General features: G+C 35.1%; 3 protein-coding genes and 1 long non-coding RNA gene across 9 annotated transcripts in view; 1 reads left to right on the plus strand and 3 right to left on the minus strand.

Moving 5' to 3' along the window:
• Window positions 1-10,691, minus strand: part of LOC147831628 (adhesion G protein-coupled receptor G7-like) — a 14,686-nt gene extending 3,995 nt beyond the window's left edge. Inside the window, exons 1-8 of the mRNA XM_087304842.1 lie at window positions 10,576-10,691; window positions 9,842-9,979; window positions 7,381-7,472; window positions 6,083-6,213; window positions 5,873-6,005; window positions 5,643-5,799; window positions 2,727-2,876; window positions 1,098-1,210 (exon numbers count right to left, since the gene is read on the minus strand). Of these exons, the coding sequence (XP_087160968.1) occupies window positions 1,098-1,210; window positions 2,727-2,876; window positions 5,643-5,799; window positions 5,873-6,005; window positions 6,083-6,213; window positions 7,381-7,472; window positions 9,842-9,979; window positions 10,576-10,680 (1,019 nt within the window). The 5' untranslated portion in view covers window positions 10,681-10,691. The remainder of the gene's footprint in view (window positions 1-1,097; window positions 1,211-2,726; window positions 2,877-5,642; window positions 5,800-5,872; window positions 6,006-6,082; window positions 6,214-7,380; window positions 7,473-9,841; window positions 9,980-10,575) is intronic.
• Window positions 10,692-23,193: 12,502 nt separating this feature from the next.
• Window positions 23,194-27,279, minus strand: jagn1b (jagunal homolog 1b). Of its 2 annotated transcripts, none has more exon segments than NM_001003584.2 (3): window positions 23,194-24,635; window positions 25,946-26,057; window positions 27,160-27,265. In NM_001003584.2, coding segments are annotated over 2 exon segments (552 nt in total). In that variant the 5' UTR covers window positions 26,035-26,057; window positions 27,160-27,265; the 3' UTR covers window positions 23,194-24,172.
• On the plus strand, window positions 26,006-32,821 carry LOC141380214 (uncharacterized). The gene is made up of 3 exons (XR_015522236.1): window positions 26,006-26,208; window positions 26,526-26,567; window positions 29,408-32,821. It is a non-coding gene; the product is annotated as an uncharacterized LOC141380214 (long non-coding RNA).
• col8a1b (collagen, type VIII, alpha 1b) lies at window positions 28,664-59,323 on the minus strand. 5 transcript variants are annotated; one of them, XR_015522223.1, is made up of 7 exons: window positions 56,834-56,939; window positions 56,615-56,697; window positions 55,791-55,874; window positions 54,342-54,396; window positions 54,168-54,243; window positions 53,917-54,093; window positions 52,679-53,578 (listed from the first exon to the last, which is right to left on the minus strand). XR_015522223.1 is itself a non-coding variant. In XM_087304505.1 (6 exons), the coding sequence occupies exons 5-6, from the start codon at window positions 31,964-31,966 to the stop codon at window positions 29,400-29,402; spliced, it is 2,202 nt and encodes a 733-aa protein (XP_087160631.1). In that variant the 5' UTR covers window positions 31,967-31,969; window positions 49,507-49,651; window positions 55,791-55,874; window positions 56,615-56,697; window positions 56,834-56,939; the 3' UTR covers window positions 28,664-29,399. The 5 variants fall into 5 exon arrangements, 4 of the variants coding, with proteins under 4 accessions (XP_087160631.1, XP_087160633.1, XP_087160635.1 ...); XM_087304505.1 differs by lacking the exons at window positions 52,679-53,578; window positions 53,917-54,093; window positions 54,168-54,243; window positions 54,342-54,396 and adding exons at window positions 28,664-31,309; window positions 31,675-31,969; window positions 49,507-49,651; XM_087304507.1 differs by lacking the exons at window positions 52,679-53,578; window positions 53,917-54,093; window positions 54,168-54,243; ... (2 more) ...; window positions 56,615-56,697; window positions 56,834-56,939 and adding exons at window positions 28,664-31,309; window positions 31,675-31,969; window positions 49,507-49,651; window positions 59,296-59,323.
• Between the last annotated feature and the right edge of the window lie 12,766 nt (window positions 59,324-72,089).

Here is a 72,089-nt window from a genome sequence, read left to right on the forward strand (position 1 = left end):
TCACAAATAAAATATAATGATTAATAAATTATGATTATTCTAATAGTTTAATAAAATATATGAGATTTTTGGAAATCACAAAGCGACCTACTCTCATTGCCTTTATACCCCCACCCCCCATGGAGTCCCTACCTCGACTTTGAGAACTACTGGCTTAGAGCATAATCTGTTGTTAAAAACTAGCTTAGAGCATCATCTGCTGTTAAAAACTAGCTTAGAGCATTGTCTGCTATTAAAAACTAGCTTAGAGTGTCATCTGCTGCTGTTTAAAACTAGCTCAGAGCACTATATGCTGTTAAAAACTAGCCTAGAGCACTGTCAGCTGTTAAAAACTAACCTAGAGCACCATCTACTGTTAAACACTAGCCTAGAGCGCCATCTGCTGTAAAAACTAGACTAAAACACCATCTGCTGTTCTTAAAAACTAGCTTAGAGCATTATCTGCTGTCGTTAAAAACTAGCTTAGAGCATCATCTACTATTAAAAACTAGCCTAGAGCATCATCTGCTGTTAAAAACTAGCTTAGAGCGCAATTTGCTGTTAAAAGTAGCCTAGAGCACCACCTGCAGTTGTTAAAAACTAGCTTAAAGCATCATCTGCTGTTAAAAACTAGCCTAAAGTGCCATCTGCTAATAAAAGCTAGCCTAAAGCACCATATACTGTTAAAAACTACCCTACAGTGGCATCTGCTGTTAAAAACTAGTCTAGAACAAAGTCAGCTGTTAAAAACTAGCCCCATCTGCTGTTAAAAACTAGCCTAAAGAGCTGTCAGCTATTATAAACTATCCTAGAGCACCATCTGCTGTTAAAAATTAGCTGAGAGCATCATCAGCTGTTATAAACTAGCCCCATTTGTTGTTAAAATCTAGCCTAAAGTGATGTCTGCTGTATAAAAACTAGCCTAGGGTGCCATCTACTTTTAAAAACTCAGAATTTCAAGAGAAAAACCACGCATTTTTAAAATCCCAGAATCTATGCAGAATCAATCTCTCAAATGATTTTTTTCAGCTCTGTGTATGTACTATAGATATGACACTATAATACAGTAAATGCTCATATATATTTAAAATGTATTCATGTTCTTTTTTTGAACGTACCTTGTTTTAATTTGATACATTGTTGTAAGGACCAAGCCCACAATGGATAAACTGCATCCCACAATGCTAATCCAGTTTAAAGCCTCAGAATAACTGTAATCTGCTCTGAAGCTCTACAGAAACAGAGAAACCTTAATGATTGATAAACATGCATCAGGAAATATTCAACTTAATACCACAGTAGGTAAATTGGCATAACCAACTTGAGCTGCGTCCCAAATGGCACACTGCACTTATGCACTATGTAGTTCTGTACACACTCAACAGCATAGTATATGAATCTAGTGTAGTCCCAAATGGAACACTATTGTTGTTGTTTTTTTTTTTCAAATTCAAACCATTTCCCTGATAACGTTTGACCATTGCCAAATTAGTGAAATAAATGACCAAACTACCAAATAATACCTGCTATAAAAATAACTGCATTCACCATCGGATGGCGATATAATCACTCTTGTAGGAGATTTTTGCTTTCACAATCCATCATCCATCACAGTGCATCCTACGTGTATTTAAAGTGCACTTATTTTATTTAGAATAAAACAAATATTTCCGTGTGAACCGTGAACTGTACCTACACTATTTATACTACAAAATGGCATAAAAAGTGCATAAGTATGCGATTCGTCCTTATGTTAGCTTAGCATCATGCTAATGCCAGATTTCACTGATCTATGAGCTTTGTCTCTTGTGGTATTATTTACGAAGTAGCATTATTTACAGCACATATAAGCTGCGTCCCAAATTGCATACTTATGCACTATTCTACACCATTTAATAGTATAAATACTGCATTCACACTGAAAACTATAAAAAATATATATTAAATGCACTTTAATTACCTGGATGATGCACTTATTCAGCCGGTAAAATGAGGTGTGGAATGTTGGACACTTCACACTCGATTCAAACGGGGCTTCAGTCAATGCTTGACAGAGGGCGTGTCTGAAGTTGGGGCTTACACGATCATCATAGCAGCGTCAGCCAATGAAATTAGTCCACAATTGGCTACTGTCTAAACTGGTTTATTTGCATAAAATGATCTGATTGGCTGAAGTGTCCATTGGCGCTTGAAAAGTTGAGAAATACCCAACTTCTGCAGCGAGCAATGCCACTGAAGCGGCACCAACGGATCCACAATGCAGTTTGGCAATGCTTGATGTTAACCATTCAAAGTGAATGGGAAGCGTTGATGCTGATGCCCCATGTGAATGGGGCGTTACACACTTAACGGACGCTTGCAGCTTTGCTCATGTAGTGGAAGGAGCAGAGCTTTCAGGCACTGATGTTAGATTACTTTGTTTATTTTGGATTGTGGAAGCAAAAGTGTGTGTGAATGTTTCGCAGAGATGGGTTGCGGCTGGAAGGGCATCTGCTGTGTAAAAATGTGCTGGATAAGTTGGCGGTTCATTCCGCTGTGGCAACCCCGCATTAATAAAGTTACTAAGCCAAAAAGAAAATGAATGAACGAATGAATGAATGGTCACTTGGTACTTTGGTCACTAATTTGGCAACCATCAAACATCATCTGGGAAATGGTTTTAATTCCTGCTAAGTAAAAAACAAAACATTAGTGATAATCTTTTAGACAGCTAAAAGATTTTATAGCAAGATGTCTGTCAAACTCACCACCAAAATTGCAAAGTTGGTGGTATGGTTGCATTTACAGTTGACACCAGAGTGATCTAGAACTTTGACACAGCCCTCTGTTCTCCAATCTCTCTTATTATAGTCCCAAAACACACATGCAAAGTCAAAGAGTGTCAGGCCGGATATATTCTGAAAACACAAACATAAAATCTAAATGAATTTTTACATTTAATGTATTATGTGTCTGCAATATGCTTGGATATATATATATATATATATATACTGTATATATATATATATATATATATATATATATATATATATATATATATATACCTTAATATTTGAATAGAGTTGTCTTAATTGAAACTGGTGGTACAGTATATACAGTACACTCACTGGCCACTTTATTAAGGACACCTTACTAGTACAGGGCTGGACCTGCTTTTGTCTTCAGAACTGCCTTAATCTTTCATGACATAGATTCAGTGATGTAAAGTAACTAATTACAAACACTCAATTAACTGTAATTGAGTAGTTTTTGTTAAAAATGTAATTCCCTAAGAAATTGTACTTTTACTTTTCCTTGAGTACATTTTTGGTGCTGTATCTGTACTTTTACTTTACTACTTTCCTTCAACCTGCAGTCAGCACACTGCAGTAAATCACACATAGAATGTAAATTGCATCATAATGAACTACCTCAAGGCATGTGCACTTTACATTGCAGCAAACTGTTTGATGCATTAAAAGTGTAAAAGAAGAAATTCAAAATCTTTACACGCATTGACCCAGAGACTGTTTAGATCAGGGATCCCCAAACACAGTCCTGGAGGGCTGATATCCTGCAGATTTTAGCTCCAACTTGCCTCAACACACCTGCACAGATGTTTCTTGAAAGCCTAGTATGAGATTGATTAGATAGCCCATGTGCGTCTGATTGAGATTGGAACTAAACTTTGCAGGACACCGGCCCTCCAGGGCCGAGTATGGGCACCCCTGGTTTAAATGCATGTCACCGATGAGAAGATGATGAAAATTTGCAGTATGATAACCAAAATGGCCTTAAACACCCAGCAGGCACAAGACGTCAACATGCCGTCAGATTGAAATTGTGCCCTAACATCGTGGAGATGCTGCATTTTGTTTGTAAATGAAAATCTGTAATCTGTGGTTTAGATCAGAACTCAATGTTAGCCCGATGTCAATGTCCAACGTCCAACCTAAAACCAACCAAATATCAACGTCTAATGATGTTACAGCTTAACGTTGTGTCGATGTTACCACTATGACACCTACAGTATCAGACGTTGAATTTTGGTTGCCATAACGGATTAATAAATGTCAGTATTAGACATCAGTAGGATGTTGGTTTAAGATGTTAGCTCGAAATTGGATTTTGGTCATTTTCTAACAACCTAAAATCAACCAAATATCAACATTATTTTATGTCACTATTGGACATCAATATAATGTTGTCCTTAGACGCTGGCTAGGCATTGAATTTAGGTCACCTGACATCAAAACCTAAACCTAACCTAATATTAACGTCTTAAAACAATGTGTGCCTGCTGGGCAATAACTAAATGCATTACAGAATGTTAGGTTAACACACACATCCACAAATTACATGTAAATGCATCAACTTTTAACAGCATAATACTCACTTCTCACTACTAATGAGTACTTTTAAAAGGGTTGCTTTTTACCCCTACTTTTAGTAATATTTACAACAGGTACTTTTACTCTACTCACACTACATCTTTAGGCAAGTAAGGGTACTTTTACTTAAGTATGCTTTTTTAGTACTCTTTCCACCACTGCATAGATTCAACAATATACTTTAAATAGATTTTGGTCAATGTTGACATGATAGCATCCCGCAGTTGCGGCAGATTTGTCGGCTGCACATCCATATTGCTAATCTGGTGATTGTGGAGGTCATTTGAGTACAGTCATGTTTAGGAAACCAGTACGAGATTATTCATGCTTTATGGCATGGCGAGTTTTCCTGCTGGAAGTAGCCGTCAGAAGATGGGTACATTGTGGTCATAAAGAGATGATCGGCAATAATTCTCAGGTAGGCTGTGGCATTGACATGATGCTCAATTGGTACTAATGGGCCCAAAGAGAGCAAGAAAATATCCCCCTGCTATTACACCACCACCAATACCACCATGATGAACCATTGATACAAGGCAGGATGGATCCATGCTTTCATGTTGTTGACGCCAATTCTGACTCCCTACTATCCGAAATCAGAAATTGAGACTTATCAGACCAGGCAATGTTTGTCCAATCTTCTATTGGCCAATTTTCACCTTTGTTCTGCATTCTGATGCTCGGTTTGAACAGCAGCAGATCTTCTTGATCATTCTTACATGCCTAAATGCATTGAGTTGCTGTCATGTGGTTGGCTGATTAGAAATTTGCAAAAACGAGTAGTTAGATAGGTGTGGTTAATAAAGTGGCCGGTGTGTGTATACTCTTAGTATAATAGTAATTGTGCAAATGTGTCCAACATTGGTATTAATAACAATTTTCTCTTAGACATTAAATAATCATATTTGAAGGATTTTTAAAAGATCATGTGACACTGGAAACTGTACTAATGATGCTGAAAATGTAGTTGTAATCACAGAAATACATGGTTTATGAGTCAGTCATATTTCAAACTTATTTTAAACCGTGGTTTCATATGATTTTGACTAGTATTAAGATCTTTCTTTTCATACTTTTTCCAGTGTTCTAAACAACACTTTATTATCTTTTTTTATTCAAATTGTAATAAACAAAACTGGTCATTCCTGATCCTCACCACCCTGACAGGGTTTATTTTATGCTAACAACTCTATCATTATTTCACATGTAGGTGTTGTATTGACTAATAACATGAATGATTCAGAATCTGCTTATTTTATGTAATAATAATGAATTTATGTTTGTTTACTGTACCTGAGGCCTGATGGCAAACTCCACGTTCTCAAGCATGTGTTTGTCTGTAAGGCTGGCAGAAACCACCCTTGTGGTTGTGTTTAGTTTGCTATCAAACTGTTTTGAATTGAAAAAATTATCGTTTTCATAAACCACCACTCCAATGCTGAGATTTCTGCTGTCTACAGAGAAAGAGAGATCAGACTCAATTTTAATCCTCAAAACCAAAACAACCACCTAAATATATAAACCTACCACGGTCATTCTGGGAATCGTTTTGCAGTTTGACCGTTAGCAAGAGATCGACGGGGTGTCCTAAAGAGGACGTCATGCTAGCAGCATCTCCGCCAAGACCGATTCTTTCAGGAGCTTTATCTGACAGTCCTGGTGAAAACTGCCTCCATTACAGTCTTTCTGTTATAAACAAATTAAATTTATAATTGGATTGGCTCTTTTCTGACCTGTTTGAGAGTAGAACTTCACTTGTGGGGTCCAGCTTGACAATTTGATGTTTTGAAGAGCAATGTTTGGTTGCACCAGTGGAGTCGTGCTTGTCATGGACAAAACAAAATCCTCCAAAGTCTTTGTGACACTGCAGATATAATACACATACAAAAGTGTAACATACGTACATGTTAGCCGAAAACAACTAATACGTTTAAAAATAAAATGCATAAAATAACCAAAAAAAACACACACACACGCATGTACACACAAATACTAAAATGAGTTTAGTTTATGAGGGCTCTCCAAAGATAAAATATCGTTATACTGTAAAACGATTATCATATGGCCTTACCCTACCCTTTATACCTGAACCCAACTCTCACAGGAAACATGAGGCAACAATGTAATGCCATAAATCACTGTTAAGCATGACTTTCAAGCATTTTGTATTACAAGGACACAAAGCATGTCCTCGTAAACCAACTTAACATTGTCATACCAACATCATACCCATGTCATTATCCATTATATATAAAGTGTACACACACACACACACAACAGATTTTGTCATGGTTGTTTTTTAAAATGTTTGTGAATAGCTGGAAAATTCTATTGTTCACAAAAAAAGTAAGCAGTAGAATCCATTTTAATAATAATGATTTTAAAAAAAATTGTTGTTTAATTAAAATACACTCATTGAGTTTTATGTTTTGCTGTAAATTATTATTACATAAGTGGTGTTTATGTATTATGCAAATTATATATTATTTCTCATTGAAAAGATACCAAATCCTACACTGTAAAAAATGTGTTGCTCACTTAAATTTGTAAGTTGAATAAATTTAACTTCACAAGTCATTTTAACTTGCATCAATTAAGCTGACTTAAGTTGAAACATTTTCTAAACTTTCTAAATTAAATTGATTTGAAAACATACACTAAAAAATGATCTTTGCTGTTTGTTTAAACTACTTATTTAAATTTAGGAGGGAGGGTGTTGGGGGAAGACCCATGCCAACATGAGGAGAACATGCAAACTCCACACAGAAATGCCAACTGGCCCAGCCGGGACCCTAACTCAAACTAGCAACCTTCTTGCTGTGAAGCGACAGTGCTAATCACTAAGCCACTTTGCCAATCTTGTGACAACGTAATTGTTTTAAATTCAATCCACTTAAATTAGTAAAAACTAATAAGTTACAAAATTCCTTCTTGTTGTACTAAAACAAATTGATTGTGTGGAACCAGCATTTCTTACAGTATAGGTTGTTTTATTATGTGATTTCTTTTTTAACAGTGTATGTAAAAATACCTCTGAAGAGCGTCATAAGTGTTTCCAGAGTGCTGCTGTTGATCAGTCTTCATGAGCTGACTGATGGTGGCCACCGCTGAGACGGCAACTGACTGCACAGATACAACAAACCTCAAAAACATCTCAGCGCTTTCATACATCAGTCAAACGCTCACATTATGCTGGATTGATTACATGTACTGTAAAAAACACTATGCAGCATATAAACATACAGATTTTGTATTTCACTTTTTTCTTTTGTTTGTTTTTTTATTATTTTTAAAGTCTGCATGAACATGAAGCTGTGACTATTTTTTTTATATTGTGACAGTTCTGGAATATTAAATGAGAAAACAATGGACATGGCTTGTTTTTTCTACAGCGCACTGATTAGATGTAGTAAAGTACACATTTCATTCAGAGGGCTCTATTTTAATGATCTAGGTGCAAAGTATAAAGCAAATGGCCCAAAAGCATTAAGGGTTTGTTCGAATCCACTTTTGCTATTTTAAAGATGGAAAAATATGGTTTGTGCTGTGGCACATGGTCTAACAGTGTTGTGCTTATTCTCCTAATGGGTTATGGGTGTGTTTTGAGCATAATGTGCATTGAACCAATCAGAATCTCATCTCAGATTCCCTTTAAGAGTCATTTGTGTCACGTCTTGGCGCAGTTGCTATTTACATTGGATATAATGTAAGTGGAAAATCTGAACTCTTCACTAGCGAAAAAATTGTTAAACAGACCATCTGCAGCACAAGGATAAATAACGAGCCTCCTCCATTCAGCCTCTTTACTTTCTCTTTACTTTTACTCTTTACTTTACTTCTTTACGTTTGTGAATAAGGAAACGGTGTTGTACATTCTCCACTGAAGACATCTATTAGCCTACATATTTAATTTTATATGTTAATCGCAAAGATTTGTTTCAAATTCAATTATTTAATTTATTTCTAAATTCAGTTAAAATTTCCAGCAAACAAATAAATTAATAATAATAAAGAAGTTTGATCAAAAAGAGTTATAGCCAATGTCCTATGCCCCATGTGGTGATGCAGATGTCTCCAAAATCTGACAGGTGGACAAATCTAAACTTATTTTTATTACAACAAGTATAAACAAGCTTATAATAAATAATACTGCTAATATTAATAAAATTATACAAAAACTGCAAATTGTCACAAATAAACTGAAAAAAGCCCAGGGGCACATGAAGGCAGGGAGGAAATGTTTTTTTATATGTAGAAAATAATCACGTTTGTGTCATTTTAATCCTTAAAATGTATTTCATATGTAAAAATATCTCTGTATTGCTGTACATCCTGTGTGTAATAAGCGATTTGTATGTGTTTTGGACCTGCATAGGTGCATAACTAAAACGCTCTGCACTGGACTTGAGGCCAGCTTTTATTTTGTCAATGGCTCGGTCTATTTCAGTTCCTCAAAATAGCAACGTGCCAACAATGCATCTTAAAACACCTACTTTCTAGTCTAACACACCAAAAAGTCCACAATGGATTTGCTATTTAAACAATGCGCAAAACGTGAAAATTACTGTTGCAGTGGTTTCAAAATAGCAACAAATTGTGCCAAACACTTCTTGCACCTTATTGTGCCAGGTGTATAACAGAGCCCAGAAAGATCGGGAAAAGAGTTTTGGGGGAGTTATTACAACCCAACAGACACCTCCTGCTCACCATTTCTGTTTGTCATTAAAACTGACAACTGGAGGGGCGTGGTTAATTATGTTAGCCACGTCCAATACCCCAGATAGACAAAATCTGAGAATTAAACTGAAAACAAACAGGAAAATCTGCATTTTCAGGTTTAAATTTTAGATTACAAGGGCAAACTTCTTTTTTTTTTCTTAATGACATGCTGAATTGTTCAAAAAATAGCATTGTGGCTAACAAATTAACAAAGCTAACAAATTTATGTGGTTAGTTTTGATTTCATTTGTACCTTAAGAGTACTGAAGGATACAGAATCTCAAAGTTAGATGAATAAATACATGTTTACTTTTAAGCTAGAATGACAGTAATCATTTAGACATGTCTTAGACACAACACATTTGCATTTTCTCATGATTTCACAGAAGCGTTGTCTGTCGAAAAATGAAAAAAAAAATAACTCAGATATTTTCTTAGACAATAAAAAGTAATGTGTTACTCTAAAATCATTACTCCAACACTGTAAGTAATCAGAGATATTTATTATAAGTAATTTATTTATTGTTTAATGGCAGGTCAGTATTAAAAGCTATATTCATTGGAATCTGAAAGTGAAAAACATTGACAATATTTATGATGCAAATTTAATTTTAGTTTATTGTGAGATTATATATTTGTATGTGTGTGTGTGTGTGTGTGTGTGTGTGTGTGTGTGTGTGTGTGTAACTACATAAATACATGTGAATTTTAGTGAATTGTTATCAGCGTATTGGCGTGCATGTAAAGTTGTTCACCCAAACTCAGATTCTTGCCTCATTAAACATCCTGGAGGACAGCAGGTCTTGGACAATAATAGCCGCTGAGGTGATGTTTTCAGATGTTAACTCTCCAGGTTTGGATGTGAGTATCTCCACACTGGAGGCAACGCTCATATTCTCCTCCAGTGTCCTCTGAAAAATAAATAATTACAACGCTGTACAGAGTTCACAACACTGACTATACAATACAGTAAACAAGATGCAACAATTAATACAAATATGATGTTACAGTTTAAAAAAATATTTTATGTTTAATCATTCATTCATTTTCCTTTGGCTTAGTTGCTTTATTTATCTGGGGTCGCCACAACGGAATGAACTGCCAACTTATCTAGCATATGTTTTACACAGCGGATGCCCTTCTAGCTGCAACCGAGTACTGGGAAACCTCCATACACACTCATTCACACACTTACACTACGGCCAATTTAGTTTATTCAATTTACCTATACCGCATGTCTTTGGACTGTGTGGGAATTAAGGGACCAAGCCAAAGGCAAATGAATGAATGAATGAATGAGTGAGTGAGTGAGTGAGTGAGTGAGTGAGTGAGTGAGTGAGTGAGTGAGTGAGTGAGTGAGTGAGTGAGTGAATGAATGAATGAATGAATAAATGAAAAATATAAATATAATAAAATAAAATATGACTGGTGTCAATTGTTTTCGTTCAAAATCAATGTGAATGTTTCAAATTCTCTCCTATAATTATTCAAAGGTGGAAATACAGACATTGACTTTGCCTTCGAGCGCTTTCAGGTTCAGGTCACAGTCCAGACGTTTAAGTCCCCCGAATGCGTAGAATTGTGTGTAATTCAAACACTGAGCTGAAGCCATAGGAGTATCAGCTGAAGAAGACACAACAAACACACAAGTCCAGTTAAACATGTTACCCAATGAATGAAAAACACTGACATGGCTACACCAAAACAGTCACAATAACTTATTTTGATATGGATTTTCACTTCTTCTGACCCAACTCAAGTTAAAGCAATAGTATCTGGATGCAGCTTTTATGATGCAAGCTGAGATTGCATCACTCAGCGATGCAATGTCAGACATAATGCACTCAATGGAGTGACGGGTAGGGTATGGGGTGGGGTCAAGCGCATTAAAAAGCATTGATGCAGCTCAGATTGCACTGCACTGTCAATTCCTTTTTTTTTTCTTTTTTTTTTTGATGAACACAAAAGAAGATATTTTGAAGAATGTTGGAAACCAAAATGTTGATGGTCCCCATTGACATCCATAGTAGAGAAGCCAGTTGTGACCAGAAATGGTTTAGTTACATAGGTTTTTCTAAATATCTTATTTTGTGTTCAACAGTAAAAAAAAAAAAAATATTCTCCAACTGCTCTCAGGGTGAGCATTCATTCATTCATTCATTAATTTTCTTGTCGGCTTAGTCCCTTTATTAATCCGGGGTCTCCACAGCGGAATGAACCGGCAACTTATCCAGCAAGTTTTTATGCAGCGGATGCCCTTCCGGCATATCTCCCACCCATCTCTGGAAAAACATCCACACACACACTCATACACTACGGACAATTTAGCCTACCCAATTCACCTGTACCGCATGTCTTTGGACTGTGGGGGAAACCCACGCGAAGGCAGGGAGAACATGCAAACTCCAAACAAAGCCAACTGAGCCAAGGTTCGAACCAGCGACCCAGCGACCTTCTTACTGTGAGGCGACAGCACTACCTACTGCGCCACTGCCTCGCCTCAGGGTGAGCAAATGATGACTAATTTTTTTTTATTTTGGAAAAATCGTCCCTTTACATTACTGTACAAATGTCACAACATTTCTGTTGCACAAATTAGCATTTAAGGTTTAACCCTGCTGGCACAGGGCTTCAACAAGATGTCACATTGATGTTGTACCCAACCCAACTTTGTGGGGATGATGGATTTTGTTTGGAAATGAAAATCGTGCTGACGTCAGAACCGAATGTCTGGCCAACGTCAATGTCCAACGTCCAACCTAAAATAAAATCAACTAAATATCAACGTCTAATCATGTTAAACCCTGACGTTGTGTGGACATTACCACTATGACATCTATCAGCCGTTGTATTTTGGTCACTTTCCAACACAACCTAAAATCAACCTAATATCAATGTGATTTGACATTGTTATTGGAGATCAAAATAACGTTGTCCTTTGACTCTGGCTGGACATTGAATTTTGGCCACCTGATATAGTATTTCAAAATGTTTACATATTACCCAGTGCCTGAAAATAGCCCCCAGCTAGGTAACTTCTAACATTTCAACGCAAAATAGTTGCAGATAGTATAATTTGCAGCAAAGTTAGTTGATCATTATGCAAGAAAATGCATAATTCCTTGACATATCAGCCTAAACAATAGCAACATTTCATTTCTATCACTCTGAGTACACAATACATAAGACTCAACCTTTAAATAGGTAATGTATCATATTTAACTGTTTGCTCATTTTTCAGCAAGATGCGAATGGTCTAATCCATTGGTCTCAAACTTAATTCCTGGTGGGCCGCAGCTCTGCACAGTTTTGCTCTGTTTTTTAAACCCTGTTTAAACACAGCTGATTCAAATAATCGAGGTGATCAAAATAGTCTTGAACACCTTGATTGTTTGCATAAACTGTGTTTTGATTAGGGTTGGTGCAAAACTTTGGAGAGCTGCGGCCCTCCAGGAGTTTGAAACCTAACCCAATTCAATTATCTATGCTAAGCTAAAGGTGACCTGCCAGATCCAGAGATTGGCTGTATGGATTTAAAAGTGGTAAAACTCATCTGTTTTTTTTCTGTTTTTTTTTTCTTTTCTTTTTTTTTAAGTTGAGTGTTTCTTTGTCTTACACTTTAAGACATTTTCAGTGTAATGGAATCTTCCACTTTGTCCAACTCTTGTTTATAATTCATGTTCATGTATTAATTTACCATATTACATACCATTGACTGTTCCTGGAGGGCATTCCTGTGTTGAATAACTAATCTGGCCGACTGCAGTAACTGGAAAGGTCAAATTGTCAAGTGTTTGCTCTGAACACTTATTTCCTGCAATAAAAGCAATTTCAAAAATGTCATCCAAGACAAAAACATTCTTCAAGAGAACTCCTCTAAACACTGAATACCAAAACAGCGTGTTTTACTTAGAGTTTTTGCCTTGTTTCTAGTCCATATATATATATATATATATGTGTGTGTGTGTGTGTGTGTGTGTGTGTGTTTGCATGTGTGTGGCTGCATTTTGTCTTTTAAACAAATGCTACGGGGGATATGAAGCTGGTTCTTTTTGCGCTTACCAGCTGACTGCTTACCTCTGTCTGGACAGCTTTACCTCTGTTAAGTTTGTGTTTGTCCACTTAGCTCGGCATGTATGTCAGTGGACTTGAGACGCTGAGAGAAGCTGACCACGACGACGGGGTTTGAGTCCGGTGAGTTTCAGAAGGCGGGTAAGACAATAACATAATCCAAAAAATAAAATAAACAAATAAAGAGGTGAGAATGTGGTAAAATCTGAAAATGTGGTAAAAATCAGGCGAGGGCTTTTCTTTTTCTGGATTCCCTCTTAAAACTGTCACTTGGGTTTAGGGATGGGGGTGGGCAGGTAAATCCTTGTTTTTAAAACACAATTGGTTGGGTTTAGGAAAGGAGGAGCATGGGTCAGTCGATAGGCCGGTCAGTCAGTCAGTCAGTCAGTCAGTTAAACAGTCAGTCAACAGTGCCCTCTGGTGGATTTGCGTAAGAAGAGCAGGCATGAATGGCACTGGCAAGAGAAATTTGAGATCTCAAAGAACATACACAGGGACCTCTGGTGGATTTGAAAAAATAAAAACTGCAAAAAACGTAGCTTCTGGGACGTATATGGTGCTCTCCAGAAATGTATATAGAGTTACATTTTTAGAGTAAGCCAGGGTTTGTTTTGTGATTTTCTTACTTCTTTAGCAGATTGTTTTATTCGTTTTAATGATTAATCATTTAATTTATTAATTAATTAAAAAAAAAAAAAACATGTTTTACTTGTCTAGAAAAGCTTTATAAATTTTTAGATATTTGGACTAGAAACAAGACAAAAAGTGAGAAATATTTTTGCAGTGAAATCCTTACCTGTAGGTTGAGGACTGGTTGAATACTGATCAGGGTTGCTAGTTGATGTTAATGAAGTGGTCGAAATGGTAGTTTGGGTTGAACTGGTGGTCAGTATTGTGGTAATAGTGGTGGCAGATGAGGTAGAAGTGGTGGTAGGAGTGGTAGTGAATAAAGTACTAGTAGTAGAAGGGATGATAGTGGATAAAGCACTAGTAGTTGTAGAAGGGGTGGTAGTGGATAAAGCACTAATAGTTGTTGGGGTGTTTGTGGATAAAGCACTAGTAGTAATAGGGGTGGTGGATAAGGCACTAGAATTGGTAGTAGGGGTGGTAGTGGATACAGCACTAACAGTAGTAGAGGTATTAGTGGATAAAGCACTAGTAGTTGTTGTAGGGGTAGTAGTGGATACAGCATTAGTAGTAGTAGAGGTGTTAGTGGATAAAGCACTAGTAGTTGTTGTAGGGGTAGTAGTGGATACAGCATTAGTAGTAGTAGAGGTGTTAGTGGATAAAGCACTAGTAGTTGTTGTAGGGGTAGTAGTGGATACAGCATTAGTAGTAGTAGAGGTGTTAGTGGATAAAGCACTAGTAGTAGTAGGGGTGGTAGTGGATACAGCACTAGTAGTAGTGGTAGCATTAATGGTGGTAGAGGTGCTAGAAGGTGTAGTAGTAATGGTGGTAGTAGAAGAGTTGCTTGAACTGGCAGTAATAGCAGCGGTAGTCACAGTATTATATGTGATGTTCCACAAAGGGTAAGCAGTAGAAAACTGGGCTGTAGTGCTAGTTAGAAAAGCTGTTAAAAAAGAAATCTGTTCAGTTTGGTAGAGTAAGATTGCATGTATTCTTCTTTATAGCATAGATTTGCTATTAGTTTACATCCTTACGCTAATAGGGGGCACCTTGATGTCAAAACAACATCAAATTGACCAGTGTTGGGTTAAAAAGTTATATATTACAATTTTACTCTTTAAAGAATATAATAAATTGTGAAAATAACATAACACATACGTTCACATTACTTTCCTTAAAAAGTAACCAACACTGTAAAAAATGGTGGGTTCCACACAATTCCCTCATGTTGTCTATACAAATCGATTAAGTTAACATAATTGTTTTTGTTTGTTTGTTTCTATACTTTATTGCCCCTCAAGGAAAAATTTTCTGTGGACTCACAGAGCACTTCAGCAATTTCTGACACAATAAAAACTATAAAATAAGAAAACATGCAAAAGAATTACATACAGGAAAAAAAACATAAGCACACTATTGATGATCAGTGTTCAATAGTCTGATTGACACTGGAATAAAAGAGTTCTTAAGTCTGTTCAGCTTCCAGCGGAACGTTCTGTGTCTTCTACCAGAAGTTAAAAGATTTTAAAATGGGAAGAGTACATGAGATGGAATGTTTAAAATAATTTTCGCTTTATTTAGAGTGCATTTCTCGTAAAGTGTTTGAATACTAGTACAACTTTCAGATCCTATTAGTCTCGTAGCAGTTCTGATAATATAAACAATTTTTGATTTCAGATTTAAAGAAAGATTGCCATATCATGTAGATACAGTACACCATACCTGATGACACTCTCAAATACAGCCTGAATAAATAAGTACATGATTATCTTATCAACACCATAGAACCATAACTTTCGCCGAAAAGTCTTTGGTGAAGCTTTTCACAGATCCAGTTTATGTGAGTGTCCCATGTTAGAGACCTGTCTATGCAAATTCCCATATACTTGTATGACTGTACCTGAGTGATGTCTTGATTATGTACAAACACTGGTAAATGCTCGACAACAAACTTGGGATCAAAGATTATTTTCTTAGTTTGTTTGTGTTTTATTACTTTTTAAAAAAATTCATCACACCACTCAACAAATGAATCAATTTTAGAAAAATAAAAAGAAACAGGATCTTCTTTGTTCGGCAAACTTAAAATTACCGTATCATCTGAGTATTTAAGAATACAATTCTGTGAGTGCCTGCTTGAGTATATTGAGTAAATGGAAGTGATGAGCTCCCATAACCCTGAGGGACACCAGAACTACTATATTTAACTTGGGACAAACTATTATTTACTTTGCCTGAGTTTGGTTTGTTAAAAAGGAGTGATAGCATTCAATAACTGTAGCATTTACTTCTAACTTTTTTAGTTTTCTAAGTAAAACGTGGTTGAACCGTATTAAAAGCTGAGCTTAAATAAAAAAAAGTACCTGTGCATATACATAAGGGCCTTCTAAATGATTTTAAAGAAAGTGCAACAGACTATTGATATCTATTCCTTTACTACAGTATATGCAAACTAAAGTGGATGAAGTTGATTACTAATGTTCTCTCTTAACACTGTTACCATATATTTTTCAAAGCATTTCAATACAACTGATGTGAGAGCAATTGGTCTAAAATTATTGTCATCTAAAGGACTGCCAATTTTAGGCACAGGCATAATAAGAGATCTTTTCCAGATTGCTGGGACTACCGTCAAATTAATAGATTTAAAATAAAGAACACCACAGTGGTGACAGTTCTTCTATGCATACTTTTAGTAATAGGCCCGAGAGACCATCAGGACCAGCAGATTTTTTGGACATATCTACTTAAATGATAGTTGAACTTGATCACAGTCGATCAGCAAATTGCTTTCTGTTGATTCAATAATATAAATTGAGTTCATTTCTTTTTAATTGTCTGAATTTATACTGTGAGTGCACCTTTTTAAGTGGATTGAACAGAAAACAAGTTGTCCCCTAAATAACTCAAGAACTGTGTTGAGTTGGTTCATTTTAAGTAGTTTGAACAAGCAGCAAAGCCATATAACTGCTGCTTTTTTTAAGTGACTGTAGATTGTATTATATAATACGCTTTTAATGTCACACATCACATGGCAAAAAAAAAAAACACTTCAAAAATGTAAACAAATTTAATGTCAAACCTTCATGTCAATTTGACCACCAAAAATAATGACAAAAAAAAAATTCTAAGAAAAAAAATATTCATTTGAAAGTCTACAAATTTTGTTTTTTTTACCTTATGATGCATGCAAACTATCTTGATGTAAAAACATTGGCATGAAAAAAAAATCTATTACAGTAATCTTGTACTGTAGATGTTTCAGGTTTTTGTTTTTACGATTTCTGACAGTCCAGGAATTGATTTGTGACGTGTTTTTTTTTTTATGCCAATGTTAGATATCAATTTGATGCTGTTTTGAAATGAATGTAGTCGACTGACATCAAACCGATATAAATTGTAGTGTGTTTTTTAAACCATTTTGACATTAAGGTGCAATCTGGGATTAAAAATTTAAATAATTAAAGTATTTCTTTAGCTGAAATTTGTACAATTATACAATACATGCAAAACAAAGTTATTACCAAAGTTTCTTGGTGAAATATTGAAGTTCTACAAAACAAAATGATCAGAAAGTGAACTGAATCATTGTAAATGATTGTGTTTGCAGAGGCTGTTGAGTAAAATGTTAATACACACACACACACACACATAAAAGATTTTTGCTGCTTGTTCAAACAACTTATTTGAAATTAACTAAATCAACACATTTCCCAGTGTTGGGTTGTGGCTGGAAGGGCATCCACTAAGTAAAACATGCTTGATAAGTTGGTGGTTCATTCGACTGTGGTGACTGAAAAGAAAATGACGACGTAATTTTTTCATGTTCAATTCACTTAAATTTGTCTTAACAATTATGTTAACTTAATCGATTTGTGTTAGTATAACATGAAAGGACTGTGTGGAACCCAGCACTTTTTACATTGTTCGATTTTTATTAAAGTCTGATCACTTTTCTACAAATATTCAAATCATTTAGGTCATTTTTTAATTCTGTATAGCTTTATATAAAGATGGGACTTTTTTATATGTGTGCATTGTTACTGTACATCCTTGTCAATGTCAGTAATGAAAGCTAGAGAGTTATATAATAAAACACAATATTTTTTATTTATTTATTTTTTGGGGTCTGAAAAGGAAGGCCACTGTATCTGTAAAGTTGTTAAAAAATCACCACATAACATCTATTTTTATGAAAGATAATCTGTATTGTTACAAAAACAAATCCCTTACCTGCCAGAAATATGAGCATCAGCACTGAGTGATCCATCATCATCCTCTTAATGATCCACATCTCCTCCTCACACATTGTTTGGTTCTGTCTTTTGTAGTCGGAACTCAGATGTTTGACATGATATTTGCATTTTCAGGAGGAATGCTTATGGACACGGTATTTGTGGTATTGGGAATGTTTTGCAAAAACCAAAATGACAAGATACGTGCAGGGTCAGAAAGGTTTGTTCCATTTGTATCTGCTGAGCTCTTATATGCGAATTAATAATGAATTTCTTATATATATATATATATATATATATATATATATATATATATATATATATATATATATATATATATATATAAAAATTTATATTTTATATATTAAATATATATATATATATATATATATATATATATATATATATATATATATATATATATATATATATATATACATACATACAATTTTTTACATTGATAAGATGCATAGCAATAGGCCAGTGTTAAAATAAATTTTAAAAACCTAAATTATTTAAATGTAAATATAATCCATTATTAACCTCAGATATAACCAAATATTTAGTTGGACAACGCAATCATGTCCATGTTTGGGATGACATGAGGTGAGTAAATGCTTTTAAATTTCAGTGGCTTAACCTTTGAATCAATCTCAGTCGATAAGTCAACATATTACCTAACAACGTAAAAATTTGTATAAACATCAGAACATCCCTTTACATAAAAATAATTGGATGTAAAAAACCCTGAAGAGATTCAAAGTAGGATAGAAAACACGCGAGCACAATCACGATATGACATCAGTGCCAAACAAACCGTTTTGACGTGTAAATAAACACTTCATTGTGTGAAAGATTGGCGTATGTCACGCTTTTAAAGATAAATTACCTTTTTTTCTCAACTTCATTTTGTTATTCAAAGTCAGCATTGTATTGGATGCAAATTACACTACTGGCATTCACTCGTTTCAGATACGCCATGCAACAGGCAAATTAACGGCTCATATGTGGACAAGCAAAAACCTGAAAAGTAGACCCACTAGAAAAAAATACATACTATACTGTAGCATTTACTAAAATGAAATATAGTATTTACTGAAGCATAATGGTAAATACTATATCGATAAATCGATAAACTGTAGAAATCATTTTAGGCCTATAGCATACTACTTTACAAATTACTAGTAAACTACTGTAGATACTCTGTAATATTAAAGTATTCTGTTTTTTTACACGTTCACTTCCATTGGCCTGTTATAGAAAACTGTTGTAAACTGAAATTTGGAAAGAGTTGCTTTAAGGTAAAGCATAGTGTGCAATGTAGTAAAACATATCTTAGCAAACACTCAAGGCAAATCTGTCTCTTTTCACCATGAAATTGAAATATCAAATATAAAAAAACATGGCTTTAAAGCTTATGAAGGCAAAAATTCCACTAAATACCATTTTTATATTTTTCCTTATTTTATATTATTCCTTATTCCTTATTATTAACCCCACAAGAAACAATTCTATAGTAATTTATAGTGAAAAGTGTTTTTGCACTTGAAACCATACTACTGTATATTAAAGTACTTAAGTTAGTATGTTGTTGTCTTGTTACTATGTAATACAACAAACCAATACTTCAAGTTTATTTATACACACACACACACACACACACACACACACACACACACACACACACACACACACACACACACACACACACACACACACACACACACACACACACACACACACACACACACACACACACACACACACACACACACACACACACACACACACACACACACACACACACACACACACACACACACACACACACACACACACACACACACACACACACACACACACACACACACACACACACACACACACACACACACACACACGTATATATGGTCACACTTTACAATAAGATTCATTAGTTAATTAATGCATTTACTAACATGGACAAACAATGAACAATACATTTACTACTGTATTTGTTCATGTTAGTTAATGAAAATACAGTAGTTCATTGTTAATTAATGTTAACTCATGGCTCATTAACTAATGTTAACAAGCATGGACTTGGATGTTAATAATGCATTAGTAAATGTTCAATTATGATTAATAAATGCTGTACATTTGTTGTTCATGATTTGTTCGTGTTAGTTTTATTTATATATATATATATATATATATATATATATATATATATATATATATATATATATATATATATATATATAAAACTAACACGAACTAATCATGTATACATATTACGGTATAATACAATAACTATAATATGGTTCAAAAACACTATAGTATTTTTATTACACTATTTACTTAAAATTACTATAGTATTTTTTTTCATGTAGGCGTAGTTACATCAAAAACAAAAGTTGCTCATACTGCAGTTGCAAAAAATAAACTATATTAATTAATGATTTGTTTAACCTATATGGAGTAATTACTACATCAAATTACCACATCATTGCAATTTACTGGTTTAACAACAAGATTCAACAACACTACAATATTTACCACAAGAAATGTAATACATTCTATAGCAAACGTTCTGTAAAATATAGTGTCTTTATTTCATATGGAAAGCTATCATGAAAACAAATGTTTATTGTACCATGAATACTTCGTATCCTAAACCTGTTTTAAATATTTTTATTTTTTTTTAAATATTTTTTATTATCTTATTTCTTTTATTCTTATGTAAAACATTTTGAATTACCATTGTGTATGAAATGTGCTATTTAAATAAACTTGCCTTGCCTATACTTTCTGAACATTTGGCTGATTATTATTTGAACATTTTTTGGCAAGATTTCCATGCCAACAGGTTCATCTTATTCCATATTGTACTCCATTTTACAAATGAGGTCTCTCTTAACCAAAGGGTACATGCTTTGGGCATGGTTATTTTAGCTTTATGGTAAGCTAATTCAAACAGCTTTTAAAAAACACTGAACCAAGATGCTAACAATTTTGTTAACATACTTTGTTGACAGCGTGTTTGGAGTGAAGACTGAAATGTGTTGCTCAAGAACTTAAACCAGAAAAGTATACAGCTAAACAGTGCAAAGGTTAAACACACTAATCTTTGTAAGCTAATAAAGCTAATTTAGAACCCGTGCATCCATAAGACTGATGGTGATGCACACTTACTTATTTTAAAAGAGGGAGACCTAGAGAAATAATCATCCATATTAGGGCTGCATAGTATATCGTTTCAGCATCGATATCGTAATGTGATCACTCACAATGGTAGCATCACTTGTATACACAATGTTGGGATTATAATTGATGATTTTGCAAAATTGTTTTTTAAGGCCTGTAACTGTGTGAGGAATTTAAAAGCATTCAGGTGTAAGAAAAGGTACTGTTTGCAACGTTAAAAAATGATTAACAATTAGATTTATGGAATTGTTTATAAAACGAAGACAATGCAGTATTGTTTTACATTTGATTATTTAGTTACTGTATACCTGAATACATTTTGAATCTTCAAAATACAAATGCTATTTATGTAATTACATATTTTTCTTTATTATATATGTTTATAGATTGTTATATTTTATGCACTCCCCTACAGAATCATCCCCAATCAATCTAAAATTATAGATTCTTTACATTTATTCCATGTATCTGTGAAACTATAATAATATCGTGATGTATATCGCAAATAAAAACAAAACATGCACACCTAGAAACCTACCTTCAAAGCAGAGACCTAGAGAAATAATCATCCATATTAGGGCTGCACAAATAGTTTTAGCATCAATATCGTTATGTGATCACTCGTAATGGTGACATGGCGAAATATAAGCAATGTTGAATCTGAATTATAATTGATTATTTTGCAAGGGTTTTTTGAGGGGTGTAAAACCATTCTGGCGAAAAAAAAATTACCGTTTGTAACATTGAAAAATTAATAATGATTAATTTTATGGAATTATTTATAAAGCGAAGACAATGCCGAATTATTTTACATTTGATTATTTAATTACTGTACCTGAATACATTTCTACTCTTCAGAATACAATAAAACACTTTATGTATTTAGCATATTTTTCTTTATTGAATATGTTTATAGATTATTATATTTTAGGCACTCCCTTATGGAATCATCCCTAATTAATCTAAAATTATAGATTTTTTACAAACATTTATTCAACTTAACTAGTAAAATTGTATTCATATTGCAATATACAGTTAAAGTCAGAATTAATAGCCCCCTTCAATTTTTTATTTATTTATTTTTTTAATTGTACCCCAAATGATGTTTAACAAAGCAAGGAAATTTTTCCAGTATGTCTGATGTTTTTTTTTTTTTTCTAAAGAAAGTCTTTTGTTTTTTTATTTCGGCTAGAATAAAAGCAGTTTTTGATATTTTTAAACACAATTTTAGGGACAAAATTATTACCCCCTCTGAGATATTTTTTTTCAATAATCTACATAACAAACCATTGTTATACAATAACTTGCCCAATTACCCTAACCTGCCAAGTTAACCTTATTAACCTAGTTAAGCCTTAAAATGTCACATTAAGCTGTATAGAAGTGTCTTCAAAAATATCTAGTCAATTATTATTTAAAAATCTCTCCAATAAACTTTTTGGGGAAATTGAAATTAGTATTTTGTTTCCAGAATTCATTTTAAAACTGAAAAAAAGCCACAAATAAAGATTCTGCTTGGCACATTTGAAAATTTTCAACAGTACAACACTTATTCATTCATTCATTCATTCTCCTTTAGCTAAAGGGCGTCACAAACAGTGCGCACATGACAGTTGAAAGTATCGCACACTAGGCGTGCACATTTGCATATTTTAAAATGAAACTATTCAGATGGCGCTCTGTGGCAAGGCACAAATACAAACAGTGTTCTGAGTTGTAGCTGGGCACTGTGGACAGCCACCGGTGTGTGTACACTGATAAAAAAGTCTATGTTTAGAATTCTAAAATGCACTGCGTGCCGCCGATCGGCGCATGTGGTGTGTGACCCCCTTTAGTCCTTTATTCATCAGGGGTCATCACAGTGGAATGAACTGCAAACTTATCCAGCACTACATCACTTAATTTTATTTTAATTGACGTATATGCACGACAAGTCAATGCTTCTTATGAATGGTTTTGCATGCAACCTTTTAATAAATAAAATGTTTATAAATAATTCCCTTGGGTTTTTTGATTCAAAGAAATAAAATTATTTATTTATTGTAGAATGTAAAAATAAAAGACATGGCAACATTTATACTGTACACATACAGGAGAAAAAAATATAGTATTTTACCAATTAATTTCAATGACCAATATTTCTCCTACTGTATATCACAACATATTTTGGTAACACTTAATGTTAGTTAATGTGTTAAGTAACATGAACCATTGTTATTGTTTAAATTCTTCAAAATGGTCTATTACAGTATTTATTATTTGTTAATAAAAATTCATGTTAACAGTTCATTAACTAAAGTTAGCAAGCATTAATTTTTAGAATGCTACTTTATTTATATCATAATGCATTAGTAAATGTTGAACTGTGAATAATAAATGCTGTACTAGTCTAGTACTGCTTATTCTTAGTTCAAACTAAATTCAAACCATATTGTAAATTGAGCAATATTTCTTCTCATTATTATTATTATTTTGAAATATATGTTATATATATGTTATATCATTTAGCATTTAGATCTGTTACATGACTGCAATCATAAATTTGTCTGTGAATTTAAACAAGAATATTCAAAAATTGTTAAAGATTACATTTTATTGGCATTTTATTGTTAGCAAATTACTGGGGGGAGAAAAAAATATGAAACTATTTCATTAAATGAATAACTGTGGATCTTCTGAGTTTGATTCATAAGACATGAGGTATATGAAAAGACAGCATGAAGAAAACATGGTGAAAACAGATAGAGATTACAAAGCCAGCAGTTCAAACCCAAGCAGAAACGGACATCAGTGACGTCTTGATCTGGGCTGAGAGCCAGTGGATGAGAAGCTTGACAGACACCGAACATCCTGGTTTCACAAATCTGATCTCCTTTTAGGATCAATTCAGTTAATCATAACAATTATTTGATTGCAGAGCCTTTAGGAAACAAAATAAAAACACAAAAACTTATTTTACACTAAACATTATCCACCAGAAGTCACTTATTTTTTCTTTTTGTCTTGTGTGTTGGTGAACCAGGCATCCAGCAGCTTTTTACTGTAGTAGATCTGCCAGCCGTGTACCTGAACTGAAATAATCAAGACTAAGTACATTATAGACACGGCAGAGAAGCCAAAGATGAACCTATAAGCTTTGCCGTGGCGATAAAGCTGCTGAGCAACAGGGAACATCTCCATTCCCCCGTAAAGAATAGGGCCGATGCAGAAAAGTCCTCCGCTGATCATTGAGATGACCAGATAGCTGATGTTGTTTTTCGGTAAAGCCATGAAACTGAAGACAGTAGGTATGATGCTCAGGAGATATGTGTATTCCCACTGGTATGGAGAGGCCACTACTTTATGAGACACCAGGTTAAGTTGGCTGACAAGCACCTGTGCTGCGACAAGAAACCAGACCACTGCATGAGCGATGTTCAATTTCTTGATCTCAGACTTCAGGGCCACACTGTAGAGATTGAGAAGAGTCAGTTCAACAGGACCAGGCGAACTCTGTAACCTAATGCTGTCATAAGCCCCTTTCACACATACAGACCTTTCCGGAAAATTACCGGCAATTTTCCGGAAAGGTTGTATGTGTGAAGAGATCCTTTTTGAAAATACCGGTAAATTCGTTCTGGCTATTTTCCGGAAAGAGAAGTTGTAACATTACCGGTAATTTGCTGGAATACTGCGCTGTGTGAATGCAGAAGGAAGATTGCCGGAAAGAGCGCGTGCACGTCTATTACATGCTGACGTGAGACGTCTGCTTTAGCCAATCAGAACAGTCATTCGCGTTTACGTCCGTGCGGTTTATGAGAATAAAAGCCTTTAAATATTTTCCCAGACGCATTTAGCTGCTATAAGTTAGTCAGGTAATGTTTATATGTTCTTCTTAATGCCAACTGTGTAAATAATAATCGATAAGATGCTTATGATAAGCCGCTGTTTGTTTACCTTCAAGCTTTGCGTGTGCCAGCACAGACACATATTATGAACATCTTGACATGTGAAAGTGATCCTCCATATGTTTTTTATCGAAGTTGTTCTCAATACTGATCATCCACAGAGTTTGTAATGAACTCAAATGTTTACAAATACAAGCGCAGCCGTTTAAGGCTCATTTGTGGTGAATGATGTCAGAATTTACCGGTATTTTGAAATGGATGTGTGAACGGTCTTTTCCGGAAAAATTCCGTAACGTCCTCGTCTGTGTGAACAGCGCTTTTTTGAATATACCAGTAAAGTCGTTCCGGTACTTTTTTTTTAAGAAACTTAAATAGATTTTAAACCTGGGTTAGATAAATGATTGGTTTGAAGTGAAGAATGAGTAAAGAATTATAGCAAAACATTTTATGTTTCTTTCTTCTGTTGAATATAATATAAACATTTTTTTTAACTTTTTTATTTTTTTGATTGAACTATCACTTATACATTTATTTTTTTTATTTTAATAAAAAAATATTTGAATACATTTTTTCGGATTTTAGAATTTTCTTGAACATATTTGCATATTGAGTTCTCAAACTTATGGAACAGAAAACCTGTTTCATGCATTTATATCATAAAACATAATATAAAACAGTAACGTTAGTTTAAACCAACGTCTGATTTCTAAATCCAAAATCTGCCTTTGAAACGAGATTTGACTTTTATCCTGAAAATTATTAATGAAAGAATTACTGTGAATGGCCATATCTCCAGAAATGTTGTAAAATGTTAAAATATATTTCTATTAATAATATTTCATTACATTAACCCTAATTTAAAAAAATGTACCTCATCTGATAGTGTGACGCGACGCGCTCACGGTGCTGGTAGTCGCTGCCGTCTGTACCTGTGGCCCGCGGTCCTGCTCGTGATGCCATGGCAAACCACCTCCGTCGACAACCTGAGGTAAAAGTGAACTCAAAATGTACCTTACTTCTTCGACGTATTAGTAATTTTGAGGCAAGGCAGGCTAAAGTTAAGGTTCAACATAAGCACATCTTAGTATACAAAATTCGAGCCATAATGTTTGGAGCTGACAGACTTCAACGGAGGTAAAGTTGGTTTTATATTCACAACATTCAGACTTTCTCCTAAATATATTTTCAAAAAAGCATTCGTTGCACATTCTAAATAGAGAGATAATATTAGCAGTCAATGACTATCAAAGTACAACATTGGACACAGTCAATTAAATATTGCTAATGTCGTTTTGAAGTCATGCTTACATGCTATAACTGACCGAATGTTCATAGTATGGTAAACAATATAGGGACCCTGTCACAGTTGTCACTGAACGTTGTGTGAATATAAAACCAACAACTACAATCAGACTTCAATATATTTACTAACACCATCTTTATTTTTACAGAATGTGACTGACAGCAACTGTCAAAAAAGACATAAAAAGGGAGTAAGTTAAGTTATGATACAACTTTACCTACACACTTTCTGCCGCGATATTACTAAATTTGTGGCATTTTAAGAATTATAACAACTTGATAAAACACCCGAATAGCAAGCAATGTTAACCAAACCTCTAAAGTTACACTTCCGTAATACTCTTCGTTTTTGTTACATTTTATTGACTTTATCCAAACTACACCAAACAATATCTAAAGCCATTTTTAATTCGAATAACTTATTTACAGAATCTGTAACTTATACATCTTTGCAGCAGTATTTGCTTGTTTATGAGTTCACGACCTTGTAAAAACTTGGTTGTTACTATAATCATCCACCCATCCACACGTTTAACAATATTATTAAATACATTTATTCAATATTAACGCCGTTTTGATTCTAAAATAACGTATTATCAGATAACGACTAGTCAACAACTTCTGCAGCTTTTGCTGACGCTTCCTTAACATTACAGCTGAAGTAACAGTGACACTTTATGAGGCACTATAGGTTTATTCAAACTATCAGCTTTTCAAATACACAGCCGCGCATTTATATATCAAACCTACGAATATACTAAAACTGTAATATTTAACTCCTACCTTATTTTGACATGAACCAGCAAACTACTCACACACAGACAGCAGAAACGTGAGCAAAAGTATCTCTTCTTCTATGCATGTGGTAGTCCTGACAGACCAGAACATCGCCCTCATTGGTGTGGAGCGAGAATGATTAATGAATACGTAAATATCATTCTGCTTTGAAAAGGATTGATAAATATAATAAGTAAGTTATTCAATTATGCATTACATTGATGATATTAGTAAAATAGTGTTAAATTGCTGCTGTCCTTGTTAGTCTGTTTGAGACTTGGAAGGACATTTGTTGTGTAGATTAATGGGTACAGCGAGAATTAGACATTGACAATCAGGGGGGTCAAGTCATTTTGTGTAACAAAATCAATCAAACGAATTTATTTAAATGATATCTATTTTATTAATTAAACAAATTTAAGTTTTCTTTGTTTTGTGGGATATTTAGTGTATTCTGACCTACAGTATCCTCTATTTCAGAGGTTACATCAAACTAGACAAACCATGCAGCTAATTGTAGAAACAAACACCTATTTTACAAGAAAAGTGTAAAAACTTATCATGTCTCTCAGCGTAGATTGATTGACGCGATTATGAATTCACAATAGTATAATCCATTATAGGGGTGGTTAAATTTAAATTTATATCATCTATTATTTTTTAAGTAGTAACATTAATATTTAAGATGCAGATCAGAGCAAACAATTTTTCACTATTTATATTTTCCCCCATACATTTTGTTTTGATGTCTTTCAGGGGAGATCAAGCATTAATTGGGGGGGTCAATCCCCCCCAAACCCCCTTTTAATTCGCAGCCCTATATGTGTGAGCAATTCCAGCGTTATGGATGTAACATTTTCAGCAAAAACTTAAATACACTGAGAAACTTTATGTTAACTTTATAATGAAACATCTGTTTATATTTTCCAAAAGAGCTAACCACAGAGTTATGTGATCAGAAATGAATCTGTAAATGTTTTTAATATCTTAAATGAGGAAAATAAGCATGTGTTATAAATGTGACCAAAAAATGTGAGTTTACAGTCTAAAACATACTTTGAAGAAATTCTGTGAATTAAACTTTACAACCCAAAAGAAAAACTGCAAATTAAAAGGATCAGGGTTGGCTCTCTCTACAGAACAAACATGATTGATTTTATTTTATTTGACAATTGTTTTGCATTTATGAGGAAAAGCCTCATTATGTTACACAGTATTATAAGCAGCATCAACAATAATTTTACAACTATATATAATATCATATTGTAAAAACTATTCCAAAACTAGTTATAAGTTGTGCTTATGTAATTGCACACTGAATTGAGTAAACACAGAATGATACGTTCAATCATGCACTTATTATGGAGTTAATTACTTAATATTGTGAGGTATGCATTGATTTAATATCAAGCTAGGTATTACTGATTATCACAAAATTCCATGAATGTTCAGTATCAAGATTTAAAACATTTTTTTTTTTCCTGTGGACCTAATAACAAATTCACACAACTTCAGTAAATACATTTTATTAAAAAAAAAGCTGACATAAAAATTTTAATTAATATTTGTTTGACAGTTTAGCACCACAATAACATAGAAATGAACAAAGAATAAACTCCCTCTGTTCTGTGCTCCACTGTCTCTGTGCGCATATACAAATTTAGTCATTCAGTAGTAAAAATTAAAATAAATTACAGACATTTTCCTAGGACTGTTTGAGTGTTTATGTGGCCATATACACATTTAAAACTGAAAATGAACTCACTGACAAACAATACAACTGAGTTATATTTCGATAAATTGGGTTTTAAATAAGCTTTTGTAAATGAAAGGTTCAGGAAGTTTTTAGATATGTATTTTACTGATGCTGTTAGTTAATGAGATAACCTGTTTGCATGTGCTCACATACTTTCCTGAAATTTATTGAGATGGTTAAAAGAAAAACTAAGACAGCAGAAAAATAGTGCATATCCAACAATGTGAACATTCCTCATTATGGCAATATCACATCATATTACACTGATGTGCAGTCAATGTCATTTACAATCATTATACTGTCATATGCAAATAAATAATGTGATAACAAAGTGCTTACCATATGGTTGAACAAATACCTAAAGTTACTGTGAAATGGTTTTCAAATTATGTGTATGTGTAATCATATATTTAGCATTGTCTTATTTTCTACAAAGAACCATTGCCTTTGTGGTACTAGAAACATCAAATGTGATTGTTTATGCATTTTTTCACATAGGATATAACAAATACCCAGAGAATGATGAGTGGACGTAAGGACCAGCATAAAGTCCTGCTGCTTGCTCTGATGGTAACTGAACGTGAACAGTGTCTCCAAAGTTTAAGGGCAGTACAGCACTCCCTGATGCCTGATCCAGGTAACTTTTCTTGTATTCGTCATATGTATACATAACTGGCTCATTGTTTCTGTATAAACCCACCCATACATTGTTTCCTTTGCAATTAACATGGTAGACAAAGTAGTAAATTCCAGGTATTTTGCATGTGAAGATGCCAGTTTGCGAGTTGTAATTTTGGTTTCCATTATGCAAAATTTTGTTGAAGACAACAGGTTGTCCAACTTGGGGAAATGGGGTTGTCAGCTGAGCTGTAAATGCAGGCATTTCTAGGCCATGCCTACCAATAATAGCTCCTCCAGGCTTTTCTTTCTTATAACCACCTTTTTCCCCATCAAGCCCAGGACCCGTATCAGGAAGTATTTGCCCAAAAAATGAAGCTTGAGCACGAGGTCCAGGTAGCCCAGGTGGGCCAGGAGGACCAGGTATTCCAGGCGGACCATGGGGCCCACTCGGTCCAGGTATACCAGCAGGACCTGTTGGGCCTGGAAATCCTGGTTTTCCTTCACCTGGGATTCCAGGTTTTCCTGGTGGTCCATATTCTCCTTTTGGACCAGGTAGACCAGGAGGGCCTATTGGTCCTGCTGGACCTATTAATCCTGGTATTCCCATAGGCCCTGGATGACCTTTCTCACCTGGAAATCCAAGTTCTCCTTTTGTACCAGGCTTTCCAGGCACTCCAGGCAGCCCGGGTAAGCCTTTGTGTCCACTTTCACCTTTTGGTCCTAAGGGACCAGTTAAACCTCTAGGTCCTGGTTGCCCCAATTCTCCTGGGAATCCTGGCTTGCCAGGAAGACCTTGAGGTCCTGGTTCACCTTTTGGACCCAATAGTCCTTTTGGTCCCACTGCACCACCTTCTCCTTTTGGACCAGGAAATCCAATGCCTCCAGGGGGTCCCATAAGACCTGGAGGACCTGGGAGGCCACTTGGCCCTTGCAGTCCAATCATTCCAGGTAGACCACCATGACCTTTTTCACCTTTTGGGCCTATTGGCCCAGGCAATCCACCATGCCCTTTTTCACCTTTAGGGCCAGGATAACCAGGCTTGCCAAATCCAGGCAAGCCTGGACCCCCAGTTAAACCCGTTTGACCTGTCTCGCCCCTTCCACCTGGTAGACCTGGTTTCCCTGGTAAGCCATCTAAACCTGGTTTGCCAAAGCCTGGCAATCCCGGTGGTCCAATTTGTCCTCTCTCCCCAGGTACTCCAGCTAGCCCTGGTTCTCCAGGTGCACCAGGTTTACCTTGCCCCCCAGGAACCCCAGGTAGTCCATTCAGTCCTGGTTTGCCAATTCCTGGTAGTCCAACTTGTCCTGGTGGTCCAGGCAATCCTGAAAGTCCCTTTAAGCCTGGCAATCCTGGGAGACCAAAACCATTCTCACCTTTTGGCCCTTGGAGGCCAGGGATGCCAGGGAAGCCCTTTTGTCCAGGTTCACCCCGAGGGCCAGGTTGTCCAGGGAGTCCTTGTCCCCCTGGTTTCGCCACACCTGGCAAGCCATGTGGCCCCGGAAGACCTGGAGGTCCTGGTAGTCCTATTGGTCCTTCACCACCAATTGGTCCTAACTCACCCTTTGGCCCTGGTAAACCTATACCTCCTGGTTTTCCGGGCAAACCTGCCATACCTGGCTTTCCAATTCCAGGAAGGCCTGGTGGGCCCTGAGGACCAGGTTTACCTGTAGGCCCTGGGATACCATGACCAGGAAGTCCCGGAGGGCCCCGAGGCCCTTGCAGCCCTATCGGACCGGGCTCTCCAGGAGGACCTTTCTGTCCTCTTGGAACTGTTTCACCTGAAAAAAAAAAAAAACAAAGAATAGAAGAACAAGAAAGCATTGTTTAAAACAGTCAAATAGGATGTTAAAATGAATGGATAAAAATGACATGGTCAAAAATATAAACAGTATGAAATATTTTTAATACATATATAATTCACCAGATGTATATTATGGAAAAAATATGGAAAAATCTGATTAAATATGACGACAGGTGTTTTTAAGTGGTTCATCCATTAAAATGCTTTCTTTAAATAAACATTGCATTGCATTTACAGTTCATTTAAATTATCCAGGCAACCCTGAGAAAATAATTTACCAATATTCTATTAAAGCTTTAAGTGAATATAAAGTAATGTAAAGTGTTTAGCAAAATTACCAACCTTTTCCTGCAATCGGTATGCCCATATGCATGGGAAACTGTGGACGTTCCTTCCCATACTGCGGAAGCAAAGGCATCTCATTTCCAAAGGGAAGTTGAGGGATTTCCTTTCCATGGTAATGGTGTTGTGTTATTCCTTCATTGCCATGTGGTAGAAGAGGTAACTGTGGCAGAGGCTGGCGCTTTTGAGGCAATGGTTTGTGTCCATAAAATGCCCCCGCATGGATATGATGTAGCAGGCACAAATGCTCCACCAGTACAAACAAGCAGGCAGAGAGGAGAGGCCCAGCCATGTCCTGTTGAATAGAGCATAGACATTTGTAATTAGTAGGCTTCTAAAATTCAGGAAAGTTAGTAGTCAGGGTCCAGATCAAAGGTTAGCAAAATCCCTTTTTATTTATTTTTTTTCTGAAACAGCTCATTGTTATATGTCTGGTTGAAGAGCTGATACCCATAAGTTTATTGGTTTGTCTCCCTACCAGAACTAAGCAATCAACAATCAGTAAAAGACTGAGTTTTAGATAAACATTTTAACTTACTATGTGGCTGTTCTCGTTGCTGAGAAATTTTATCTTCTTTATGTTGGTTACAGTTTATAATGTCATAATACCCACTTCAAGAACATTTCTGTGACTGGATTGTAGTAGAATATAGAGTTTGTAATTAGAGTAAAAAAAAATGTCAGTACAATAAAAACAGCATTGAAATTTCTTTTTGTTTTAATAGCATTATTCAAAAGAATATGCAGAGTGTTCGGTGTTACACACAAGGAAAAGCACAAGGGTTGTGGATTCCAATCAGTCTTTTTATTGAATCTTTTTCAAGCCATTTCAGTGCCTTCTGGTTTATACACTAGTTGCCTATTAAACTGAATTGTCCCTTTAACAGGGAATAGAATAAGGAAGTGTCGGTATGTTTGAAACAAAGAAAACAAACAGAGAATGTTAAAATGGTTTATCAACTGTTTCTAGTTGATGACAAAATTAAATTCAAATCAGCCCTAAATGTCACATTAGGACGTTCTGCAGTATAATCATGATGTTTTAATGAGTATTGTATTATAGCTCTACCTTGAATCTAGACATAATAAACAACTATTGTGCACTGTTCCCTATATAGTATATATATATAAAAACATAGTCACATGCAAAAAAGAAAAAAAAGATAAAAACAACATTCAAGGCTTAGGTTAAGAATGTTTTCTCTTAAATCTTTTTAAATAATTATATACTAAAAGAAATAATTAATTTTTTAAACTTCAATCTGACCACTAGAGGTCAGGGACTTACCACAAAACTGACTACAAGACACCCAGAGCAACCAAATAAAAGCTGAACTTGTTATACTCCAGTTCTTATGCTTTGTTTCTTATTCCATGCCATTATTATGTAGTAAGTGTTTTGTGTAGAGACATTCAAAACCGAACGAATTATCACATTCTATTAGATCAACAAATTATACAAACATGTAGACCAGGGGTGCTCAATCATGTTCCTGGAGATCTACATTCCTGCAGATTTCAGTTGCTACCCATATCAAACACTCCTGCCTGTAATTATCAAGTGGTGTTCAGGTCCTAATTAATTGGTTCAGGTGTGTTTGATTTGGGTAGCAACTGAAATCTGTAGGAAGGTAGATCTCCAGGAACAGGATTGAGCACCCCTGAGACAATAACATGATAGCATTTTCTGCCAGTGACACAAATGTGCAAAAGATCCACTGTGGTACAAATGACTTGATGTGTTTCATATTTCTTTTGTTCGTCTTGAAAGCCACATCCTCTAAAGTGATGTCCCAAAAACTGCAATGAACAGAAAACTGAGCACCTCAGATGGAAACATCTGTGCTAAAAATCCAAATCGTGAGTCTAAACCAAAGCGAGCCCATAAAGGAGAGGGCATCCTGCTTTGATTGAGGGTGGAAAATTTGTAAAAGCTGGCATGCTTTTTAAAGAATAGGTTTTTGATTCTAATACATACCGACGTATTGGGATCAGCATGTGGGTAGGAGGCCGAAGCCTTGACTCCCTTTTGTGAGCTACTGTAAACAGAGATCTTGATTAATCTAGCATGAATAGAACAAAAAGACAAAGTATCACATAAACCATTGTTATTGAGATGCTGCCAGCCAGGTTGATTGTGCCTCCAAAAATATAGTTTCCACCTATTTCATAAATCTGAAACTTCTCCATTTTATCATCCCTTCATAGCTTACACAAGTCTTTATATATTCACTTCCTCTCACTGAGACAGCAGACATTTTTTACATACTAGGTTGTACATGCGTCACAACTATTCACATTCATTCATTCATTCATTCATTCATTTCCCTTATTTAATAGGCACCGGAAACAAAACAGACAGTTCATTTCTCAGAAATGAATTTCATTCCTTGGAAATGTTTAATTTATAACTCCACCCAAAGATTTGTTTTCAGTGGATCTAGTGTCATTCTTACTGCTGACTATATGTGCACCCTAGAACTCAACTTTTGAAAAACAACTCTGAAAAGGACTGGCAAGTCAGAGTGAATGGCCGTCCAATGTTCTCCATATCCAAAACGTTTGTGGACATCAAAACAACTTCGTTCCACTGGAACATTTCTCAATTACTGCTGGCCCTGTCTGAAAGATATCAAGTGCTACAGAATATCATAATCAATAGCTCTCTTTTGTGTCCATGATCATACCACCCAGCATAAATCACCATAGAGATGCCAACACGATCCCTGGAGAAGCAGTTCAGGAGATTTAATTTCCATGGGAAGAATATGGCTTATGAAGGCATCTGTTCATTCTGAACCCGACAGTTTATAACCTGGCCCGCTGTATCTCCGTGCTTGTTTATCAGGTTCACGAGGCTGAAACAAACTTGTTTCCTCTGTTCTGTGTTGGATATTTGAGCATGCCAGAAAAAATCTGCTGCAAGCTTTTGGTGCTCAAGCCAACGGTCAAACAAAACAAATATTGAGAAGCGAGGGTCAAAATCACAAGGACAAGCAGGACATAACAACAGCAACCCTACACGTCCAATGCAGAGAGCAGGAACTAATGTTTTTCCTCATGTCTTTTTGGCCAAAATTTACAACCGCAGCATTTGTCTGCTTGGTTTCATGCCACTGCTCTTTTATCGCCCTGCCCCGATTCTAATATAATCAAATTTCCATTCCTACTTTTCTGACTGCTTCCAGATGTTTCACTTCTGTTCACAATAAACAAATAAAGATCATGCTGGGTGTCAACTTCGTAGTTAGAGTTATACACTCAATGTTGTTATTACCTGTTCAACCTAAAACCTTATGATTTTCTGTCAATAGCATACATCAACATGTATATAGGTTATATAAATTCAAATTTTTGAAAATATATATGCACTTTATAAATGCTTGGCTTTTTCAACCCAAATTTGGGTAAAATATGGACGAACCCAGCTGAAAAATATTTCATTAAATTATAGTTTAAACCTTAAGGTTATTCTTAATTACAAAAATCATCATTAGCCTAATCTTTTTAAGATGACATTTGGTTTGATATCTTGCATATTGTCCAATGACAGTCATTCATTCATTCATTCATTTTTCTTTGGCTTAGTCCCTTTATTCATCAGAGGTCACCACAGTGGAATAAACTGCCAACTTATCCAGCATAGGTTTAACACAGCGGATGCCCTTCCAGCTGCAACCCAGCACTGGAAAACATCCATACACACTCATCCACAATCATACATACGGCCAATTTAGTTTATTCAATTCACCTATTCTGCATTTCTTCATAACTGTGTGACTGCATGACTTTAGGGGAAACCAAAGCAGCCAGAGTAAACCCATGTGAACATGGGGAGAACATGCAAACTCCACACTGAAACACCAACTTACCCAGCTGGGACTCAAACCAGTGACCTTCTTGTTGGGAGGTGACTGAGTCACCATGTCTCATCCAGCTGCTAAATATTTAAGAAAATTATAGTTTAACCCTTAAGGGTTTTCTTAATTACAAAACTCATTATTAATCAAATGTTTTTAAGATGGCGTTTGGTTTGATATCTTGCATATTGTGAAATGATATTTAAATATATATATATATATATATTATAAAAAAATTTAAATAACTTTAAATTACATCTCCAAATGCACCATAAAATTAAGGGCTTGTGCAGGACCTGAACTCAGCAGTTTTTATTTCTTTTCTTTTTGTTTTTTGCATTAAGATACTTTTAGGATTTATGTGTTCTTGAAAAACCTTGGACTGTGGGGGTCCATGCAAACACAAGGAGAACATGCAAACTCCACACAGAAATGCTAACTGACCCAGCTGGGGCTAGAACCAGCGACTTTCTTGCTGTAAGGCGACAGTGCTAACCACTGAGCCACATTGTCACCTTAAAGGAAACCTATTGTGCAAAATTTACTCATATAAGGGATTTAAACAGTGTGGCAACAGTGAATATAACCAGTTTCTAATAGTAAAAATGTAATGTAATTTTTTTTTTATAAACACTTCATAACAACCATCTGTAAAAACACTTTGATTGACATTCTCCCTCTCCATTAGAAGGGTAAATCCTCACCCATTAGCATAGGATGTTAGACTTGTTTTTGAATCTGCCACTATGCTGACACACATGAATTTGTAGCTCCACCCTATTTTGAAAATAGCACAATATAATTAGAATTTAAAGTAACAGTCACCAAAATGGCACAACTATTTCATTTTTATTATATTTGTGAGGTATTTTGAGCTGAAACTGCACATACACAAGTCTAGAGACATCAGAGACTTAAGGGGGACACACACTGGATGCGCTGTTCAGCGCCGCGACACAGCGCGCACATGACAGTTAAAAGTATCGCACACCAGACACACACATTTGCATGATATTTAACATAAAACTATTCAGATGGCGCTCTGTGGTGCAGCAGAAATATAAACAGTGTCCTGAGTCTGTCAGCCTTGGACAGAAAACAGAGAGGTTGCAGTTTAAATAGAGAGAGTTTATTCAATAATTATGATGAACAAAGGCTGCTGCCGTTCTTCAACCACCCTTGGGAGAACGCAGACTAGGAGGTGAGCAACAGAAAATCCGTCTGGCGAGTGCAGGTGAGAAGCTGGGTTTAAACCGTGAGGAGGCTGTGCAGATCATAGGTAAGCAAAATGAAATTAATTACAAATCAGGTGTTGGACTTGAATAGACTGGGGTTAAAGAAAGGTTTACTTAAAGCGAGAAAGAGTGTCCGAAGACTTTAATGAACACAATAATCCGACAAAGTGTAACAAGACGGGGCAGGTATGTATAGAGAGGTAAATAGGATCAACAGAAACAGGTGAGCAATGCATGCGCGCCAGCGCTGATTGAAAGGAGGAACAGCTGAGGTGAACAACACAGAAGATTAGATCAAACCTGACTCCTGACAGAGTCATGGCTGGGAGCCACGGACAGCCGCCGACTTGTGGCGCCAGTGTGTGTACCCTGATAGAAACCTATGTTTAGAATTCTGAAATGCATGGCACTGTGACACTGATCGGATCTGTTCTATGACTGTGTAAACAAGAAAAAAGACGCATGCATTCAGATATTCAGAGATCGGTTTCAGGCCTCCTTCATATGTGGAAATAAATCAGATAAAAATCAGAAATGTGACTATGCGACTATCATGTAAACAGGCAGATCGGATTTATTTAGGTATTCCGTTTCGTACGTTATTAAACTTGCAACATTGTGTTACTTCTCTGCGGTTTAATGACGCAGAAGGAAGAGTGTGTGTGGAGACGCTGATGCGGTAAACAACAGCAGAGGAAACATGGAAGAGGAAAGTGGTCAGTTACCACAATTTGCTACCACCAGACCTGAGTTCTCTCTCGTACCCGCAAATTCCTCTGAATGGTGGAGGACACCATGTATAAATCATAGGCGCAAGTTGCGATGACGTCCCTTTCCCTCCAATGTTGGGCAAACTTTGCATATTTCGCAGAGCTAAAAGCAAAACATTTTCTTCCATCATGGCTAGTGAGGCGCAGATGCTAGAACCCAAGTTTACATATGCTCGACGTCGTAAATTGTATAGCAAGTGTAAACACATTAATCGGATATGGGTCACAATTAAAAGATTGTGTTAATGGACAGGCAAAAAAATCAGATATAGGTAACAAATCGGAATTGGGCATCAAAATATGTCTTCTTTAAATGCAAAAACAGATGAAATGTATAATTTAAATTCCAATAATGTCTGCAAACAAGTGAAAAAAAGAGGTCAGTTTAGGGTGCTGTTTTTCAAAATGCTAACAAATAGATTCATGATGCAGTATTCTGGAGCTGCTGGAGCTTTACCATCAGCATGACGGTGATAATGAGGTGCCGACAGTAAACAGGAGAAGATGCCAGAAAACACACTCAAACATACACAAACACAGGTTCGACGAAATGTGTGTTAATGAAAATCCCAAACTGCACTGTTTTTGTACATGACTAACTATTCTTGAAACTATTGGTGTTCAACAACTCCTAGAAACCCAGGAAAGCAAAGTGTTGTGAAAAATCAAGATACACAGAAATACAACAAAAGATGCACTTTATTTCTTGTCGTGTTCATCGAAATATATCATGTTTATGTCATTCTGACTTTCAGATTCTGAGTGATACCCTTATGAAACTACATGGATAATTTTACAGATATTTAGGCTTTGGATTTCAAGTTTTATTTAAAAGGATTAATCAAAATTACATTTGTTTACTTTTTAAGAGGTAATTACAACACTAATGGTATGAATTGGAATCATGCACAAAGACAAATGATAAAAGTCAGGATTTTTCTCTTGGGACTTGTGGAGCATCTATGGATTGCTCTCCAGTGCTTGGACATTCAGCAGTGAAAATTAAACCACACTGAACTGAACTAAACCGAACTTCAGGTCTAAAACTGGACTGACATAGTTTCAGTTTACGAGAACTTCTATGTTAAGCTGCTTTGACACAATCTACATTGTAAAAGCACTTTAGAAATAAAGACGAATTGAATTTAATTGAATTGAACTCAACATTAAATTTTGGATTGCTTTCACCAAACCATATTGTATAAGCCCAGAAAACTTGGAATACACGACGTGCTACAAAGAACCATTCATTGACACTTCTGCTTCCTAAAGAAAAACGTATTAATGGTAGCTATGCACAACTATAAGCAAAACCTTATTCACCCGAAAAAGAAAGAACGGAAACATGATAAGTAGCCTTAAAAGTCTATACTGTAACACGAATGTCTACCATTTTTATATAAGGCTAGTTGTAAATACTTCTGACTTTTGTTCTTTGTACTTTGAATTCTTAAAATTTCGGACACATTTTTTTTTCATACTTTTATCCGCAAAAAATAATCACACTTAGAAAAAATTGCATAATGCACCACATCTGTATTAATTATTGTTACTAAAAATTATAAAACGTGCACAAATCAATTCAAGCAGTGATGCTTTGTTCTCAAAGCAACGTGAGCTACTGAGCAAACTGATCACATCAGAAATGTTGTCTATATGGAGATTGTTAAGGTGCTGTGTGGTAATTATTTGGTGTCGTTTGAAGAACTACACAAAAGTAATCCATTATTCATGGGTAACATGTCTCTGTACACATCTTTAGTGTGAAAAGTAGCAAAAATTGTTGCTGTCATACTGCCTCATATCTTTTATTTAACCTAAAAAATGCAGTCAAACATATCAAAGTATAAACCACAAAAATGTAGACTGAATCACTTATTCCCAATGCTGATGTTGCACTCAACAATTCACCATGCCTGTGTTCAGATGAGGGGTCAAAACAGGACATAAAAAAGTATACTACTAGATTATGTACTTTTGTTGAAGTAAAATTTTGATAACATTATAAGTGGATATCGGAGAAGAGTACAAAATAATTAAAAGCCAGCTCGTGACCCTGTTGTAGTGATATTAAGTATGGTGTTCTTGCTCATGTGATATTGTTCAAATACACTGAGGTCGAATTGCAACGGAATGTAGAATCAGCTGACAGAACCGACCGAGAGCCAGAACTGCTGTAAAACACATTCTCTCACTCGCTCAGTAACTCACACACACTCGCTCTCCCTCACAAGGAAGTGTTTCATGTTACCATATGTTTTAGTCCATGGGGAATAAGAGATTTCGGGCAGTATATTAACGATGATGAGGTAGCAGAAAGACACTCTTTCACCTCTATTAAAATAAAATGGGTGCCCCATTGGTGCATTAAAAGGAAAAATATTTTTTATACCTCTTATCATTTTATTTGGAAAAGCTATTGCAAACATTTCAAAGGAAGATATATATTTCTATCTCAAGCAATTGGTACCAAAACTGTTCATTCAAATGTATTGAGGTAGTTTTGAGAACTCAAATGTTGTAATAAAATAATACAAAATTAAGTAGATGAAACAAAATTTGTATTTAAGGCATGTTTGTAAAATCAACAATCAGTTTGTATTCATTGCCATGTTTGAAATTTTAATTCAAAATCAAAAGCCAAATCTAAGACCACTAGGTTTTAAGCTGGTCCAAAATACACAGACACAAACTCGTGTATGTAGGTATCTTGATGGACACTCCCCATGGATCTAACAATTTTATGCTGTACAGATTGTACATTCTATGCTCCTACCCTTAAATCTAAAGCTTACAGTAAACAATCTACATTTTTACATTTTCAAAATACGTCATTCTGTGTGATTTATGAGCTGTTTTCCTCATGGGGAGCAAAAAAATCTCCCCACAAGGTCAAAAGTTACTGGTATTGTTAATCATGTGGGGACATACTTACAACAAGTACACACATACTTGTAAATGTGGTGTACTCCATAGGCAAAATGTACTTTATGCTGTAAAAATACTTTTTATATGGCCTTACACCAATACATTTTAACCCAACATTCACTGGAAAGCTGTGGCAAATTTTGAATGTCAAAAGACCTGAAGTATAATTTTTAAGCAATATAGCAAGAATTATGAGAACACAAGTATGTCCTCAGAAACAACCTTAGCATTGTCATACCAGCTTAATACCCAATCATTGTACATTTTTATACAAATTTGTGTCCTCGTAAAACGCATGAATAAGCACACACACATGCACAAACAAACACACAGTATAATTATATATATAACATTATTCGATTTAGGTTTAATTTAAATGGTAATTTATGTGTGTTATAAACGCTTTGGAATTTTTTTATATTTTTAGTAGGAAAAATATAATTAAATTCAAATAAAATATTTATTTTAATTTGTTGCAAATAAAAGTTTCTCATCAAGAGAATGAGATAGGCTGACTAACATTATCTCCATTTTGGTGTTTAAAATCATAATACATTTTTAATTACATTAAATTTTCTCAGATGACTCTCATTGTTCGAGCAAGACACTGATGCAGGTGATTTATATCACTGCAAACACATGTCAGGATCAGAGGTGTGCCGATGTTTTTGTGAATGTATGTGTCACATTCCAAGCCCACACTCCCTAGTTCTGCTCATGCTCAGAGACGAGTGGCTTCCAGCCTTCACACCGTCTCTACACTTTGGTTCTGTCAGTTCTTCCACTGTGAGAACCAAAAAGAGGCCTGGCTAAACTTGAAGGCCCTACAATACAAGGCTTTTAATGATTTTTGTGTATTAATCACTTTTATATTAACAATATGTGAAAATCTTTAAGCCAACAGCCTAGATTTTAATAAACAGGACTTATTTGTATCATGGCTGTTGCTAAATGTTTAGTTATTTAATGGAAATCCCAATGTGAACTGTTTTTGTGCATGACTAACTGTCCTTGAGACTAGTGTTCAACAACTCCTAGAAACCTAGGAAAAGAAAAGTGTTGTGAGAAATCAAGATAAACGAAAAATCCAACAAAAAATTCTGTCTGTTTATTTTCTTTTTTGTTTATCTGTCATCTGTCATTTCAACTTTCTTCTGATAACCACATTTCAGGTTCAGAGTGATACTCTGTGATAAAACTACATGGATAATTGTACAGATTCCTAGGCATTTCGTTTGGAGCTTTATTAAGTAGACGAATTACCATGTTTGTAAACATTCATGATGCGCGCACAGGGAGGTGGCAGAAACAACCAGGAGCGCTAGCATTTACATCAAGGGAATGACATCCGATGCGGTACAGAGGTTTTGTTGTCATAAAAATAAGTTATATTGATTACATATTCTATATGTTATTTACATAGTGCTTTCAGCGTATTATAGCAGCTTGTCACCCAGTGATAAGCACAGTGATTCGGCAAAATTAATGTTAAAGTGAGCGGTGTTCGTCTGACAGGTCCATTTGCGATAGCACCCTCCCAATCAATGACCAAGCATCCAGCCTGAAAAATACAGTTTCATAGACGCTCCAAGTGATTTTACAAGAGAGAAGTTAAAGGCCTACAAGTCTTTGGATGCCAACAATGTTGTTCTGTGTGGTCACGTGCATGAAATAATGCTCCATGATTACCAGATTTAACACTATGTATTGTTAAAAACCGTGGTTCTGCATAGACAAAGACAAGGAAAGAAGACGGAACTGTACAAGGCTTGGGTAATTGATCATCAAGTAAAACAACTGCATTCTGGCAGTGAAGTGCACCTGTACGACACATAATGTGAATTTGCACATAAAGGTAAAGTTGTTTTTTTATTTACACATTCGGACTTTCTCCTTAATAGTATAATTTCATAAAAGTATTATTTGCAAACTCTAAATAGCAAAATCATATTAGCAGCCAATGACTATCAAAGTACAACATTGTTCACTATCAAATAAGCAGTGTTAATGTTGTTTTCAAGTCACACTAGCGGGTTATTTCAGACCGAATATTCAAGTGCTGTGGTAAACAATATAGGGAGTGTGTCACATGTTGTCACTGAATAAATGTGTGAATATAAAATCAACTTTACCTTAATAACTTACACTTTAACGTTTTATTCTTAGCACTTAGTGTTGGCAGTTTAATTAACCATGTTTAACTGTTTTTGCTGAAATCATTACTGCAATCAAAAACGAGTAACGTGTATGATTCAGCATAGCTTGAACTTACCTGACATAACATATGAACTAAGTTTTCTATTTTTTGACTTTGGCATCCTACAGCACAACATGACATGCCTGCTTTTGCAACCGGGGACCTTTGTGACTTATGTGTGACGTAGGTTGGTAATTCGTCTATAGGATTTAACAAAACATGCTATACTTGTTTAATCTTTAGGAGTGAATTACAACGGTATGAATTAGAAACATGCACAAAGACAAGTGGCCAAGGTCAGGACTTCCTCAACACATTCAATTTTGTGGTTTGGTCCATTCAATTCGGTTTGGTCCATTATGGTGACCCCTGATAAACCAGGGACTAGTGAGTGTATTTAGATTACACAATCATGTAATTTTCCCTCAGAATTCTGACTTTGTTGCAAGTCTACAGGATGTCTATAAGAATTTTAGGAGTTAGCATCTGCCTCTTTTTACTTATAAATGCAATTTAGGTCTCTACCGAAGCGTACTTTGAGTCTTTTTTTCCAGTACTTAAAAGTTTACATCTTACAATTCTAGCTTTTATTTTCACATAATTGTGAGTTTTCAATATATTTATGCATTTCCTAACTTATTTCTCTGAGATGTAATGTTTTTCTAATTAGTTTATATTTATATATATATTTTTTTTTCAGAATTGCTATTTTAATGCACGTTTCGTTTACAGTCAATTCTGACTCAATAGTTCTAAAGTGCCAGAACTAAATGTTTGATTCCTGAAACCGTGAATCTTGTAGAATCGATAAGATCAAACAAAGATGTGTTTAATTAAATTGTCCAAGGGCGAAGCAGTGGCGCAGTAGGTAGTGCTGTTGCCTCACAGCAAGAAGGTAACTGGTTCAAGCCTTGGCTCAGCTGGCATTTCTGTGTGGAGTTTGCATGTTCTCCCTGCGTTCGCGTGGGTTCCCCCCGGGTGCTCCGGCTTCCCCCACAGTCCAAAGACATGTGATACAAGTGAATTGGGTAGGCTTAATTGTCCGTAGTGTATGAGTGTGTGTCTGTAGATGTTGAAAATTGTCCAATTTGTTTCATTTTGTGTAAAAAAGGCGCTGTATTTTCTTTATATTATATATTTTTAAGCACAAAATCAGTGTTTTAACTTACTTAAAAAATGCCTGAGTTAAGAAATAAATGTTTAAGTTGTAATTGTTTGATCACAACAATGAAAACATTTGACAATCTGATTGCTATTATAGGGAAAATTTTCTAAATGATAATATTCTTATTTGAAAAACTGCAGAAATTTTATCAGACCTTTATAAAATAAAACTAATATAGACAATTTACTCAAACACACACACGCATACTATAAATATAACACACAAAATCACTGTTACACCGTATCCTGACCTTTTCCATGGAAAGTCCACATAATAAATGCATTAACTGTTGATTAGCCCTGAGTGTTGTCAGCCTTGCAAATATCTGCCGTCTTGCAAACCAAATCTCAGAGCTGAGCCAAACCCCTCTTTAACCCAATGGGTCGCCACATTTTGGTGTTCATGTTTCAGTATGACGTTGATTTGACATGAGAAACTCCTGCCAGGGAAGACTTGAAATTCAATATTCCAAAATGGAGAAGATTTGAATAGTAAATAGCTTTTGGTCTCCGCATAGAAGTCAGGACAATAGCAGCATTCATGATGCCAACTACACCCTCAATACGCTGGAATAAAACGAAAAAGAAAATCCTAATAATACATAGTCACAACAAAATTTCTTTGGAATGAAGCGATCTGATATCCTTCAAAGTCTCAGGCAAGGCCTACTTTCCCTTTTATTTTTTTTGTTTCCTATTTGTGTAAGAGAGCACGGGTTTCATTCAGATCAGAAACAAAGTTATAAAGCATCAATCTGTTAATAGCCGGGGGAAACTGAAGGAGGTGCATTCAAAGGTCATGGCTTCATCTGCGACTGGTTAATGAAAGAAAATTAAAGAAAAGTTACAAATAATGGACGAAAAAGAGACAGCAGGGATACGAGTTTCAAAATGAGATAAAAGACGCTCTGTAGCTAACTAAATAATAATAAATTGACAATGAAGTGTAATGATTCGCTCTCTAGATCGATCTGGATCAGTTTGAACTGTTCTTACATTGTGTTAGACACATTGAGAACAGTTAAAATAATGGTACTTCAATTATAAAAATTCAAAAATATTAAATTAAACAAAGGTTTATTGTGTAATGGATTAAATTCATTTATTTCTTCAAAATTCAACACAATACCCCATAATGACAATGTGAAAAAATATTTTTTAAATTGTAGCAAACCTATTAAAAAATAAAAAACCTGAAGAATCACATGTACATAAGTATTAACACCCTTTGCTGTGAAGGTCTAAATTGAGCTCAGGTACATTCTGTTTTCACTGATCATTCTTGAGATGTTTCAGCAGTTTCATTAGAGTTCACTTGTGGTAAATGCATTTGATTGGACATGACTTGAAAAGGCATAGACCTGTCTATATAAGGTCCCAGGGTTGGCAGTGCATGTCAAAGCACAAACCAAGCTGTAAGACAAAGGAACTGTCTGTAGACTTCCGAAACAGGATTTTCTTAAGGCACAAAGATGTGGAAGAGTACAGAAAAAATTCTGCTGCTCTGAAAGTTTCAATGAGCACAGTGGCCTCCATCAACCGTAAGTGGAAGATGATTGGAACCAACAGGACTTTTCCTAAAGCTGTCCGGCCATCTAAGCTGAGTGATCGGGGAGAAGGGTATTAGTCAGGGAGGTGATCAATAAGCCGATTGTCACTCAGTCTAAACTCCAGCATTCTTCTGTGGATAAAGGAGCAATATCAGAAGGACAACCATCTGTGCAGCAATCCACCAATCAGACCTGTGTGATAGAGTGGCCAGACGGAAGCCACACCCTGCCAGGAATTTGACAAAAGGCATCTGAAGGACTCTCAGACCATAAGGAACAAAATTCTCTTGTCTGATGAGACTAAAATTGAACTCTTTGGAGTGAATGCCAGGCATTACGTTTAGAGAAAACCAGGCACAGTGAAGCATGGTGGTGGCAGCATCATGCTGTGGGGATGTTTTTCAGCAGCAGGAACTGGAAGACTAGTCAGGATAGAGGGAAAGATAAATGCAGAAATGTACAGAGACATCCTGAATAAAAACCTGCTTCAGAGTGCTCTTGACCTCAGACTGGGGCGACGGTTCATCCTCCAGCAGGACAATGACAAGTCAAATCTGACCGATTTACAACTTAAATCACTCATAAATTTTGTGATTTACAGTACATCTGATTGCCTCAATGCCTTATGATATCCTCCACACTATGCATCTGAACATATAAAAGTAATGATAATCTCTTTCATTGAATTTTGAGTGTTTTAATTAACCTTTTTACACCTGTGGTGTTCCCCCCCAACTCACTCACTCACTCATTTCTGACTGAACTATGGCTTTAGCAAGTACACATCTCTTTTACGCGCTTATGTGCTGATCCTCCAGCCTGATCTCACAATTAAACATTTTAGGAAACTATTTTATGTTTTGTCAGTTTAGTGGCTAATTTATATAAGTTCACTCGTACAAAATTGTATGATTTTTAAAAGGAGGCGTGGCACCCAAACTCACCCCTAAACCCAATCATCATTGGAGATAAGCAAATTGTACAAAACTGTATGAATGAGATCATACAAATTCATATGGATTAGCTACTAAACCAATAAGTTATGAATTACCATGAAAGTGTTAAATCCTCCAGCGTGAATCAACTTCCTGATAAAACAGTGTATCATATCTTCACAGTCTAGGTGTCTGTTATGTGACTTTCTTTCTTTCTTTCTTTCTTTCTTTCTTTCTTTCTTTCTTTCTTTCTTTCTTTCTTTCTTAACCGGAGCACTTTTGGCTTAGCTACAATAACAGTTATTGTATTATATTAGACTGTTATCATCTCACTCAAAAATGACCAAAGTATAACTAGTGCTAGTTCTGTTTCCATGCTCACCGTACAGTATATACCCTCAGTCACTATTGCCTATATTAGTACACTTGAAGGACTGAAAATTTGATCACTCAGAACACATGAAAGGATAGCATTTTGTTTGTGCTTTGCTGGTTAATAAATCATTCAGATGATTTAAAATTTTAATTTCTTTGGTCAGGCCCTGTGAAAGTTATTTTAGCGTGCTGTCTATTAGTAATGAAACAATATATTTAGATTTTTGTCATTTGTTGTTCATTTTGTAATATATTTTCAGCACCTATTTTTATTTTCGTTGCAGTTATTTTATGTCTAATTCTGTAAATTCATGTTAAACACTACTTTGAGACATTGTTCACAGCTAAAGAATGTTGAATAAAAATTTTGTGGAGGAAAATAATTTTTGTGCTAATATAAGAACAGTTAAAACAGATCGGTCAATTTTGACCGGAAACACTTAAGTAAGGGGCAGGATGTGAACACGACAGGAGGGTTAAAAGCACTAGTCACTGACAAACCAATTATCAATATGGCAATCCTTATTACAAACACAACTTCTACACCAAGAAACATCTTCTAAATCCAGACATACATGCTGGATACACCCCGATCAAATTAAATTGACAGTTTAATCACTCTAGCGATCAGTGTCTGGCCCAGAGTGGGGAAATGTTTTTTTTTTTTTTTTCAATAAAACTGGACTAGAGAAACAGATGAAGGGAAAAGGAAGGAAAAAGAGCTCTGCCTGGTCTTGTGCCCACAGGAATTATTCTTCTGAACATCCAGCACTGATCGCTGTAGGAAGCAGGAAAAAATGGCAGGGCTCAGAATTTTGCCAGGTGCCAGGAAAATCAAAGTGAAAGTAAAGTGAATGTGGTTCTAGAAACATACAAAGCCCTTGAGCAGAGCTGGAGAAAGACTCTTATACAACAGCAGGTGCGGCATGAAGCAGGATATGAACTAGATTGAATCTGCTGCATGACTTTATATTCAATCCAAAATCAAATCAAAATTTGTTTAAAGGATTGAACACCCGCTTGAGCTTTTTACATATCCATATTAGTATAAAATGTTACATACTGAACAGCTGAAATTAGAATTATTAGCCCCCCAGTTTATTTTTACCCCAATTTCTGTTTAATTGAAGGAAGATTTTTTCAACACATTTCTAAACATAATTTTAATAATTAAATAATTCTGAAACATATTTTAGTAATTTTAATAATAATTTCTTTTATCTTTGCCATTAGGACAATACATAATATTTGACCAGATATTTTTCAGGATACATAGTATTCAGCTTAAAAGACAATTTAAAAGCTTAACTCGGTTAATTGGGTTAACTACTGTAGGCAGGTTAGGGCAATTATGCAAGTCATTGTATATCAATAGTTTGTTCTGTAAACAATTGGAAAAAATATATAGCTTAAGGGGCTAATGATATTGACCTTAAAATTACTTCCAAAAAATTTCAACTGCTTTTATCCTAGCCGAAATAAAACTTTATATAGAAGAAATAATATTATTGAAAATACTGTGAACATTTCCTTGCTCTGATAAACATCATTTGGAAAAAGAGACAAAAAAATTAAAAAGGGGACTAATAATTCTGACTTAAATAAAATGTCTTAATAGTAGATTATATGGTTTTCATCTCTTTTGAATGACAAATTATAATTTTGATTAAATATTTCATATATATTAATATTTGTAAATCACAGTATAATATTTTAAAAATAACATGTAATATATTAAACAATAACATACCAAATATAGTACTGAAAATTCATAATTTGTCCAATATGCATAAAATGTCTTAATATTTTCTGAATATTTTATATATTATTACATTGTGTACCTTACAATTTTCTTACAATTTCAGGGCATTACACTAAAATTTCCTAACATTATAGCGTCAAAAATCAGATAATATTTTTGTTGAGTATATTACTTAAAGTTAAGACCAATAATTGTTCAAATACCCCAAACGCGACTAAAATAAATAATTTAGGAGCTATATAAAATTGTAAAAAAATGCTACAGAAATTACTCATCTTTTATACACAGTTTTAGGGTGTATGAATAAAAAATGCATGTAACATTATTTACCACTTTTTGCGCTCTGAAAAAAATTCACAATAAAATGTTTTCATATTTTATTACACGACCTAATTTTGTTATAGTTTTAAGATAATTTACAAAATGAAATACTAATTTTCCAAAAACTGCTTGCCAAGAAAAAAATATATTTGTTTAGTATATTTATTAAGTATAAATTTAGGACAAAGTTTTGCTTAAATTATGGTTAATAAATCAGTAGTGAATTCAAGAAATAGAGGTGAAATATGTAATATGAAAGCAAATCATTACAGTTCTTAAAATGATTTCTAAAATTGGCCAAACAAATGCAACAAGATCATAATATTAATATAATTCTGAAATATCTGAGTAACATTAAAATATTTACTATCTGGTATATTCACTTTTTGTTTAAATTAAATGCAATAATATTTTAGGGCTGAAAATCATATAAAATCATATAAAATCATATATATATATATATATATATATATATATATATATATATATATATATATATATATATATATATATATATATATATATATATATATATTTAAAAAAATTCACAATAAAGAGATCTTTAAATGTTGGTGAAATAATTTACCTACCAAAATTACACCAAAATGACAATACATAAGGACATAATGACATAATAAATCACAAATATGTTGCACACTCCCATTCAGATTAACATCAATTCGTTTATCAATTTTATTTCCCGTTCAGCACACATTATACACATACAGCACTCACCTCTCTCTCTCTCTCTGTCTCTGCCTCTGCTTTTCTCTCTCTCTGAGTGAGAAGTGAAGGAAGAAGATCCAGAAGACAGAAGCAGAAATTTGGTTCGGGGCTTCATGCTTTCCACTTATATGGGCAGGTAGGAGGAGCGAGGCAACTTCTCAAAGGAGGTGGGCAGAGGGGAAAAGAAAGAGAGAGAAAAACGAAAAAGAAAGAGAGGAAAACAATCACGTCAGCCTTTAGGTTTAGAGCTGACAGTCACACACAGTAGCTGATGTTTATGCAGGCCAATTAAAGGGTAATTAAAAAAAAACTATTTGACTTACAATGACACCAAAAGAACATTTCAATCAAATGTGGTTTTTAGGTAAAGTATCCTTGTAAGGTTAGTAATGTGTTTGCTATTGTCATTTACAGGATTCATTAGCCGCTTTAAAAGCTTGTTACCTTTTTTCTCAGGTACACTCATGGTATTCAAAAAAAAAGAAAAAAATGTTCGATGGGTTATTTCAATGCAATTTTGGGTAAAATATGGACAAAGACATAGGTTAATTTCCTAAGCATTGTGCTTTAGCCCTGTTGTAAATTTTAGAAAAGTCCAAAGGTCACTTTTCTGCCCTAAAACTGATCTTGACACTTCGCCAGATGGTAGTTCAATTCAATTCAAATTAAGTGTATTTGTAGCGCTTTTCACAATAGTTATTGTTTCAAAGCAGCTTTACAAAAGGTGCACATTATTATATTACAATAAATAAATAACATTTTTAAGTGATTAATTACCTTTATTAGTTACTGTATACCCTAATAATTGAGACTACTTAAATAATTTGAGGAAAGTGTTTCCCTCAGTTTGAATAATAATCAACAACTCAATTAATTGAGTTGACCAAATGCGGCCTCTTTATTGAATTAACTTAAATGTTTAATTACAGATACCCTAAATGTTTAATGTTAAAAAGGCTAATAGATTAAACTTCAAAATTTTTCAGCTTTTATATTCTTTACTTACTTACTCCCAGGGGCGTTTATATCAAAGTTGATATTAAGCCACACTATGGTGTTTCGTGACATCTAATTTTTTCGAGGTTGGTCATTAGCCCATCGCTCAACCTTTCATCAGATGGGTTTAGGTAGTGCCTCTGTCCTGCTGCGCTTCAGCAAAATTGAGCATCACAAGCAAAATGACCACCATCAGCGTGGTTGTCAAGGCAAAATTTCAAGCACAATCAATCATTTTAAACAGAAACATGGTGAATCATTTAAAGAAATTAAAATGTTATGTTCAATGAACTTAAAATAACAATTATTTATATTAACATCTATTTGTGTATTAGGTGCATTTGTTGTCCTTGAAGTTAGAAATGGTTGGCATCATCTCTTCACAGGTCTTGGATTTCATCAAGAGGCGTTGGACAATCACTAGAGGCCTTGGGATGGGCATCCCAAAGTGCAAATAGAGAACAAAAAAGTAATTTTAGCGTAGCTGCTGTTCATTATGTATTTGAACAAGAGATATTAAATGTAGCATACACCCCGATTGACGCCCATTAATCGGCCTGATGGTGGCAATACAGAAGGCACTGTCATCAGATTCGGCTGTCACCTAGGTAAAAATTTTTAAACGGCCCTACAAAACATCCCCAACGTTTACCCATATTTCACCCAAATTGAGTTGATTCTGTCCTATTTGTCCTGCTCATAGGAAAAAAAACTGTTTCAATAAGTGGATTATAGACACTAAAGCAAATACCCACTGATATGACTGGCTAATGGCTTGAATAATTACGTTTTGTGCAGCTGTATGCCCACCATTACAGCTGTATGCCCACCTGCATGTTTGACAGCCTATACTTCATAGATAGTTGCTGTTACTGCTGTAATTTAGGTTAAAAATAAATATTCAATATATTTTAATTATCTGTACTGATAGACAAAGCAATAGCTGTACTGGATTTTGTGTAGTTTGTAAATGAAAAGGCAGTAAAATTAAATGAACAAGGTCAAAGTTTTTACTAAGACAACTTGAATGATTCTAACTTTATAGTGGTCAATATAAAATCTGTGTTTTCTTCCACAGTATCTTGTTGTCTTTAAAGCATTTTTAATTTTGGTTTCACCTCTCCTTATATACCTACTGCAGTGTAATCAGCAGTGAAGCTAAACATGCAGTGATTTACTTCTGTGGAGACATACTGTATTTCATATTGACTCAATACACAGCCTTCTAATTTAGCAGACTGGCTTCACTAAAATCATCATTGACTTCATTGACTAAAGAGAAAGATTTGAGTTCTGAAACTTACAGGATGCGTTTATAGCGCAATTACCTTGTATATGTCAAAAGATCAAGGACATTTTTATTTCTCAGTTCATATCCCATTAAAAGCGGTCTGTGTTTTAGTCATTAATCATGGTGCACCAAAAAAAAAAAAAAGGCTTGACTGTTTGTATAACTTCACAAGTAAATATAGTTCAAATCCCAGAGCAGTGCAGTTATTGTCTTTTTTCATTGTTTTGTTTATAAAGATTTAATCAGTGCTAGGAGTAGATGACCGTATATTGGAACTTGGTTTTAATGGGCCACATTGTTTTACACAGAAAATGTGTCTTGAACTTGTATTACCATTTTGCATATAGCAAATCAACAACTTTAATGTCGTCTTCCAGTAATGTTAAAATACTCTCTGTTCAAGGCTTATTGTGTGGGTAGCACAATGGTAAGTGCAGTGGGTAGCACAATCGCCTTACAGCAAAAAGGTCACTGGTTTGAGCCCCAGATGGGTCAGTTGGCATATTTATGAGGAGTTTGCATGTTCTCCCCGTGCATGTGTGGGTTTCTTTCGGGTGCTCCGGTTTCCCCCACAGTCCAAAGACATGCGGTATAGGTGAATCGAGTAAGCTAAAATTGGTCGAACTGTACACTCTCAGAAAAAAAGGTACAAAATTGTACCTTTTAGGGTACAAATGGCCCGTCACTGGGGTGGTACCCTTAAGGGTACAAATTTGTACCTCTATTTAAAGGTACAAAATTGTACCTTCTACATTTGTACCCTTTAAGGGACAATTTTGTACCCCCACCGAAGGTATAAAAATGTACCTTTTTATATTATATAGCATTTTCAGGGTACTGACCCAGGCATTTTGATCCTTTGGTGACTGCATGCACAAATAAATAAATAAAATATTTTGGTTCGCAGATGTCCATTTTTATTTATTAATGTAGAAATATTTCATTACAACTCACAACTGAATGTGTCAAAAAATAAAATTACACAGTAAATATAAAGCAGACATGTAAAACAGTAAAAAGAACAATTTAGAAAACAAATAGAAATTGTTCACTCACTGTACAGTATATAATCTACCCTTAATACAAAGACCACAAGAATACTGTTTAAGATTTATAAACACATTACACAGGCTACATCAAGTACTTCACTTTATAAAGTCCAAAGTATTTGTCTTTAGTCAGAATACTCAGTCATAATAAATAATTTGTCATCAAAATGTTCTCTGTATTTCAGAATGAAGGCAAAGTTTCTCTATAAATTGCTTCAACAGTGCAGAAAACCAAATACATCAGTAGCCTCTTCCTCAACACCAGTAAATTACTCCTCATCATCCTCAAGTGGAGTTGTAATTTGTTGTAACACAATATGTGTTTATGCTTTTGATAAACATGACATGTAAAGCATTCATATCTGGAAAATGTTCTTTGATAGTCATTAGGACCACAAGTTATTTAAAAATTTGCTTCATGCAAGAATTACAGCAGTGTGCTGGATTAACTTTATTGTGATTATCGCAAGAGCATGTAGAGAAACAAAAAACAAGGTTGATCACTTTTGTAACTGGAGTAGATCGAGGCTTGTCACCGTCCACCGTTCATTCAAAACACTGCAGAAACATCAAGGTGATCTTCTAATAAGATGGATATGTCAAAAATGTATATTCGTCCACATCATTAGCCCGGCCAATCGCAATCCCATCAACTCTGAAGACTGCCGTGACTCGTCTTGTTAACACAGTTGTCCAGTCGGTGGCCTCCTGTACTTGAACTGTTGGATGTGGTGAAGATGGTTCACTGTAAATGACAAAGCAATAATTACATTAATATCAGTCACTCTATCACTGATGAAGAGAAAATCAACATGCATAGAAAGTAAAATAATTAATATTCACAGATTAAAAAAAAAAAAGTATCACAGATTAAAAGACTAATATAAATTTCATTCATTCATTCAATTTCTTTTTGGCTTAGTCCCTTTATTAATCTGGGGTCGCCACAGTGGAATGAACAACCAACTTATCCAGCATATGCTTTATGCAGCAGATGCCCTTCCAGCTGCAACCCAGTATTACGAAACATCCAGACACACTTATTCACACACACATTTATACACTACAGACAAATAAGCTTACCAAATTCAGCTATAGTGCATGTCTTTGGACTTGTGGGGAAACCGGAGCACTTGGAGGAAACCTTCACGAACACTGGAAGAATATGCAAACTCCTCACACAAATGCCAACTGACCCAGCCGAGGCTCCAACCAGCGACCTTCTTGCTGTAAGGTGACAGCACTACCCACTGTGTCATCCTAATATAAAGAATATCAAGCATTATAAAATGCATTTATCACAGCATATACTGAACAGAAAACAACATACGCACCGGAGCACAACGAAATGTGGAAGTGTCTCGCTTAACAAGGCTGGTAACATGAGAAGTGCTGCTGTAAAATCAATTCCTGGAACATAAGATGTGGCATACAAACAAATATGAAGAATCCATCCAAAGCTAGAATTTAATAATATTAATCAAGTGGAGAAAGTTTAGAAAGAGTACCTTAGAGTCAGGTCCTTAGCATTCTTAGGTTGATCTCTCATCTTTCGATGAAAACCTAGAAAATAATTTTAAACACGTGGGTGTTAGGGTTGGGCATCTAAGCTATAATGCCGATCCGATACGCATCTCGATACAAAGAATACGATCCGATATATTAGCGATACATTTGTGACATATTGCGATGCAACACGATACGATTCACACCCATATCACGATACGATGCGATATTTCAGCACTAACTAATTAGATCAAGTTTATGAGATGATGTGAAAGAGGATGCTGTGCCATTGAATGAGTTTGATTATTTATAAACCAAGCAAAACCAAGACTTTTTTTTTACAAACTGGCTTTTCTCTCAGAGCCAGAGTGTCAGTTTACAGTAGAGGGCCATTTTAGAACATATAGCACATATTATTTAAGTATTTTCAAGATAAACAGAATGTATAAGTGCAATATATATTAAAAAAATATGTATATATTTGCACTCTTTCAACATAAATAAAATTAGCATTGCACAACAAGAATTGTGATTTAACTTTTCAACTATGAAAACAAGTTTTACAAAGATATATTTTGCCACTGATTATTCAAAACTTAAGGTTGTGAACTAGCAGTGTTATGCTGCTTTGAAACATCACTGTCACTGTAAACAACAGGCTAATAAAAATATAACAAACCAGCAATCTTCTTGCTGTGAGGTGGTCAAACTACCCACTGTGCCACCGTGACACCCAATTATTTTTATCATTATTATTATTAATATTATTATTATTATAATTAAATAAAAATTAACAGGAGGAGGTGTTTAAAACCTTCGTTCTCCGTGACACTAGGCTGAATATCTTTGCAGATGAACAATGCAATAGCATTCGTTATTGGCGTAGAGTGAGCAGAACTGTTGCGCATGGAAAAAAAAAACTTGCAATGCTTTTCTCACCACTTTTGGAGCTGGTTGAAGCAGTGCGAAAGCCGGGGATGCAGAAACACTGGAAGATGCTTTCACAACAACACCGTGGCGCCGCTTCAAGTGAGATATCAGATTAGTCATACTGCCTGCGTATTTTACAGATGCACGGCACATTTTGCAAATTGCATCTGTCCTGTCATGTCGTCCATCCTTAAATCCGTAATGTTGCTTGCCATACTTTAGATTTAAAACTCAGTGGGGAATAAAATGTTTAATTTGCTTCTCGCGCTTTCTGAGGGCATTCTATATTAAAAATATAAGCTGTATCTCGGAAAAATCGATGCATCTCGCAAAAACCGATGCATCTCGATTTGCTTCCAAAATTTCATTCATCCTCTGCTGCTCAACCGATGCACTCGCATCGTGAACGCGTCCCATCCCTAGTGGGTGTACATTTATTGTTGTTTGTAAGTAAAAACCTACAAATTTAAAATAGTATGTAAGCCATTAAAACCATGGTATAGATAATGAGACATACTTACATCTTGTAACTGAGCCATGCTTTCATATGACATGCCTTCGTTGGTCTAATGCTGTTAGCCTGCATTATGTTGTTCAATCTTGTCCTGAAATACAATTGGAAACTTCATAAACTTCAGGAAAGCAATAAGATAAAGCAATAACTATTTATTTTTTAGTATTTTATTTATATATAAGTATAACGTTAAACGATAGTAAAGCACCAACAATTCTGAACATGAGAGTTTGTGGACACTCCTCAACATTAATGTAACTTAGACACTGAAACGAAGATATGTACAAGCATACACACTTCACGTTTGTAACTAGCCACGTTTACATAATCAGTCGCTTTGCCGGTGACAAAATTGTGATTTTTCTTTACAAAATGGCGGTGTAACTTATATAACCGTCTAAAATTACATTTCAGCGGTCAACCGTGGCTAGAAAATGGCCTCAAAATATAAAACATTATCGATAATTACAAATTCCAGTATTAATAACAAAAGGTTTTATATCAAGGTATATGAAGACTTCAGTCGCGACAGCTCCGGGCCACACCGCACATTACTCACAGCCCGATTCCGGTGCACGGTTACGGCAGCGTCGGCTCGCTTCTGCCGCCGCATCTGGCCCGATTAACGATACAGCAGACGGACTCGGGCAGGCGAGAATCTAGCCGCAACTGGCCCAAGTGTATTTTGCTATCTGGGTTGCGATTATATTCCGCCGTGGCAACACTTATTAATAAAGCAGTAACGTAACGTAAGATATAAGGCGCGAATACGTAACGTAGGCGATAAAGGGAACTTTTACACCGAGAAAACTAACAGCATATAGTACTCACCGTCTATTACGTCCCTCGGTGACTTCGATATCACGTTGTATTAACTTCTTTAATAAGCTGCAGACATCTTAGCAAACTCCATCCTGCAGGCCAACGTACACCAGCCAGCCCGGAGCACAAAGCGGGGGAAAGCCGAGACCAGAGAGTCAGACAAAATCAACAGAACACGGCTTTACATGTAAAAATGAGACTGAAAATATATCTTTAATACATTCTTACCTGAAAAGTGTGGACTCCAAAATAGACTTTTCTTTGAAGAGCGTGCGAAGTTCTGTGTAAACAGCCAGCATACTCGACCGACCGCCTCAGTAACAAACACTACTATAACGTCTCAACAAGCCAAATTCTTAAAGAGACAGCAACATCACCACCTGTATGAAGATGCTGTCACTCTGCATGGTTCTTCTTATTCTACATCCCATATACTATAGGGTCTTAAACAGTAAGCAAAGACCAGTATTTACGTTTTTAATGATTAAAATTACATTTAATTATAAATTAAATTATTAACATTTTTGAGAAAAAATGTTATTTAAATACATGAAAAAAAAATAATTATTAAAATATTTAATTCAATCAATTTATTTATTTATTATATTTTTAAATTATGTATTTTAGTATTAATGTTTAGTATTACTACATTTAAATTAGTGTTATATAGTGTCTTGATCTTATGAGCTGAGGGTACAATTTTGTTCCTATAGGGAAACAAAATATATAATTGTACCTTTAAAGGTGCCAAATTGGTCCTTTACGGTACAATTTTGTATCCAAATGTGCTATAAAAGGTACAAAAATGTACCTTTCAAACCTAAATCTGGACATTTGTACCTTTATATCCTATTTGGGTACAAAATTGTACCCTAAGTACCAATATGGGACCTTTAAAGGTACAATTTTATATTTTGTTCCCTCTAGGAACAAAATTGTACCCTCATTGTACCTTTTTTTCTGAGAGTGTATGTGTGTGAATGTTAGAGTATATGGGTGTTTCCCAGTGTTGGGTTGCGGCTGTAAGGGCATCCGCTGCATAAAACATATGCTGGATAAGTTGGCGGTTCATTTCCCTGTGGCTAGCCCTAATAAATAAAGGGACTAGGTCGAAAAGTTAGTGAATGACTGAATGAATAAGCATTTTGACCAAATTCCTTATGTAAATTATTCACTTTCTCATTTGTTGAGCTCCTAAATCCTTATTTATAAATGAATGCTTCAGGGAATGATTAATTTAGCTATCTCTGCCATATGAAGATAAAAGGAATAGGAAAAAGCAATACTCCCCAATGAATTTACTCACTATTGTGCCCTTTTTCCTTTTTGTCGCCACCTACTGGCCTAATGATGAATTCTACAAAAAAGTTTCAGCAAAAACTCTATTTTTCTTGTGTGTTCTTTTAAGTTAAATCAAGTTAAGCATTAATTAATCATTTTGCTACCATAACCACCTTTTGAATATATACTAGCAAAAAGTGGTTACTAAACGTTTAGCTATAAGTAACCATTGTTCATTTTCTTAGCAGGCATAATCATTAGCTATGTTTTGATGAAAACAAATTATTTTGAAACGATCCTTATTAGTGTTGTCTTTCCTGCTGTAAAATTAAATTACTTTAAACTGTGAGATTGGCGGCTGAATCCGGTGACTCACGCTAGCAGGTGGATGTAAACCTCCGGTTATTCCCCCTGTTTTGCAACAGTGTCAACTGAGTGAGACGTCTGAACTATTTCTGCCACACAGCGGAAAAAGCAAACTTTTCAGGAGGTCGGGAACAATTTGTGAGCCAGGAGTCCTTGACATTTGTTCAAAAACAACTCGAAAATATTTGACTGAAATTACGTGTATTTATTTATCATTTCAAGCAAGTGACTGAGTCTGCTATTGAATTTGTTCGCTGCCCCCCTTTCACTGCAGAAACAGGAGAACACTGTTTCCAACACTTTTCCAGCGCGTGGCAAAAATCTTTCTTTTGGAAAAACAAATGTGCCAGATTTACAAGCAACAGCATTCCCTATAAGCGGCTTATGCTATTGTGTCTTGTGGAATTTGGCCTTGTATGGTGGGATTTTATTTTCTGTTGCCTAGCTCTGCCAAACACGAGCCGTGTTTAATCATGTTGTTTAGATTCACATTGACTTAAACAGCAAAATCTTGTGTAGTGCTAACAATACTCAAATTAACAAATCATTCTTATGTGGAAAAACTATTTTATGGTGACTTACAGTGAGATAGTTTACATTCTCAAAATTCAGAGAGAGAGAGAGAAAGAGAGAGTTAAAATCAAAAACTGTAAGAAATGGTTGGTATTCATGATAACAGCTGCTGCTCATATAGTATAAAAGAGCGTTTCACAAATAAAAATGTTGTTGAGTAAATACACAAGCCTTTTTAATGACTTTCCCTGTTGAGTCTAAACAGATGTTGTTGTACTGCAATTGTATTTAAACATTTTGCATAACAAAATATTTTTCACATCATTCAGGTTTAGCCTACTTGACATCTTGATAAAAGCCTGGATTGAATATTAGCCTTGATCATATATAAGTTAGGGCTTTAAGCTAATATGTGATGCATGAGTATTTTTGCATTTATAGATCACATTTAATTTATTTACATGAAAAAAAACCCTGAAAGGGATAGTTCATCCAAAAATTAAAACTCTGTCATAATTTACTTGTTTTACCTTCTAAGGAAGTCAATAGTTGAGCTACTATTGGATTTCAGTTTTCTTTAAAATATATACACTCACGCTCCATTTTATTAGGTACACCTGTCTAATTGCTCGTATATGCAAATTTGTAATCAGCCAATAACATGGCAGCAACTTAATGCATTTAGACATGTAGACATGGTCAAGACAACCTGCTGCAGTTCAAACAGAGCATCAGAATGAGGTAGAAAGGCGATTGGTTGATTGGTTGTTGGTGCCAGACGGGCTGGTCTGAGCATTTCAGAAACTGCTGATGTACTTAGATTTTAATGCACAACAATCTCTAGGGTTTATAGAGAATGGTCCGAAAAAGAGAATATATCTAGTGAGTAACTCAAATAACCACTCGGTACATCCGAGGTATTCAGAAGAGCATCTCTGAACGCACAACACTTAGAACCTTGAGGATGATGGGCTACAGCAGCAGAAGACCACACCGGGTGGCACTCCTGTCAGCTAAGAACAGAAAATTGAGGCTACAATTTACACAGGCTCACTAAAATTGGACAATAGAAGATTGAAAAATGTAGCCTGGTTTAATGAGTCTCGATTTCTGCTGCGACATTCAGCAGTAGGGTCAGAATTTGGCATCTACAACATGGAGGCATGGATCCATTCTGCTTTGTATCATCGGTTCAGGTTGCTGCTGTTGGTGTAATGGTGTGGCGGATATTTTCTTGGCACACTTTGGGCCCATTAGTACCAATTGAGCATCATGTGACCGCAACCTGATTACTGTTGCTGACCATGTCCATCTTTTTATGACGATAGTGTACCCATCTTCTGATGGCTACTTCCACCCAGATAACGCGCAATGTCATGAAGTGCAAATTATCTCAGACTGGTTTCTTGAACATGACAATGAGTTCACTTTACTTAAATGGCCTCCACAGCCACCAGAACTCAATCCAATAGCACCTTTGGAATGTGGTGGAACAGGAGATTCAGATAATGGATGTGCAGCTGACAAATCCGTAGCAACTGTGTGATGCTATCATGCCAATATGGCCTAAAATCTCTGAGGTACATTTTAAATATCTTGTTGAATGTTTGTCATGAAGAATTTTGGCAGTTCTGAATGCAAAAGGGGGTCCAACCCAATAAGGCATACACAATAAAGTGGCCAGTGAGTGTATCTTTTTATATTTAACAGAGAGAAGAAACAAAGGTTTGAAACACACAAGGGTGAGTAAATGTTGAGTAAATTTTCTTTTAGGGCGAACAATGCCTTTAACATTCATATTTATATCATAATTAAATATAAAGTCTTATTCTTGCTTAATTGTTATGGTAATCATAGCAGTACTGGGCAAAAAGATTTTTGATATGATAGTATAAAAAATCCAACAAGAGTAAACAAATATTTTATTAAATGAAAACTAAATATTTATTTAACAGGCTAAGTAACAAATGCCATGTACTAATTTAAATAAAAAAATAAGATTAATAGATACTGAAATGTAAACAGATTTATGCATGTACTATTGACCTTATTCTGCGATGCAGAAGTCCACTCGTTTTCGGAATTGTTTTAGAACTTCCTATTCAGTCGCCGAATGACTAGAAATAATAAACAGCAGAAAATGGTTAAACTGCCTGCTCTGCAAACAAGTGTGTTCATGACTATACATGAAAAGTAGAATAATATACTAAGAAAATATCAGTCTGCAACAACAGAACGAGCTGTTTTTAATGTCTAAAAATGCAAGTGAATGAGAGCGGAAGTTGTAAGTCTATAAGGTCAATAGAGCGGGTTATATATATATATATATATATATATATATATATATATATATATATGTATATATATATATATATATATATATATATATATATATATATATATATATATATATATATATATATATATATATATATATATATATATATGACACTCTTAAAAATAAAGATGCCAGGAAGAACAAAAAATAGTTTTTCACAATAATGCCATTTGGTTTTCCAAAGAACCATTCAGAAAATGTATTCTAAACAAACTTTTTTGACTATAAGGAACATTTTGTGGAATAAAAATATTTTATGGATGTTCACAGAACAATACACACCAACAAAGAAACTTACATTAGGAATTTATTTAAATCTTTTGTTTAAATCGGGGTAAGTTTCACACATTAAATTCCATAAACGTTGTCATAATTAAAAAATAGGTGATCATTATAGTCCCCTTCTGTCAAAAATAATGCATCTTCATTATCTACACCTGCACCTATAAACCAGGGGTGCCCAAACTCCTGCATAGTTTACCTCCAACTTCCTTCAACGCATCTGCCTGAAAGTTTTTGTATACGTAGAAAGAACTTGATTAGCTGGTTCAGGTGTGTTAATTGGGGTTAGAATTAAAATATGCAGGGTACCGCCCCTCCAGGACCAAGTTCGGTCACCCCTTGTGTAAACACATTCAGAGAATCTACATTTATCCCAGACTCTACAAAAGAACATATTAGTCCTATTTCACAAACATAGTCTCTTTCAGCTGTCGGACCAGAGATAAAAAATCTAAGTTTGTCCTAATAGAAAGTACTACAATTCAACAATATTCCACTAATCCAAAGGAAGGCATTATTGAGGAAACATGTTTACAATCATGTCAGTTGTGATGTACTGTATCAAGATGGTGGTAGCTTGTAATAGAAATCAAAATGATAGTTCACCTCATCATTTACTCACCCTCATTTACTCAAAATTAACATTTTTGTAAAAACTATCCCTTTAAGAACAATTTGCATTAAAATTTAAGAACATTAGCATTAAAATAAGAAAAAGTCAACATGGAAATGCATAAATTAAGTTGTTTTTTTGTACAGAGCTTTTTCTGTGAGTGTGAAAATACAATGTGTCCCTGCTTTGTAGTTGCACTGGATACAGAGCAGCTGTGGAAATATTTGAGATCATTTCCTAGTTCTAATTCTCGCAATTCTTGCTTTCTCAGCGCAAACACGGCACCTGAAGAAAGTCCATAAAACAGTCAGCAGACATTTCAGCGTCTGTACTTTTCAAATAGACAGTGAGAGTCACTTTTTCAAAATTTGGTGACGTAAACAGACAGCTCTGAATGAAAAAGCTTAGCAGACAAATTGCTGCTAACAATGCAACACTATTGCTTTAAACTGTTTTTTTTTTTTTTTCCAACAGAGTTACCAAACAGGCTGGCAAATCTTCTTCCTTTAGTTCACTGGCTGAGGAACTAAAAACTTTTTTTGTGTGGCCTATATTTACTAAAGAATCAAGGTTCGGCTATTTGGCATGGAAAGAAAGGTTAGAACTGCTAGCAACAGCACATCATTACACTAAACCAAAATGTAACCAAACAGGCTGGCAAATTTTCTTGGCTACAGAACTGAAAAAGTCAAACTTTGTCACCAGATAATCAGAGTTTGGCTATTCAGTAGGATGAGTAAAGAACGGCATGCTAACAGCACATTACTACTCCTAAAAGATTTCTTTCTGCAGAAGGTAACCAAATAGGCTGACAAATCTTTTTACGTTGTTTCATTTATTACAGAACAAAAAAATATAGTTTAGGCTATATTTACCTGTACGTTTTAAGCTAATAAATAATCAGAGGAACAACTGCTAGCAATAGCACACTATAAAACCTAGCTTTTTCCTGCACATTGAATCTAATCAGACAGGCAAGTCCCCTTCCTTTTTTGGAATATATTTATAAGCTTAACAGAATGAAAGACGGAACTTGGTAACACTTTACAATAACCGTACATGACTAATTCTGTATTAATTAATGTATTAATATGTTACTTTTAACTAAACGTAACCAACATGAGCTCATGAGCTGTTAATGTATAAATAAGGCATGACTTTACTTGGAGGGGCACATTATCATTAACTCATTCTAACTATTCATGAACTCCTGTTTAAACTGTTCATGTTGATGTTGACAGATCACTTTCCTGTTGTTATTCAGTGTAAGCGCACTAGAAGGATATGCATAAGGTGCCAACAGAACAAACACAACACAAACATGGAGTCCTCGACCTGAGAAAGCTTGAGCCGAGCACAACATATAGGACAAGACAGAACTAGTGTCTGGACGCTGCCACTAAAACAAGAATTTAAAAGACCGGAGTGGCAGAACCCTGAAATATACATTAACATATCATTCGCTTATGATGTTTAAATTAAGCATAAACGAATTTGTTAATTAATACATTAATTAGCAAACAAACATGTACTAACAAGTAATTAAGGTAGCCATTATTTACACATGAACTCATGTGACTCATGCTGTAGTTAAAGTTAATTCATGATTAGCTCATGTGTTAATTCATCATTAGTTCATAAGTAAATAATAATTAGTTTACATATTAATACATCATTATTCATGTACTGTTGTTGCAAAAAGGGTTACCCAGAACTTTCAAACACTTTCATAAAATATGTTAGCATTCGGATAATATATTACTCTCACAAATGGCTACAACATTTTAGCTGTTGCTAACAGGTTATAGCCCACACATTTAGCCTGTTGTAGTACAGTATAAACTCGCCAGCCTATAATGTAATGTGTATTTATATAGTGCATTTGCTGTGTATGGTCATACCCTTCACAATCATTTGGGGGGTGGGGGATCTCTCCACACCAACACCAGTGTGCAGCATCCACTTAGATGTTGTGACGACAGCCACAGGACAACAGCGCCAGTGCGCTCACCATACACCTCCTATAGGGGGAGTGGAGAGACAGTGATAGAGCCAATAGACCTTTATCACAGCGGAATTGAACACCGGAAGAGCCCTTCGAAGCAATGTATCGCTATTTCTGGTTTCGCTAGGAGTTGCAGAAACATGACAGCCTCAGGACAGCGGATGACTTTCTCACTGTTAACTTTGCCATAATTTGGACAGGAAGACGTTGTTCGGTGAATGTGTAAAACTGATGTAGCCTAAATAAAACAGCATTTAAAAGATGATACCGATTTGCAGAATTTGTGCAGAAAATGTGTCTTACACAAATTACGTATTACAGTTACGTTAGGTTACAGTAAGGTGCGCAGCCAAAAGCAAAAGATCTGCTTATTTAAGCCATTAGTAAGTAAGATTAACTTGGCTATTTAACATCCAGCAGGATTAGTTTATGTTAGTAGTCCAGTCTGTAAACTGTGCTAACCCCCTCCTTCCTTTTTATTCAGAGTCAGATATAATGAATGGCGAGGTAGTTGTATAGGCAAGTTGCTATTGGTCAATACGGGAGCTCCATAAATTACAGGTTGTTTAATGCTTGTGAGGTTTTCTCAAATCTGCAAACATTTGTTGGCTCCTACTCGTGGAAAAAAATAACATTTTAGTATTTATTTGAAGAGCAGCAAATAACATTTTACAATACAAAAATAAACATGCCAGGGGGTAATTATAAATAAAATACAAATATACAAAGTGTAATATAACATATGTAATAATGTAAATATGTAATGGCTTTCTTGTTTAGAATGTCTCTGATTCTGGTATAATACAAGGCAAGGCAAGTTTATTTATATAGCACATTTCATACACAGTGGCAATTCAAAGTGCTTTACAGAAACAAGAATAAAAGAGACAAGTGTAAGAAAATGAAAACAAATAATAAAAATAAAAACAAATAATAAGAATGATAAAAATAAGAATAAAAATAGATAAAATAGATAAAAATGTGTTAAAATATGTTATGAGATAATGTAAAAAAAAAAGAAAAACATAGTAGTGCGATCTGTCGGACGCAGCACAGTGCTCATTCAGTATACATACTTATACAATTCAGTCTTGATTTGAATGTGCCTAATGTTGGAGCACATCTGATCATTTCTGGAAGCTGATTTCAACAGTGAGGGGCATAGTTGCTAAAGCTGATTCACCCTGCTTTGACTGAACTCTTGGAACTTCTAGTTTTACATGATCCTAAAGATCTGAGTGATCTGTTAGGTTTGTATTCAGTCAGCATATCTGTAATGTATTGAGGTCCTAGGCCATTTAGTGATTTATAGACCAGCAATAATACTTTACAGTCTATTCTGAATGTAACTGGGAGCCAGTGTAGAGACCTGAGGACAGGTTTGATGTGCTCTGATTTCCTGGTTCTAGTCAGAATCCTGGCCGCAGCGTTCTGGATGAGCTGTAACTGTCTGACTGTCTTTTTGGGAAGGCCAGTGAGGAGGCCGTTAACAGTAATCCACCCTACTGCTGATAAAAGCATGGACAAGTTTCTCTAAGTCTTCACGGGAAACAAAGCATCTGATTCTTGCAATGTTTCTGAGATGATAGTATGCTGATTTACTTACTGCTTTGACATGACTATTGAAACTCATATCTGACTCCAGAGTCACACCAAGATTCTTGACCTTATTTTTTGTCGTTTAGATTAGTTTTTTTCTCATTATTTGGCTCAGAGGGAGCATATAAAGGTTGAACAGGAGAGGTGCCAAAATCGAGCCTCCACATGTCATGGGTGTCCACCTTGACCTATGGTCACCTATACTGACATAGTAACCTCTCCCTTCAAGTCAAGATGTGAACCATTTGAGGACCGTCCCAGATAGCCCAACTCAGTTTTCCAGAGTTTCCAGAAGTATGCTGTGATCGACAGTGTCACTGAGATACAGCAGTACAGCACTGATAGTTTGCCTGAATCTCTATTTAGGCGTATATCATTGATTATCTTTATAAGGGCGCTCTCTGTACTGTGATGTGCTCTGAAACCAGATTGAAAATTGTCACCCCTTTAGGTTTAAAAACTTGTTAAGCTGGTTGAAAACAACTTTTCCAATGATTTTGCCAATGAGAAGGAGATTTGAGATTGGCCTGTAATTGCTCATAATGTCTGATTTCTTAAGTTGTGGTTGAGCTTGTCAGACGTCGACACAACTTGGCTGATTGGATGAGCTGATTGCCTTTCTGATATTATTGATCTTGTCAGTAAAGAAATGAGCAAACTCATTACATAGCATATTTCAGTCATCAATACCTTAAAATTTGGTTTCTCATTAGTAAATTTACATTTATGAATGTACAATTTTGTTAACAACATAAGCAAATTAAATAAATAAAACAATTTTCCTCTTATAGGATAATCAAGGAAAGCCCAAATGTACATATTTTCCATAATGATGAAAGAGGTTTTGAACACAAAAGAATTTTTACTGATACATTTTTGCATCTCACCCCATAGGCTGACTATGGGCAATGCCAGAATAAGTACAAAATCGTCTCCTCATATTCATTACAAAAAATAGTTTACTGTTTGTCTATTTTCAATCCCACTTTTGAATTTATGCAAATAAAGTTTTGCTGGATAAAACCTGTGGATACGTTTATAGGATATTTCTTTAATTCTATTTCTAACATGATATTTCTGGGGTAACAGCCACACTATTCTTCAATTCACCCTTTAATAAAGACATCCAATAAAATTGAATATAAGGTACAGTACTGATTTCTTTTTGGAAAAGAGTATGAATAGCTCTATTATTACTCTTGGTATTTACTGTAAAACAAAATTTGCCAACATAAAATTTAGTAATATCAAAAGGTGATGCATCAGAAGGATAGTCTTGATTAATAACTCTAAATAACTTCAATGAATAACATGTCTCTAAAGGAATTGAACCAATAACAGTTGAAAACTTGCTGGGTTATTAAGATTTAGTAATGAGAAAGGATTTCATTTTAAGAAAAGTATACCATCTTGTCAAACCAATAAAAAGGAATTTGCGTTTGTATGAATTGTCTATTATTCCAAAATAAACAACAATGTGGGGAGAAATTTGGGTGCGGCGATATTGTCCCATGCTCCTCAACATTAGATGGCGGTAGTGACTCTTGTTCCTCTAAACTCCCCTGTAATGAGCCTAATCACCACTACCTGTTCTTTGCTTTATATAAGACTGTTTTTTATCCTGCTCTGTGTTCAGTCCTGAACCCTACCTCTTGCTTCCTCGTCCAGTGTCCTTTCTCCCGTATTTTACAGTTCTATCATCCCGTAAAGGTATTTTCCCGTCTTTCTCACGTATTTTCAGTCTTTCTCTAAAGGGTGGCAAATAAACATTCAAGAGCCGAGCCTCCTTATACACAACCCATACCGCCGAACCAACAGGGGACACTCCTTGCTCTTAAATGTGAGTTTGTTCTTTGCTTTCACTTTGTTTAGGCACGAAAACACTTTGAAATAAATATACAGGTGCCTTCACCCCTCCTATGCAATCCTCAAAACAGTATAATGGTGCATGACTGTCAGCTGACGCGCTCCACAATGATAAATAGACGCTGTTTCATAAACAGACCCCGTACACGCGATTTGAAGCGGAGCGAAAGTCTGGCTTTTGAGTGTGTGTTTTAACAGACATATACACATAATTAATAATAATAATAATAAAAATACCAAAAAAATGTTGATCTTGCTGTTTTTTTTTTTTTTTCAAACAACTTAGTTCATCCTAAATTAGCATAAAATCATAAAAATGAGCATGGATCTCTTATTATTGTGGGCATATCCCTTACTTTCACATTCCAAAGTTGACAGGTATGGTCCAGTGTCTAGTAAAGTTATTCTCAAGACTTTTTGCTTGCTATTTTCCCATTTGATTGTTTTGAGACCCTTGAGTCTATTTTATTTTGTATGTATTTTAGGAAGCTCTGCTTTCCTATTTATGTTAGACTTTTTCAACCCTAGCTGTAGAGAAATATTGTCTCTCCTTTTTGTAAAATACTCTTCAGTAAAAACTGTATTATTTTTTGCCATTCATACATTGTGAACTAACTTTCTTCCTCCTCTGCTCTTGGGCCTACAGTTGCTGACTTAGCTCAGGTAGTGAGAACTACTGCTAACCACATCGTAAACCCAGGTCTGATCCCCACTCAGATCCTTACAAAATTATGCTTATTGATTAATGATCATGATGAGCACTTGTTTGTGGTAGGCAGATAGCTCAACTGAAGTTTTGTCTATATTATATTTACTCATCAAAATAAAACTAAGACCACCAGTATTTGATAAAACATGATCTCCGCTTTGAAGTGCATACAGCATACGAACGTACTCCCGCATATAACTTGAATAGACATTTAACCCCTCTAATAATTTGCCTCATGATTTTCTCTGTCCATTCACTGACAGCGTCCCCTTCACTGTACTGGGGCACTAGGACTCACACAGACTGCAGGTTAAGCGCCCCCTGCTGGCCTCTCTAACACCACTTTCAACAGCAACTTAGTTTGTGGTCTCCCATCCAAGTACCGACCAGGCTCAGCCCTGCTTAGCCTCAGTAAGTAACTGCTCTTGGGCTGCAGGGTAATATGGCTGTGGCATATACAGTTGAATTGATGAAGTGATGTTTAACAGAGCAAGGAAATTTTCACAGTATGTACAGTATGTTTTATTTTGCCTTGAATAAAAGCAGTTTTCAATTTTTAAAAAACTATTTTAAGGTCAAAATTATTAGCCCCATTAAGCTATATTTTTTTCTCGATAAACTACAGAACAAACCATCGTTATACAATAAATTGCCTAATTACCCTAACCTGGCTGGTTAACCTAATCAACCCAGTTAAGCCTTTAAATGACACTTTAAGCTGTAGAAGTGTCTTGAAAAATATCTAGTAAAATATTAGTTACAGTCATGGCAAAGATAAAAGAAATTAGTTATTAAAACTATTGTGTTTAGAAATGTGTTGAAAAAAATCTTCTCTCTGTTAAACAGAAATTGGGGAAAAAATAAACAGGGGGGCTAATAATTCTAACTTTAACTGTATGAGCATGTTGCTAAAATGTAATTTAAAGATGTGATATAACATTTTCCTGACATATTTTAATATGTTGTTGAAATTTATCGTTGCCGCATTTGTATAGCATTTTTTTTTCACTATTTCACTAGCCCTAATTAGCACATTGTTAGCATGATGCTAACACATTTCTAAGCTAATGTTTTAAAAAATTTAACATGAATTAGCCTGGTACTACTCAGTTTATCCAATTAACCTATAATGCTTTTTAAAGGGTCATGAAACCACCCCCTTTTAGTCAACCTCCAATTTTTTCCAAAAGTGTTACATGATGGGCATGAAGCACAAAGCAGAAGGGAACAGTGGTATCAGATAATCACGTTTATAGAAACGCTATAAATGCGTTATATGTAATATATAAATATTTCAAAAAGATGCGTTACCAATTCTTCATAATGATTTCAAACTCAGAAGATGAAATTGGCTGATAAAAGCTCAAAATGATCCACTTTTTCCCCACAAATAAAGCTAACAGGTGCTAACATTGTCCTTATCAAATCAAATCAAATCACTTTTATTGTCACATCATCAGCAGCACGTTTGCTATGAGTGAAAAGCTTAACTGCTGGCTCCAGACAGTGCAAAATACCAGCATTATCTCACGAGGAAGCGTAAGTATTTTACATTTTGTCAGTTTAGTGCGAAAATGTGCAATTTTATATACCATCATTGGGTAATGAGCAAATCGTACTAAATACTATGAATTATATTGTACGAATTCATATGAATTAGCCACTAAATCAAAAAGTTACGAATTGCCGTGAGATTGCATTGAAAATACAGATGCAAAATACAGTGCAAATACAATGACATAGCAAAATACAGACAGTGTAGAATACAACAACAAAAAAAACAGGACAACGTAAAATTGGCAATGTTGACATTGATATGTACAATGCATATGTGTACACATGGTTGTAGGCAGTGTTGTTTTAAGTATGAATGATAAGTACTGATACTTAACACCCATAAATCTATCAAAATCTTAAAAAGTACTTACAGCTTTAAGCATACATGTGCATATAGCAAAGTTACTCGAGAAACATTTAAATGGGAAAAGTGGACAGATATCTGAACAAACCCTGTGGTATTTTGCTATTGTGTGTCACATTTAAAGCAAAAATTATCCATCTGCCAATCCATTTAGCTTTTTCTTAGCTGATGTCTCTCCCCAACTCAGCATAGCAGCTACATAACAGTACCTGAATAATGCTGTGTTAATATGTAGACTAAACATTATTTCATTAAACATTATTTATAAGTTAGTGTGCACTAATCATGAACTAACTTTAACATGAGTCACAACAGTTCATGCGTGAATAATGGATACTTTAGTTACTTGTAAGTACATGCTTGTTTATTAATTACTGTATTAATTACCACATTAGTTTATGCTTAATTTAACCTATAATGAACTCATGAGCTGTTAATGTATAACTATATCATGCCTTTACTTGGAAGGGCACATCATCATTAATCCATTCTTAACTACTCATTAACTCCTTATGCATGTTCGTCTAGTGCGTTTACACTGAATAACAATAGAAAAGTGTTCTGTCAACATCAACAGTCTAAACACAGGAGTTCATGAGTAGTTAAGTATGAGTTAGTGAAGATTTACCCCTCCAAGTAAAGTCATGACATATACATTAACATCTCATGAGTTGGTTACATTTAGCTTAAACTGAAATGTTAGTTTATACATTCATCAACAACATGTACTAAGAAGTATATATGGGAGCCTTTATTCACAGATGAACTCATGTGACTTATGTAGTAGTTAATGTTAACCCTTGATTGGCGCATGCCTTGACTCATTAGTTCATAATAAAGTACTGTTTAGTTTACATATTAATACATCATTATTCATGTACTGTTATTGTAAAGTATTACCATGTTTCTTTTATTACTTGCTACTGTGTGTGAAGTTAAATGTGTTTTTGCAGTTCTGGTTTTTATTTTAATCCAGTATATATATTTAATAATTTACAACATAATGTTTATAAAACATCATACTGCTAAAACCAAGTGACAAAGTAGGCTGAAATGGTACTGTTAAATGACAGAGTGAGCAACAGATGTAAAATAGGTCTGGCTATGTTAATGTGAAAAACATATGCAACAAAGAGAAGCTTTCATGCAGGTTTCCCTAAATAGCCAGAGTCTGCGATTCTCTAAAGGCTTGTATTCGTTTTGTGGTGTTTGCTATCACAGTTAGCTTCTGGTGTATGTCCCGGCTGAGGTGAAATCATGTGGGACGTATTTGGGGTAATTTTAGTTTGAAAGGATGTGCTTGTCATCACCCTCTTATACACGGCTCACGCTATACGCTGATGTCCGTGCGATGACTGACCCCTCTGAAAATCAGACCGTGAACTACTAAATAAACATGGCAGCATCAGCTCTTGATTTAGTCAAATAAATCAAATGCAATATTTTGAAAACTTGTATGTTTATGTGTTATGATTTCTGTAGGCTTCTTTTTAAATCACCAAATAATACTAAACTAATGCTGTTCACACATTTTAAAGAAATAGTTCACCCCAAAACTGACAATTCTTTTATTCTGTCACTCCTAACATTAAGTTCAAGCACATAAGATATTTTTAAAAAGTGTTGAAAAGCGGTAGCCACAGACTTTTTTTTTTACTATCATGAATGTCAATAGATGCTGTTTTCCAACATTCTTCAAAACAGTGTTAATTTTGACACCAAATTTGGATTTAGTTTAGTCTTAATCTTTCGAGTAAAATCACATTTTTGTTTTCGTCATATTTAGTCTTTTGAATCATTTTAGTTTTAGTCTAGTTTTAGTTGACTAAATTTCATAAGATTTCAGTGGAATAAATCAACTGTATATTTATGTGGCCAAAATATATTTTGTTTAATTCATCATTTAACTGATTTTCAGCTTAGTCCCTTTATTAATCTGGGGTCACCACAGCATAATGAACCGCCAACTTATCCAGCAAATGTTTTACGTA

This window comes from Danio rerio, chromosome 22 (genome assembly GCF_052040795.2).
Source record: "Danio rerio strain M-AB ecotype USA chromosome 22, GRCz13ab, whole genome shotgun sequence".
In the NCBI taxonomy this organism is placed as follows: Eukaryota; Metazoa; Chordata; class Actinopteri; order Cypriniformes; family Danionidae; genus Danio; species Danio rerio.

Coding starts and splice junctions, on each gene's coding strand:
- jagn1b (XM_087302631.1), bottom strand. CDS start 27,273: ATGAGGGCGATGTTCTGGTCTGTCAGGACTACCACATGCATAGAAGAA. Junction 26,058..27,191: donor CACGTTTCTGCTGTCTGTGT/GTGAGTAGTTTG, acceptor CTTTTACCTCAG/GTTGTCGACGGAGGTGGTTT. Junction 24,636..25,945: donor GCGTCACACTATCAGATGAG/GTACATTTTTTT, acceptor CAATCTCTACAG/TGTGGCCCTGAAGTCTGAGA.
- col8a1b (XM_087304507.1), bottom strand. CDS start 31,966: ATGGCTGGGCCTCTCCTCTCTGCCTGCTTGTTTGTACTGGTGGAGCAT. Junction 31,310..31,674: donor CATACCGATTGCAGGAAAAG/GTTGGTAATTTT, acceptor TTTTTTTTTCAG/GTGAAACAGTTCCAAGAGGA.